Consider the following 60,948-nt stretch of genomic DNA (forward strand, 5'->3'; position numbering starts at 1 on the left):
AACTAATTGAAGGGGATTCGTTCCTCTATTCAGTTTACCTAACCAAACAAAGCATGATAATTACTATTAATTGAGAACGCTACGCAAATGTAAATAATGATGTCGTCTTGAATTTGAATGGTCAACCAAATGGTGCAACATTAGACCGGTTGCCAAAAGTTTACATCAGGCGGCTTTCAAAAATGCTCAGTAAATTAACAAAAGAAAATGTATTTTATTAAAGAATTATGATGGATATATATAATATACATAGTACATATACATCAATATAGTCCTCTGATTCAAATTACTGAGGCTGCGTACTTCTGGTAAAATGATATGTACAGGTGTGAGACAATCATATTATTGAGAGTTTAATATATATATATAATATATATTTGTTTTTTTGAAAACATATCATTACTTCATTTCTATAGATTGGGTTTAATGTAGCGATTAAAAAAAAACAGTATCTGTAATTTCGAACCAACTTATAAACTATAATAAAAAACCTTAATTTATTAAATTATTTTAAAAATATTCATCCTAAAAACATAATTTATACAATGAATGAAAATATAATTTTCCTATCTCCAGAACAAATTTGTTGTGAGTATGATATTAATTAATTAAAAATTTACGCAATGAAACAATTATATGACTAATGCCTAATAAAATAAATTACTAATGAAATTCTTAATTACTAATAATATAAAATAAAGTTTTTCTTATAAAGTAATTATAATGTCTTTAAGCCACAAAATAATCGAAACAGAAAATATTATTTTATTTATTTAACTTTAACCTTTTTCATTTTCATGAAGGCATAAGAAAATCCTTTGACCTTTGTTAATTTCATTTAATTAATTAATCAAAGTGTACCCAGTTAATGTCTACTAAACATATGTTAAGTATCTAAAACTGTAGAACACATATATAGAAATGGGTAGACATTAAGTAGACGTATTTTTATTACTACATACTTTATTTTTTTGGGGTAAGACGTGCATAGATATGTGGTTACATATTCGAAATATTCATTTTTTAGTATTTTTTCAAAAGCTTGAAGTACACATTTACTAAATAATATCTATTCAGTAATAAATTTTATTCCCCAAACAGCCATTTAAACTTAGCCTTGCATTATTTTGGATGTGTGCCAAAAGACTTCCCGCATTGTGTGGAACCTGCATGCCGACTAATTAAGCGCTACACACCCACTAGAGGAGTATTAAATTGCAAAACACTAGATGCCACATATGCTAATAATTAATCTACTTTAGAACACGCATACACTGTAAAAAACTTTAGATAATTTTAAAAAAACTTTACTCCTTCGTTTTATTATATTTTTGTAGTTTTAAAAAAAAATTAATTATTTAATATAAATTGAAACGAAATTTAGTTGTAACCGAGTTTAAGTTATTTTTATAAATACTTATATCATTTTTTTATATATTTTTTAACAAGCTAGTGTTGAATTGTTTAAATAATACACAACTTTTTAAGTTATTATTAAAACCTTGTAGATGACTATGGACTATAATAAAAATATGGGTGACAATAAAATTTATTTTTTAATAATAATTAGGAAAGTTGTACATTATTTAAACAGTTAAACCATTAGTCCGTTCAAAACTATAAAATAATATATGTTAATTAAAAGGACTCATTATAAAAACATTTTTTAATTTTATTTAATTTCGGTGTTATAATTTTCTTTTCTCAACATATTTAGTTGAGATAAGAAAATTTGGATTTAATCACATGTAAAAAATCTTAATAAGTTTTCTAAATATATATTCTATATTTCAAAGACTCAAAGACCAGAATTTATTTTTGATTAAAGTTTTAATTAATTTTGATGAAACATCAACATGTCAAGTGACTCACATAAGTTTATTTTTTATAAGCAATGCAAAGAATAACTTATTTTATATATAACTAACCATTAGATATTGGATATAAGATTCAGTAACAGATCGGCGTTTATATTGAAACGCATAGATAATAGTACATTGTATAACAGCAGCAAGGGTACAGTCATGAAAATTTGAAAGCGAATTTAGAAAAACAAGAAAGTCTACATAGATGAAAAAAAATTGGATGGCAATATGTGGCAACATCTTACAGAATAAATATCAACGACTTAAAAACAAAGGCAACAAAAAAAAAAAGAAGAATAGAATAATATTGTGAAACAAACTTAGGTTCTATGTGGGCTAAATAGCGATAATATTTTTAAGTAATAAATAAATGTTTATAATCATCGTTCTTTTTAATAGAATTAAATTTTTATTTTTATTAATTTCTAATTAAATTTCTATTTAATTAAATAACGAATTTGTAAACATCCTTCAGAATCACATGAATGTGGAAAAAGGAAGAAGATATTTTCGTTTTCTTTTTTTACAAAAAAAAAATAAGTAAAAAAATTTTTTTTTTCACAATAAAAAAAAAGTGGAAGTATCAGTTTTTGTGAAATTTAATACGAGAATTGTGAATTTTCTTTAAATTTCTTTATCAGCAGTTTTTTTTTTTAATTCAATTAATAAACTGTTTATTAAAATATTTAAATTAATTATATAGACAAAATATCAGCCCGATATTTAAGATATTAATTAATGTTTTATCATAAAATTAATTAATTATATAAAAATAAATTAAAAATAAATATCGGTGAAAAATAAGTTATTATTATTATTTTAATTTACTATATATCAATAAAAGTTTATATATTGCATATATGTATAAAAAATATGTAAGAATATATTTCATTAAAATAACATACCTTTTATACTTTAGTTGAGTTCAACATTTCACCACACCTACACACACAAAAAAAAATGCACTGTAAAATGACTTTACCTTTATAATTATATATATATATTAAAACTTTAATTTCTTTAATTATTTTTTTAAATAACACACTTCACATCTAATGCAATATTTCATAATAAAGATTATTTATTTACAGAAAAATTATTAATATTCACTTTAAAAATTATTGAATTTATTTAAAATTTGATATGAAAAATGAGAAATTTTAAACAGCCTCAGTTTATACACTTTTTTTCGTTTGGGATTAACAGTTTCTGACGTCGCGTATCAGTTTACATTGCAATCGTACTGGTGATGCCTCTACTTTCAGCATTGCGTAGAATATTGACGGATTTTATTTTGTTATAATTCGAATATATTAATTTTATTTATTTATTTTGCTTATGAAGCTTATGAAATCAATTTTCAATATCCTTAATTTATAAAGCATTACTTATGAAATTTTTAACACAAAAAGCATTAATTTTTAATCAAAATAATAGCAATCAAATATATAATTTTAATTTATTTTTTATGCTTATGAAAGTACATTCACTTTTAATGTCCTTAATTTATAAAGCATTATTTATAAATATTTAAACACAAAAAGCATTAATTTTTAATCATAATAATAATAATTAATTCAATGATTTAAAAGGTTGTAATGAACTTAATTAAAATACAATCGTAGGTGTTGTTATTGCTTTTACACAAAATAAATGTGCTGGAAATATTGTTGCTTTTGTGTCAAATTTTTTTTTATATTAATAATTTGCATTGATGTTTAAATAACACTAAGCATTGTTGTTATTATTGTAGCAATTGATTTGTATTAAAATGAATGCGTATATTTTGACGTTGTTGTTGTTGTTGTAACATTTACTCATTTAAATCATAACGTGTTTCATTGTAAGGAATACATAAGCCGGCATTATTATGTTTTACTTGTCCACTGTTCTTCGCTGCTAATTAAAGGAAAAGAGACGCCGCATCTCAGTTTATGTGAACTGCTCTGCTTGCAGCATAGCACATAACGTTTTTTTTGTTTTTTTAAGTCGTGGATTTTCGTTTTTTTAATGCGACGCATTTGAAACCACATTTAATTTTATTGAAAATAAGTTGATTTATTAAATTTAAATTAGGTAAAATCTACAAAGATATCGACGAACAATTATTTTAAAAGAACACCATCACTTCCCTTTTTTATTAATGATTTTCTTATTCATATAGACATTGCAATTGCAATTGTTTTTGCAATTAATTGATTTCTAGAAGTATGAGACATTTTTTTATGTCTTTTATACATTTCAACATAATATAGTATATGCTTTATCAATATATAAGTTCATGAGTTATTGTTCATTAGTTTTTTATATTGTTTATTACAACAACAACACAATTTATTAACAATTCACAAGCAAATTACGAGAATTTCACGAAAACACCGATCGATCACTCGCGAGCAAACAACGAACTAAACTCCAGATTTGCGTTTAATTGCACTTGGCTTCTCAGGAATGATTGGTAACGGTTTATTGTTTTGTTCTTTTTTGTGCAGATTAGAGCAAACAGGGTTGACAAGATTATTCAATTTAAACAATTAAACTATTAAATGACAATAGTTCACAAAAAAAATAATTTTTTTTTCCAAAGACGAAATATATATTTTTTAAAGTAAAGTTTTTCGTAGAATTCGAAAATCGTAATGATGTTTTATTCTAGTGTACCGCTTTTCTATTATTTGCGAAAATTTGTTATAAGTATTTTATATATTTAATTTTTTATTTGCATTTAACTTTTATTTTCCTCTCAAGCTTATATCTAAATAATAACATGAATATGCGGTTATTTTTGTTTTTTAAAATATACTAACTTTTATTTCGAAAGTTTTTTTGTGTATCTCTACACGTGTTTCGGCAAATTCGCTTTTGCCTTCATCAGGAGAATTCCTAATATTCGGAATTCTACACAAAAAAACTTTCGAAATAAAAGTTAGTATATTTTAAAAAACAAAAATAACCGCATTTAAACATTTTCGAAGTAACGACTCAAAAATTAAAACAAAAATAAACATGAATATATTTAACTGTTTTATATTATTGTAATCATGCTCTGTCCTCAATTTTTGTCTGGCTCTCTCAAAATTATTTGAAGAAAATTTTTTGGAGCTGTCAGTTTTGGGGGACTGAACTTCGTCCCTGATGTTAGAGTCAACTGCTAAATTTACAAGTTTGTTTTTTTTTATTGTTACTTAGAATTGTATTATTTTTACTAAAAATTATTTATTTGCATTTAATTCTTAAGATCATGAAATTTAAATTATTTTATAATAATTATATAATAACTATTATGAATGTTTGTAAATTTTAATGCGTAATAATATTAATAATAATAACAAATATTTCTTTTAATATTTTTATTTATTCAGAAACATTTTTTACAATAAGGAAACTTCTCGAGCTGAAAGCCCTGACAGAATGCGCTCGATTTGCTTAGTTATACGATTTTATATTTAGTAATTAATTAAAATATATAAATAAATAACGAAACTAATAACAATTCATATTAAATATAAATAAAAAAATATAAACATAAAATTTAATTAATATTTTAATAATAAAATATTATTTTATATTATAATTTTATGTTAATACGTATAATAATTTAGTAGTAAATTTTTGCTATTTTTAAATTATAATACGTAATAAATATCAAATGTGATACTATTTAATAATAAAATATTATTTTATAAATCATAGTAATACTTTTAAATTTTAATATACATATTTTTAAAATAATTGATTCGGAAACACATTTTTTAAAAACAAAAATACTGAGAATATATATTCATTATACAAAAATTAATTAAAAACAAAACTAATTACTTCACTAATATGAATTTAGGCCAAATAAGAAAATGCAAACAATACTTGGCAACGTTTAAAATTATTCAAAATTTATTTTTAGACTATTTTTGTCACAATATTTCTTAAAGTGTATTTACATTGTACACTAACAAAATCGAGGACAAACTTAAATTCGTAATAAATTTAAGTTATACATTGTAAAACTATAAAAATGAAAACTTCGCCACTACATTATAGTTTTTATTGCGTAGGCAAAAATGTCGAATAAACCATTTTTTAATTGTCATGATATCCTTTTCAGTTAAAACGCACATCCGAAACACTAAAACCACTTCAAGAAATTAAATAAAAACTCTTAAATAAGAGAAAAACTAACAATAAATTATACTCTTTACATCTCCTTTTATTTAATATTTTAAAGAGAAATTTTATTATTTACGATATAAGTACTCTTAAAAAATTGTAATTACACTCGGAAGAGAAAGTCATTGAATCTCCAAATTAATTGACTCATTCGTTAAAATTTTACTTCTTTAAATCCATTATTTTAGAATATCTAAACTCACTTCTAATTGTTTACTGGGACACACCAATCTAACTCAATTATCTTAATAAATAATGTTGGAGATGTTGGAGATATTTTCAAGAATTTTAAAGTTTAATTGATATAAACTCTTCTAAATTTAATTTTGGAATTTTATATAAACAACTCTTTGCCTATTTCTCCTATTAATAGTTGATATTTTAAAGACTTATACTATGTGTCCGCTTGTCTCATTTAGCCAATTTTTCTCACTAAAGCCGTTAATAAGTATAATTTACTATGCATATAAGTCACTGCTTCCCAACCGGTGATCCACAGGTGGTCCGCACGATGGTCCTTGAATCAAATTTAACAGGTATGCATATATAGCTTGTAGTTTGTCTACAGAGACCACACTTATTAAAAAATAAACACAAAAAATGTCCAAGTAATTATAGACCTTTATTATAGCCTCTTAAGCATATTAAAATAATGATACAGTCTATTATTCGTAAACATTGTGGTCCCTTTTTGAAACAAAAATATAATAGTAGTCTTTAGTCAAAAAAGGTTGGAAACCAATGATATAAATGAACTCATTAAAAATCAATTACCTGATTTGAGTTGATAAATGTCGAATGCAATTCTTGGAAATAAATTTCCCACAAGGGAAATTAGCTAAATTTGAAATATTTGCCAAATTTTTTATACCTAAAATGTAAACAAGCAAGCTATATCACATGTATAAGTTAACTTATACCAGTGGCGTAACTACAGGGAAGCGACTGGAAGCAACGCTTTCGGGCCCCTGAATTTAGGGGCCCCATTATGAATTTATGTATTCATTGTATTTATTTTTAATAAATTCTCAAAAGTAGGACGAAACGTTTTTTTGTTGGAATAACTCCATATTGCACCTGCTCCATATTGCATTTTATAAAAGATACTTAATTTTTAAATTTAATGTACATAATATGTATGTACTTCAAATAAAATGTTAAACTTATTTATAAAATAAAAAAGTTTTTCTAAGAAAAATATGTGTCTTAATCGAGAGTTTATGTGGAAGCTAACATATATCTAGATTTAAACCCATTTGAAACTAATTTTGTACGTTGTCTTATGCAAATATCAGTACAGTATATACCAAATTCCATTCAAATATCTTTATTAAAAACGGAGAAATCTCATATCTGATTGTTAAGTTTATATCGCAGCTATAAGAAATAGGCGTCAAATTTCAATCAAATGGTGAACAGCATCCGCTCCCGAAAAGTATGTGTGTAAAGTTTCATTCGGAGAGTTCAAAAGCTGAGAGAGTAGTTTTAACTGAGAAAGTATTAGGTGTATCGGTATGAAATAAGCGTTTTTTGGTGAAAATAAAACACTAATTATTAATAGGAAAGTAAAAAACATTTTATTCAAAGTATTGGCCATTGCTTTCTACACATTTTGACCACCTTTCTGGCAATTTGTGGATACCACACCAAAAAAATTGTTCGTCTTTTAAAGCAAACTAACCAGACACCCAATTTTCGACCTCCTCGTAGGAATCAAAGTGCTGCTCAGCCAATGCGTGTCCCATCGATGAAAACAAATGGTAGTCGGAAGGAGCCAAGTCTGGTGAATACGGGCGGGTGGGGTAGCAGCTCCCAGCCAAGTGTTTTGATTGCATCCTGAACCCGTTTTGCTTTGTGTGCAGGTGCATTGTCATGGAGCAGAATTACCTTGCCGTATCTTCTGGCCCATTCTCGATCAATGCATGGTTCAAATTTAAATTTATCATTTGTTGTTCATAGCGACCAACATTGACGGTTTAAATTTTTTCGTGTAAAGGGTATAAAAAGAATTTAGTAGGGGCCCCTTAGTTAGAATTTGCTTATAGGCCTAAAAAATGTAGTTACGCCACTGACTTATACCAATGGAAACGACAAAATCTTAATATCATTAATATAAGTACTTTCAGCTGCAGTGGAAACATGATATTATCTATCTAAGTTATACGTTGTTTAGTATTATAAGACTTGCTTGCATCATATTAATGTACCACAAATTGTTATTACTTAATTTCCTGTAAATAGTCCATAAAATAATGTTGATTACTGTAAGCACCCATCAAATTCATGTTAAAATACTCCCATCATTCCTAATATTTCTTTCCCCTTTTACCCCACAATGAACTTCCATTAAGAATTTCAAGTAGTAATAAAATTTTGCTAAAATTTTCAATATACTAAAGCGATGAGTGTAGGCAATAATCAACCAATTACCATCATTGCAAATTAATAATTATGGCATCAATTATTCTGAGCTACTGCAATTCTGTAATTCTAATTAAAATGCTTTGCAAGGATGAACGAACGATTTGCAACAAATGTTATCTGTCTGTCATTAGTGAGTGCATCAAAGGATATAGGATGCATTTACATATTTGAAATAGTATTTTATATCATTTATGTATTATTATTATTTTTTTTTTGAATATGAGTAATTTAATAAACTTTGTGTAGAGCTACCAGAGCGAGAATATTTTGTGTTATTTAATGCTTTAAAATCAAAAAATTTTCACGATGCAGATAGAACCTATAATTGCAATATTGATTGCAAAACGTAATTATCGCAGAGAATTGTGAAATTTTTCTGGGTTTGAAATCAACAAATTTTAGCGTATAATTAGAATTTAGAATTTAATGAGTCTGAATGGCAAAATATTTAAAAATTATAGTTTTATTATCATACATACATATAGTACACTAATAGCCATTATTGCACTAAATAATTTATTTAATATCATAATATTTACTTATATTTAATATCAATTTTCGCTTTTGTGACTAGTGATAATATTGTATTGGTATTGTTTTAATTTATCAATTTATTGGAGCAATTTTATAAAATATTTTAAGAGACGTTAAATATTATTAAAAATATCATTATTAGTGTTAAGAGTTCAGGTTAATTTTTAAAAACACACACGACCTTGTATCTATAAGGCATACTTGAGCTCAAATGATGACCCATTGTGGTACCACAAGAATAGCATTAATACGCACATAGACCGATAGGTCGGTATACGACCAACGCCAAAAAAGGTAACTACTCCCGATTAGGTAAAGGAAAACCAACCAGACAGTTCTACGAATTTATTCATAACATATTACAGAATGATAGCTTGGTAAGGTCGGTCAATTGGCCCCGAAAACTTTTGATCTTCTCCCAGCTAAAAAAGGGCTCTGACACATGAGATGAAGCACGGTGTACTCTTCGTCCTCAGAGTTATTATAGGATAGACTCAGTCTCATATCATGCCCTCTTATTTTGTAGTGGTCCGTTAGCACATATACCGTAGTGCCGAAAAGGTTCCTTTTTAGTTAAAGTTAATAACTAGTGCATTTTTTGTAGAAATTATACCAAGTCAACCTAGATATCTGACAATAGTGTTTGTCAGCTCAATACTATGTTTAGGTATTTTTGTTTAATTGCCAGTTTAACTTTAGCAACTGGAACGCTTATATCTGAGATGAAGATATCAGGGAAAAGAGTGCCTGCCTTGGTAAACCTGTGTGCCCTGAAGTTGCCAGAGATTCCCCTATGTGCAGAACCCGTATGTGTTGAACCATAACACGCCTAGCTAAGACATTGAGGATAGCTCGGCAATTTTTAGTAATAATTGATGTGCCTAAAGTACCTATCAGTGATTTAATGGCAGCTTGGCTATGCAAGAAAATTGATAATTGCTTAATAGATTGCCACTACTTCTACCTGAAAAACACTGCAGAGGTTTGAAACTCGAAGCGAGACCTGATTTTTCAGAGAATATGCCACAGCCAACTCGTTCATTTATTTTAAAGAAGTCTATGTAAATGTCTACCGTGTTAAGAGAGACCAATTTGTCAAAGATCGAGTCTTCCCTGCTTGGTATTACAGAGTTTAACCCTCGGTTAAGGTTTGGGTTAAACAATATAACTCCATACTATTATTATTGACTACAACATTACAAATTTTATTACGTATTATCGTAGTGATTTTATTACAAAATATTAATTATATAAATCTGGTTAGCATAACTACTTATATTATTCTTACAGAATCTATATAAACCACTTAGAAGAGAATTGAGCATAATAAACCACATTATGCGTTCCTCATAATCTTCATCGGTTGAAAAATTTCGATGTTTGGATATAGATTCCACCCCTTTCGAAAACCACACTTATTTTTAAACAGCAAAAACCTTAAAAAATATTACTTCTTTAATCTTATAGATCTTATGAGATGTTCCGTAGAGATATCAATCTTTTGGTAGGTTTACCTACAGGTCACTGCAAACTAGGGAACCATGCTAAAGGATTAAATAAATCTCCCTTTCAATCAAACCTGTCGCAGCTATGGGGTAGACGATAAGAGTGCCTCTCATCTACTATATCTTTCCCCAGCTCATGCAATGTGGCGATTTAATATTTTAGGAGGCCCTTTTCTTGTGGTCTTAATCAATTTCAAGACTTGACACTAAACAGCATTTTGGTCTTCATCAAAGCTTCTATGTCATTTTAAATCCTGAGTTATTTCTATATATCCACTTATAACAGAATTATAAGTCTTCAAAGGACATAATGGCGTTCTTAACTGCTACTTAACTGTCTATGAAAATAAAGTGGGTGTGTCACAATAATCCTTAAAGGATGCAGTAACGTGGTGACAAGTTCCCAACCCTTTTATAATCTAATCTACACTATTTCTATATTTACGGTATATATCTGATTTGGGTACCCGGACATGAAGGACTCGAAGGCAACGAAAAGGCGGACCTTTATGCCAAACAAAGGGCAGAAGAAACATTCATTGGTCCAACTCCCTTCTTTGGCTTCAATAAAACGAACATAAAACAGGAGACAAAAAATGGATCCAAAAAAGTATCAATGAATACTGGAATGGAATAGACGGCCTATATCATTCCAAAAATTCTTAAATTTTGATGAAAAAAGTGCAAACACCGCTCTCAACCTAACCAAGAAGAGTTTAAAGTCACTCTCTGGTGCACTAACAGGCCACGCCGCATGTAACAAACACCTACATAAAATAGGTATATCAGGCACTAATATTTGCAGATTCTGCCGTGATGAGGAAGAGTCTATGGAACATCTGATCACCAACTGTGTTGCACTAGGCCACAGCAGAAATAAAATTTTAGGTACATACCAACTAGAGGATGAAGACATACTAAATATCGAGATACTAAATATCTAAATACAAAGGGGTGCACAATAGATCAAACTGGTCGCAGTGCATAGGGGCCTTAGCCTAACACGAAAACCGCCAAATCAAAAAAAAAAAATATTTACGGTAACACAATGAGCCAATAGGCCTAACTGTATCCGCTACGGATCGCGAGCATAACCTAACCTTAACTTATATACTCCTTAATATAGCAGAAGATTAATGCCATTAAATAAAATGCAAATATTTTGGAAGTGACTAATAATAGTTCTGAATATTTTATACAAAAATAAATATAAAACTACTGCTTATTGACCTCCAATATTTATTATATTTTAAATGAGATATAAAAATATTATCTAGTAATTTTTAATTATAAATACTAATTACTCTTCAGATAATATCAAATAGAGTATTCCTTGAATTTAAAAAGTGCCAAAATAAACACTCATACGTCATGTAGTGCAAGTGTAAACACTTCAGTGTTAAATACAAAACCAATTACAAAAATTCCATTCAACGATTTTTGTATTTACAGCTGCGTCAGCAAACATAAAGTCTCTAGCGATAAATAAAAGTTTAAGAAAATAAAATAAAAGAATAGAATAGAAAATTAAAGAAAAAATATTAAAGGAAATTGAAATCTTAAAATAGAAATTGTCCTTTTGGTATATTAATAAAATAAATTTCAGTAAATTGTCACAAGAGACTGTATCGGACTTCAGATTACAGACCAGACAACCACATATCTGTATGTGGAATGATTTATCTTATATGTTCGTGCCATTGGAGTTTATTCAAATTTTTATCTATTTGTATGCATAATAAATACTTTGTACTGAGTAACTACTCTATCTAAATATGTTTATGTGAATATGTTTATGTAAATATGTTTACATAAATATAGTTATGTAAATATTTCAAATTTTATAAGAGTTTTAAATTCCTAAGTCATATTTACTTTATGTACTTTATGACTTCGATAGATGGCAATAATTGTTTGGTTTTTATGAAGAATATATAGTTTTATGAGTGGCATTTAGAAAATCAGCCTTATATGTATAAATAAATCAATTTAAAATGTAAATAATAATGTTAAGTTTAGATTAAATAAAAGTCAATTCATTTGAAATTTTAAAGTTATAATTTACATAAGTTATTATAAAAAATATATTTAAATAAATTTTTACAAAGAGGATTTTTCGAACAGTAGTGAACTACAACAACAAAAATTTTATTTTTTTATATTAGTACAGTAGTGAACTACAACAACAAAAATTTTATTTTTTTATATTATCTTAATTAATTGAATTTTTGGCTGACCATACAGCTGTTTCGAGTATTGTCAAATACCTGGTCTTGGAAATAATTCTTGTATTTAATTATTCGTAAATAAATATTATTTGAGACTTCAAGTACCAGGAATCGAATTGGTATTTACTATGAGAGACAAATAGCACTCATTAATTTATTTTTTACAATTGGTCAATATTATTTTATATTTAAATAATAAATATGATTATTTTTAATTTATCATAGAATTAAATTTGATAAAATGGTAAAACACTTGAACTCTTACTCAATAAAACTATAAGCACAAATTTAAATTTCTCAGCATTCATTCATACTACAAAGTTTACCGAACTACCGAGCTGCCGAATTCAATCTGTACACCCCTAGTATTATTTAATTTTATTGGCTTCCCTTCTATTTGTTTTGATATATATATTTTTTGTAAGATCCTGATACATATCACTTTATTTAATATAATGCCAATTCCAAAATGTAATTATGCTAAAGTCTCGTTACGATGCTATTCGGAAATAGTTTTTAAGTAGCTTTCTCATCCACTCCAACTACCCCTTTTAGTTTCAAAAATAAAACCTTTTTAAATGATTATACTTACTTCAACCAAATTTTTAATGCAGAATACCCAAAAGAATTAACTTTTTAAGGCTAATTTTTTTTTTGTTGAATGTGAAGCGTCTTATGACGCAAAGAAACTAGAAGATAGAAGATAGAAGATGGAACATAGGATAGCTTAGGTAAATTGATACTACTACATGTATCTTCCAAGTGTTCTTCGTTTTAATTTTTTTTTATAATTTATCTATATTATGTTTTTTGTGGTGACGAAGTGAAATGTTTTATGCGCTTTCAAACCGACCATCGTCGGAATAGTGTGCCCGATTCCCTAACATATTAATATGTAGTATACTCATTAAAAAACCTCATTTCAGGGAGACTTATTCTCCCCCAGAACTGCATTCGCATTACTTCAGAGAGAATTTCTTTTGTATTGGTGTTTGTTAATTTGTGTTTTTACAATTTAACTTTATTCTTATCGGAAGTCAAAAGTTAATCTATTTCTATATTTTTACAAAATGTTAAATACAGTTAATCAAATAAGAATAGCCTACTATTCAATTATGATTATACATTTCCAACAGTGTTGTATGCCATGTTCTTTTGATTTTCAATCTACATCCAGATCTCCACTTTTTCACTGTATTCTTATGGTGTCTAATCTATTTATTACCCTAGTTTCTAGTTTTATATACCTTATTTTTTTTTGTTTTTTTTGTTGTAATTACACATATAGTATTGAAAAAGGCTACATGTATTTGTATGTTAGTGATTCAGTGGCGAAGGCGGAATAATGGTGAGGCATATTAAACTAGAAATATTTTTTGTTACTATTTTTGTGGTCTATATTATATCTATAAATTATCTATGAATTATATTATGTCTATTAATTATAGATGTAATTCATAAATTATATTGTAAGTCGTGAATTCATACCTTAATCCTTTCCCCTGAACAAGCCATTATTTTTATTATTGCATTTCGCAGAAAAGTAGTACCGTATCTGGCTAGTTTATTACAGTTTTTCACATTCTCAGTGAGATCCGAAGTAAATGAGTGTTGTTCGTATCTTTACGAGATGAGCAGTACTATTAATGACATCGATTCTATGCTTGCCCCATTGGGTATGCCCATGCTTACTATGTAATGAGAATAACGATCGCATGAACCAAAAAGTTTCATCTACGAAACTAGGAACAGATCATATTCTTCGTGTTCAAACATAAAAACAATTTAACGAGGGTCAGTATAGAATAAGTTATGGCTTTATCTTCAAATCTTGAAAAGGCTGAAACAATCTTTATTTTGTTAGATGTCATTATGACAACATTATGATATATTATGAATAGCTCTTCACTTATTGCCAAATTAAAAGTTTAACTATATTTCTATTAGTTAGCTAGTTCGATTAGTTAGTTAGTTAATGTTTTGAGGTCATATATCTGAGAAGTCATCTAAGTCAGCTCACTTTGTATAAGATATATTTAGGTCGTGTGCGAGTTAGGCTAAGTTGCGTTCTAAATGAGGGAAATTCTAAGTTGTGTCGATAGTGTATTGATGTGTCGATACGTGTTGATAAATGGCAAAATGTGTGCAGTGCAAAAAATCCCAAAAAATCTCCCATTTGGTTTAGCATCAACTTAGCCTAACTCGCACACGACCTTAGTAGGTTCAAAATACTAGGTATGATATTTAAATGTCAACACCCTAACTATACTATACTAGGTATAGTATAGTTTTTATTTTAATATTTTAATTTAATTCCAGTTGTGTGTTAACTTCTATAAGTCACCTGAGCCATCTTCACTACACTTGAAATTTTTAAATGAATAAGTTTCATGAGATAATATTTTTTTCCATTAATATTACTATTATTACTTTTATTTTCTCTCCCTATACTCACAACTTTAGAAATACTTCCATTTATTATAAACTTTCTTATACTCTAAATGGAATAGATTTAAGTCTTTTGGTAAAAAATAAATTGTGAAAAATCTGAACTTCTCGATTTCACCAACAACACAAAACATATGTTCACCGCTATTGCCGCACTTTTATGCATCGTTAAGCTAATGCAATCTAATAAATTTGTTGTTATTTTCACTGATTGATTGATTGATTTATTGTCGAAATGGCGCTGTAAAATTCCTACTCTCGCCACTTCAATTCGGGAAGAAAGCATATTCATTCATTCACCTACAATGTATCCGCATCTGTGAGATACTTTGCAAAATATTTAGGAATTTCATGTGTTCTGTGTTTTTTTTTTATTTTTTTTGTATTTTATTTATTTTTTGTATTTATTTTTATTGTATATTTAAAAGTGTGAATTCATTTCCTTCATCGAACTTTTTTATAGCCAGCAACAAAGTCACATGCTAAGTGTTTTCTGGGTTCAGAGTTTTAGTTTCGTTCTCGGCATTTTGCAACCTTTTACGACTTCGATCAAAATTTATGTTTGAGACTTTTATTTCTACTTTGCGGACGATTTATTTAACCAATTTTAAGTTTAGAAAATTTGTTGGAACTTTTTTGTTATAAAAGTTTTCATTAAATGAAGATTTAATAACATTGTTTCAAAATTAAAGAGAATATAAAATATGTACAATGAATATTTAAAGAAATGAAACAATATCTTTATTAAAGTTTAAATTATTTTATAGGAACATTTGAAGCAATGTATTATTAAAAGATTTTCAGTTACATTTAAATTAAATAAAATATACCGATTCTTAATAGATTTGATATTGAACTTGATTTGTGAGTTATTATCTACAAAAATTAGTTCCAATCACTTCACAGTTTACCTGATATATAGTCGCACTTCCCAAAGACTGGTCAACTTAGTAGAACCTGAACAGATGTCCATAAACATACGCCTAACTCCCTGAAGGCCAGACTTATCACGGACCGACTTATCAGGAAACGTAGCAAGTTACTTTGACTTGTGCGCCCCCACATCTTACCAGGAATCGTAGATACTCTACTTTGAGTATCTTGGGTATTTTTATCCTGCAACCACACGGTAATAGATGGCGCTATCAATAGCTGCATTTAAAATAAAAAATATTATAAAAGACAATAACATAGGAAATTTTTTTTTATAATGTTGAATTTCTCTAACTTCTTAAGGAACATGAGGGTCGACTAAACATTTTTATTTTATGCTTATGTTCGCTACTGGCAAGATTCCTATATCTGGGGCGCTCCAATTTGACAATAGACTCAAGCAAGTTGGCTCTTCTAAGGAACTTTCTCCACTACACTTTATATTATTGTATAGGGTTTTTTTTAGCTATATGAGAAATTAAAAATGATAATATGTTACAAGACAGAAATATTGTTGACATGATATAAAAGGCTTATTTTTTTTGAATATGATTACCGGTATATGTCCGCTTTGCTACGAGTTATATGGTCCATTTCATCAGTCCATTTTTTGACTATTTCTGCAATAAATGTGGCCGTATGGCATCAATAGTGGCATGAATATTGGTTTCCAATACTTTTAGAGGTGCTGGTTTGTCGGCATAAACCAATTGCTTAACATAGCCTCATAAAAAGTGATCAAGAGACGTTAAATCGCACGAACGACGGCGAACAGTTAACAGGATCACTTCTAGAAATAAAGTTTTTACCAAACTGAATTCGCAATAAATCGATTAGTTGCGGCGTACCATATCAAATTTTTTGACCTCATCGATAGTAAGACAAACTGTCAAGAGTACTTTCCTAAAACGTGTTTCTTCTGGAAGCCAAAGCTGGACAGTCATAAAGAAAATACTTAATTATTTCTTCTTCTTCTACGTTTCCACAACTTTAATATTAAATTTAAGAGAAATGAGCAATTTTTCTTTGTAGGGACGAGAGAGAACTGTAGAAAGAATTGCAACATTCACAAGGTCTCTTTGAATGAGTTCCCAGCATTTTTTCTAAATTTCAACACTATTTTTAGAAAATATTTCTGCTTATTCTGAATATATTCTATTTCTATTCGAAATAGATTTCTTGTTATATAAAAATAAGAAATTCTTACGTGCATATCTTCTCGGTTATCACTAAACTACCATAAAATTGTTGCGATGTTGAGTACAAAACTCAATAAAAATTTATTCGATTTCTATATGTTTGGTAATGTGATTTTGAAAAAAAAGTTCAATGCAAATATTTACGCGTATCTAAGCGATTTTGAGTATCCTGAACGTTGACAATAATCCGACAAGCATTTTGTTGTCAAGTAAGGAGCAGGAGCAGGAACTAACAGCCACGGAGCAATAAAGCAAACACTCCTCGATGTGGAATATGCAAAACATATTTTTGCAATTTTGTTGAACAAATATGACTTTTTTTATTCTAAAAAAAAACAAAACCCACAAAAGACATATAAAATTCTGACACAACAAAACAACACAAGTTCAGTACTGCAAGGCAAAATCGTGAATGATAAATTTTTATGCACTTTTTTGTGCAGAAAAAGATGTATCCCTGCTCAATCGCGTTCCTTCAGGATAAACAATTAAATTTTTTTCTTATGTTTTCGTTGAAAGTTTGAATTTCCATTGGATACATTCAACTTTATTGAGTATATTGAAAATATTTTATAAAAATAAATTCGTTTTGAGTGTAATCAAATATTTATCAGAAATGAAAGTAACCGAAAAACCAATATAACAATTTATGTATCTCTCGGGATTATTAACCGGTCACTGTAGATTGAATAATCACCTAATGAAATTAGGTATTCAATCCAATTCAGACTGTAGATACTGTAGAGAAGAGAGAGAAACTGTATACCATATGCTTGGAGAGTACCCGGCACTGATGGACGAGCGAAAGAAACATCTAGGATTGTATTTCATGGATCATAATTCAAGACTAGGAAAGATAGGTTTTATACTATCTTTCTACTACACTACCCCTTTTTAAATAATAATAATAATAATGTGTCTCAAAGAAACTCACAAATTAAATATAGTTCTCTCCATATTTTAATCAGACTTCATTGTTTCTTTTCCAAATGTATATTCCATGTTTTACTAGATCTCTTCTTAAACACATACGGCTATTGTTTTAATGATATTTTTGATCATCAATCATCGTTTGTTACTGTCATACTAAACTTATTTATTTAAATGAATAATTAGAGAGCAAAAAAATTATAAACAAAAGAGCAAAATTAATTATATACTATACAGACCAGAAACCCCATGATTGGTTGGTTCCAGTGACAAGCCAGCAGTTATCTTTCTGCTTCCCATAATTAGGGAATTTTCATCGCAAGAAAGCTTATGCCATTAAAAGTAAAAAACCCCATCCATTCCATAGAGTATAGATAATTTAACAGATCTTTCGTCCTTGAATTTGAATCACTTAATAGATCTTTCATCTTTACTAATGAACAGTCTGGCGAACTATCAAAAATGTACTCCCCTAAAAACGTGCAACTTCTGAAAGCCAAAACTGGACCATCAAAAAGGAAAATTCTTAATTAATCATTTTTTACTGTAGGAGTGTAGAATTTTTACAGTCAGCATTATAAGGAAGGCAAGTTTAAGAAGTACCAGTACCACTAGGGATACATCAAGCATACACCGGGGTGGACCAAATTCCCTTTAATGTTCCTATGTCAGCTGGCTACTTATTACCCAGATAAGAGTAATGTCAGCTATTTGATCTAGCTCACCAATTTCAAAACCCATACTGAACTAGAACTTTACAAAACCCTAACACATGAGAATAAAAACAATGACCACACACAATGAATGACATCATGACTGGAATGACATCAGCCGTGAAATACGCAATAGAGTTCAATATAAAAGGATGGTGGAAGTCCTATGCTTCACTGGGAAATTTTTTTTTTTGTTATACTCTTTACACCGATTATCTTAAAATACTTTCATACTTTCGATTGTTCATTAAATCTTGAAATTTTTAAATAAAGTTGGTTTGAATGTTTATCAATGTTTTATATTTCAGATAATAATTATAAGTCAATACTGTTAAGCGAATTTATCATTTCGGTTAATTATTCAGATAAGTACGGATGATTATTGTCTTTTAAATAGATAAACCCAGAAACAAGTCTCATAATAACATAATATTATAATATCGTAATTTTGAAAATGATACTGGCTAAATAATCATACTATAATATATTAGTCGTTTTGAAGGGAAAAATTTATGGCAATATTTTATAAACGAGTGTCCTCTACAGCCATATAAATTTGGTAAAGTTATCACCAATAATGTATTGTTGAATTTTTAATTATTTTTAAAGGTCAACAAAATATTTTAGACCAAATAAGATTATAACGGATAACAATAATTGTTACACAGTTTAAACACTACTATTTTCAATCGCAGTTTGAACAATACTAGAATCTCATGTAATATAATAGGGCGACACCAACCCTATAAATTGGTATTGCACATAAAGGTCGTATAAATTATTACTGCAAAGACCGTATAAATTATTATTGCAAAGACCGTATAAAATGTTATTGTGCACAAAGACCGTATACACGCTTCGGGTAAGGCCTTAAGAGAACGTTTCTAAATAAAACAATTAGAATCTTAAAATATAAAAATAATTACATAATATATGAACGTAAGGACAAGCTGTCATCAAATTAAAAAAAAAAGTCAATAAAATTAACATATATAAAAAATTGTATAGTTTCAAAATGTACACAAAAATATTTTAATATCACATATATGTCACTACATATAACTTAATTACTTAAAACTTAATAAATCATTATCAGAGACAAAAATATTTTAACGTAGAATATCCATCGCATAATCATCTGCTACAAAAACAACACATAGCAGATTATTAAAACTAATGTCATCGTTTCAACCGCCAGTTCCCATTAAATTGGTCCAACGAAAAAACTATGTCTCCACTGCATACTTAGTTAATTACTTAAGTAACTTTAAAATTTTGTCGTTTCCATTGGCATTACTTACTACGTTACTTACTTTTTCCATGTGAAAGGCCTTCTCTTTCTTCTGTTTGTTTAAAAAAATTTTACTCAATAATATATTACTGCGTTTACATTGTGAGATTAAAAGTAGATTAAAACATACATATAAAAACTAATCTCATTTTGGTCGAAATTCATTTTTAATCTCCATAGAAATGGTGAGATTTTTTTTTTTTGTGCAACTCTGCAAATGTCTTAATATCGTAGATTTTTTTACGATCTTAGAGGAATTGGAAAAGAAATGTCAAAATTTATTTAAAACATACATTGCAAATGCCTAAATAAGTGAAGTTTTTATTAAGGACGTGTGCGAGTTAGGCTAAGTTGATGCTAAACCAAATGGGAGATTTTTTGGGATTTTTTGCACTGCACATATTTAGCCATTTATCAACACGTATCGACACATCACTACATTATCGGCACAACTTAGAATTTCCCTCATTTAGAACGCAACTTAGCCTAACTCGCACACGACCTAAGGACGTGTGCGAGTTAGGCTAAGTTGATGCTAAACCAAAAGGGAGATTTTTTAGGATTTTTTGCACTGCACACATTTAGCCATTTATCAACATGTATCGACACATCACTACATTATTGGCACAACTTAGAATTTCCCTCATTTAGAACGCAACAGCCTAACTCGCACACGTCCTAAATATATTTAGAAATAGTTTTATATAATTATAACTAAAATTTGTTAATTATTATAAGAGAATTTATTAAGTTTATATTACAATTTTTTTGTACAAAGTTGTAATTAAATGTTTTATTTACAGAAATTTATCAAACGCACGAAACAAAACATAACAAGAGAAACATCAAAATTAATCTCCAACGTATAATGTAAACGGTGTAGATTAAAAATGTAGATTAACTTAATCTCGTTATCTTAATTACACAATGTAAACGTAAATTACACAATGTATAAATCTATTTCATATTTAATTTATAAAAACAAAAATTTTATTAATTTCTGATTCACACGTTTTATATAGTAGCACTAATCATTCTATCTGCAATAAATCTCCAAAAAATTTTCCCATCGAACTCTAAAAATTAAAATTTGAATAATATGAACTTGGCAACTCTAGCTAAAACTGTCAAAAATGAAATCAAATAAATAAAACTGTTTTAATTTTAGATTATTTAATTATATTTTACTATTTTTTGAGTGTTTGTCCTCATATATGTACATATATTTTGTGTTATTTTTGTTTATTTTTTTTCAAATAAATTATGAGTTGTGTAAGAATAATAGGTAAAGATAATAACATATACAGAAAAGTTGCTGATTATTGCGTCTTGGAGGAGACGAATCAATGTTGCATACTTTGCAGTTATTGTCAAAATAGCTATGAAACTGAGAATCTTTTCTGGATCCATATACGGGAAGAACATAATTTTGCACTACCTCCCATAGGTAACGCGGAAGTACAAGATACTAATTCAACATGTGGCGACTCTAAAGGTTTTTCACAACTTAGTTGTGTGCAAGAGCAAGTCGAATCATATGATTTAGCGGTAACAAAATTTATCCAAGAGTTGGTAGAAATGTTGGAACAACAAACACAAATATCAGATGCTTTGACTTTATTTGAATGTGAAAATAAACCAAGTCCCCGTAAAGACATGAAAGAAAACGAAGGCGGTCACTTGGCTGCCATATGTCAATCAGAAAACGATAACAAAGCATGCGAGCTTGAAACTTGTATTTCTAATTTAGAAACTGAGATATACAAAGACGATATCAATGGATCTGATTTAGTTCCTTTTATAAAAGAAATAGAGGATCAAATTGTGCGTACAACTTTTCGCTTCTCATTTGATACGATTGCACGTAATGATATCAGATGTAATTCTATTAATTTAAATCAGCAACCATCTACTTACACGTTTCAAAATAATAACAAAATAAACCAGATCGACCCTCGGATATATAATCGAAACTATAAGCCTTTAAATAACAATATGGAAGTTGAATCTTTGGCTTTTGCAACTCAAGCACTAAATTTCGAAACAACTAACGTGACTTCTCAGAACACAGTTGAAGAACCTAAAGCTTTGAATGAACAATTGGACTTTGACTTTATAAACTTTACAAACCAGTGTAATATATATGAAACAAATGATTTAGATCAAGAAATTGGTGTTAAGACCTTAGCGTCTACAAAACAAGCCGAAGCTTATGAAATACAAAACTCTAAATCTCAGTTAATAATTGAAGATATTACGTACTCTTCAAACCAAACTGAAGTGCAGAACGGAAAACAGACTGGCATAATAATTAAAGATGGTAAGGTCTTGTAGAATGAAACTTTTAAAGTAAAAGCATTTAATATATTCACTATATATCTTTTGCAGAAACAATTAAACCGAGTGATGTCTCAGTTCAACACAGTGAGGTTGCGAATTACTGTGGTGTTATTCAAGCACAGAATGAAGAAACTATTTGCAGTCTCGTAACAGCTACCAATCATAATAATTTGAAGGAAGAAAATATGTTTGAAGCTAACACAAACGTTCAAAGTAAATAAAATTCATTGAGATAAATGAAATATTATAAACATTTAAGTTATCTTATATAGGAGCCTCTAACGGAAAGAACATTGCTAACAACGCTGTTTCAAAGAACCTAAGCAAAGAAGAAACACTTAAAAATTTGTTCCAAGAAATTCAAGATTCAAATAATAGCATGAATCTAATTCATGCTTTTAAAAAAATACATCAAAAATATAACGAACTACAAGCAATTTTACATGCAAATCCTATTGAATCGATTAATCAAATTTTAAGTGCAATACCAACGGTTCCACTAGAAACCACTTATGAGGTGTTAGCTTTAGATCGCAATATTCGAACAATAAAATCTTTGCATGATATTTTTGTAAGTATACAAATGACTGCTTTAAAGTATTCGAGCATTACGATGTTTGCAGATTATATGTATATTCGAATTCGAACATTCACACACTCAAACATCGAAATTCTCGAAACTACTGAAAATGGAAATAATGAATATTATTATGATATTATTATTATATTATTAAAATATTATTTTAATATTTTTATTATTATATTATTATGATATTATATATAATAATATTATTATGATAGTATATATTATTATTATGTCATTTTCGAATATAATCAGAATGTTAATTGAAGCTCTAATTTATTCTTATAAGAATCATAGAAATGCATGAATATTAATTTATTTGCTCTACATTTCAGTATGATGAATCATTGCTTATCGTCGCAGCCGAGCCCGATTTATTTGTAATAATTATTTGGAAACTTATTATGACCGACGAAACCGCTAGTTCATTCTCTTGGTATGGCGAAAGTGATAAATATGTTAAAAAATATCCAATTAAAGACATGGCAATATTTGAAGCTCTCCAAGGTTAGCTATATTTAATATAATTATAAAATAAATACAAATATATATAAATTATTTAAAAATAACATCACAACAGTAAATTGTGATGCAACATATGCGCAAACAACACCCATTTGTTAATTTATAATTTATATGATCAACCTTTTTTCAAACCTAAATTTGTTTATATTCTCTTTTAATAATTAATTATATTAATATCAAACTTTTAATATTAAACTCTATACTCATAAATATACAATAATCATGAATAAGATTTTTAAAAAACAAGTCAATAAAAATAGAAATAGAAACAACACACTTTTAATTTAAAACTAATAATAATTAGTTATTAATAAACCATTTTAAAAAAAAATATTTTTTACTAACTTGTATTTTCATTTCAGCTGTATTCCGGCAAAAATTCCCCAAAGAATCAACTGACTACTTTAAGCAACATACGATTAGTTATTTTAAAGGAAAACATGAAAGCATTAAACGAAAACTTACAGAGACCTTTCTTATGAGGTATGCATTTATAATGTTTTAATAAAAACTTGTAGTAATTAATTTTAAAAAATTTTTTATTTATACATAGGGAAATAGAGTTAAACCGGTCAAAGCGACTTGCGATAAAAGCCGAAAGGAAGACTGGTTCATAACGAATTTACAACAATAACTGTAATAATATGAAATCCATAAGTTATAGCTATAAATTTAATCTGGATCTAGTTTTTAGCAAAACCAATCAAAATTTCTAAATTAATATGTACTATCAACATATGTGATGAAAATGACTTTTAATGTAATTTTAAAGTGATGGATTAATTTATACTTTTTAATACTACCAATAACTATATATAATGTATATTTAATAGCTTAATAGAAATATATATTTTTTATAAAACAAAAACTTTAATATAAACAAGTTTTATATAAAAATTTAAATAAACTATTTTGTGATGTAAAATTAAGACAAATATTCATTTAATTTAAAGTGATAAATTGCATTTATAATAATGATATATACTCAATAGCTTAATAAGCATATATATGTATTTATTTATTTGTAAGTTAACAGTAACATAGTAAATGCAACAAACAAAGATTTCATTATTTTTATATATATATATTCAAGTTAAACATTTTGCAAAATGTATTGAATTCTATCAATATTAAGTATTAAATTATAAGTTTAATACTTAATATGATGTAAACTGCTTAAAAAATTCTGGATAAACTCCAATTATATAAATTTCGTTTTTGTCAATTATATTTGTCTAACAAAAATTAAAATTTGTACTTTGTACAATAAGTTTTTGCTTATAACCGGGTTTATGTTATTTATTTAACACATAAAATTGTAAATCTTAAAAAAAATTTTTTTTAAATAAAAAATTACACATTAATTTGTGTTAAATAATAATAGAATGAAGATGGTCTATGAAGTAGATCAAAATATCTGTAATGTTAATAATTTTTTATAAAAATTAAAATATAGTTGCAGTATTCAACACAAAATAATAAGTATAATTTTTTATTTAAAAAAAATTTTATAATTTAATGTGTTAAATAAACGACCTAAGCCCGGTAATAATCAAAAACTAATTTGTACTATATCTATTAATCCTTAATATAACAAATTAAACATGTCAGGTACTTATAAATTTGAAAAATTTGTCCTTATATAATAATATATAAAAAGAATCTTATATAAAAAAATAATGTAATAGACATTTATGTTTTAATGTTTAATTAAGATTTAAATTAATCTACACATATTAACATTAAAATTAAAATTTGTACTATATCTATTAATCCTTAACATAACAAATTAAACATGTCATGTACTTATAAATTTTAAATATATAAAGTTTGTCCTTATATAATAATATATAAAAAGAATCTTATATAAAAAAATATTGTAATAGACATTTAAGTTATAATGTTTATTAAAGATTTAAATTAATCTACTCATATTAATTGTTAGAATGTAAATAATTATTTAAAACCTTAGCATATTAAAATCATATAAAGGTTTTAATACTTCTGTGTTTGTTAGATTAATAAATAAGCACATAACCATAACTCATTCATGTACTTAGAAATTTTAAATATATAAAGTTTGTGCTAATATATAATAAATCCTTATATAAAAAATGTAATAAACATTTAAATTATAATGTTTAATAAAGTTTTAAATTAATGTACTCATATTAATTGTTAGAATGTAAATAATTATTTAAAACCTTAGCATATTAAAATCATGTAAAGGTTTTAATACTTCTGTGTTTGTTAGATTAATAAATAAGCACATAACCAATAATACTGTGATTATATTGTGATAATAGCAAGTTTAGGAAGGTATTAATATTTAGCTACTAAAAAGGTACATTTCTTTGTTAATAAAAAAATATTGAATATATCGAACATTTATCTATTTTACACACAAACTAATTAATCAATTATTTCTATTATTAACTATATTTTTATTAAAATAAAAAAACAACTGCCAAAAAGAAGTTAAAAATTACACAAAATTTTATTTAATTTAAAAAAATCTGATCCAATATATCGCTTATGATCCATTGTGTAGTCACTTTTGTGTGTACTAAATGGCGCTTGGTTATCTTACTCAACGAGTGGTTTCGTGACGTAGACCAGACCGTCAATTCCTAATTGTACCCTAACTGCAGCTCTACCCCCCATGCTATGACCTATCTGTTTTCTTGCCCCAATGCACACACAAATTTCTGTTCAATTGCTCTATGGTCTATGCGAGCCGCCCTATAAAACTATTTAAATCCCACATATCCCACAATCAATTCTTACTATCAAATAATTCCCTCCCCTCTCACACTAACAATATTTAACTACATCCAAACCCATGTATTCGTGTTTCTAATTCTTTTCATTTTATTTACTTTATAGATCCTTGCGAACTACAACAACAGTATTAAATGCTGAATAATATTACTATAAACTACTCATAAAAAACCCGCCAAACTTGTTATTGTTTTATTAAAACCCTGCTTAACTTGTTAACAAAACATTTTTGCCATAATGTATATATTTACAAAATAAAAAAAAATATCTGGAAGTTTTATTATTTCTCTTTTATTCAACACAAATCAAAAGAACCTATTTTAATTACAGTTTTTATTACTTTATATACAATTATTTGATAAAATAAAGTTTAGTTTTCTTATGCCACGTATGTATTAATCTAAACAAAATCCAGATAAGGACCTACACATATCTTCACACATTTATTATACATGTGTATTTTAATAAAAATACAATAATTCTATTTCAAAATAAAATACTTAATAGACTAACAAATAAAACCTTAACTACAGGAAACTATTTTTAATTAATTTTTTTTATACTTGCTATAAACTATTTCATTAAAATTTGAACTTTAATACAAAGTTAAATTAAAAAATTCTTTAATTAAAATTACAGATAAAGTAAAATTAAAAATATTTGAAAGAGTGTTAAAATTGCTGTTAGCAAAAATTAAAATGATTGCGAGACTAAACTTTTCGAGCCCTTTAGAAAATGTTTCTTTTTGCGATGCGTTGACAGATTGCAAGATTGTTTAAACGAAGCGCCACACAATTCACATGCAAAGCGTCTTATTTTACTATGCACCGAACGATGTAGTTCTAATCTACTTTGATATTTGAATTTAAGGCCGCAGGTTTCATGATCACATATATACCATCGCTCTCCGTCCTCAGACGATATAGCACTACTAGCACTAGCAGTTGTGCTTGAATCTTTTGGCATTTCTGGTGGCATTAGAGTGGTTGCCACGGCTGTTTGTGGCGGTGCTGCTGTTAACGTTGGTAATAGCGGTGTGTGTACGATTGTTGCATAGGTTGTCGGTGCTTGTGGTAATTGATATATTGTTTGGGTTGTGCCTGTATTTGCATTGTGTGTTTGTGTCGCTGTTTGTAATTTAATTGTCTTATTCAAATTAGTTGGTTCCACTTTAATATCAACTTGCACTGCATTGGGTTCGATAGATCGCATTTCGGTATAATCTTTTGGCTCACTTTGATCCTGTGAATCGTCGGTTTGGTCACCATCTTGCTGTTCACCATCGTTCACTTTACGATAAAGTGGCAATGGCATTAATGTTTCTGGCTCAATGTAATTGGTAGTTTGGCATTCTTCCTACAAACGAGAAGAGAAAAAAATTTGTTTATATTACATATCTCAAATTGTTTGTTAAAAAATTATAAATACTTTAAGGCTTCCATGTAAAAAATTGTGTTCATCTTGTATATGTTTCCAAAAGTGATCCTGCAACTGAATTTCCATTTGGCATATATGGCAAACAATAAAAAAATTTGTACCATCACAAGATAAACAAAATTCTCCTAACTTCGTATAGATTTTATTATTTTTGCTTATGATTCTTGGAAAACCCATTTTATTTACATAAATGATTTATATTCGATTTAATACGAAAGATTTATCTTATTTAAAAATTTAATAACAGAATTTTTTACGACTCTACTCCACTTTTATTATTTTGTTTACGCCATTTGACATTGTTGTCATTTTGTCTCGGGGTGTGTTCAATGTATGCCAAGTTTTGACGGCGTTGAAGCGTCTTCACATTTAGAATATATAAAATGATGTACTAAAAATTGGAATTCTATCTACTCCATTTATTATATACGCGTTTAATTATATTTCAAAAATAATATAACTTACAGATAAATATGTAATAAAGGAGCAATCAAAGGAAGGAGTTAAGGTGCTATTTTATTTCATTTTTATTTTATTTTAAAATTGCATAAAAGGAAAAACCCTTTTGTTGCATCATCTTATAATTACCTTAAAAACTAACAACAAAAAAAAAGAGAATAATGTGTATACAATAATTAACAATTTACCAATTATTAAATAATGAAGCAAAAAAATTATAAAAAAAATGTAAAAAAATAAAAAAAATTAAATTCAATATCATAGTTTATATATATATACTATATTCTAGATAAATATTCATATATTATTAAGTCTGTTCCACGAGCTACTCATAGTAAAACTCAAGTAAAACACAAGATTTTCATGGAACAGCTTTGTATCAATTCTAGTAAGAACACCATTGCCGCGCAAATAAGCAATACGAAAATTTAAATTCAAACTAAAACAAGTAATTCAAACATTGAAATACATTTTTCTTGAAATAAAATGTAGGAGTAAAGTCTATATAGCATTTTCAATTTTCGACAGCGATGTTACGCTCTCTCAGATGCTCTCATTTACTCGAAAATTTGCTGGTGGAACGTATTTGTGTATACACAGTGTTACTTAAAGTTACTACGAGTAGCTCGTGGAACAGACCTATTATGATATCCAACTTATTACAGTTTCTAATCTTTATAACATAAAATAATAAATAATGCCTCTACAATAGTATTAAAACTTAACAATTAAAAATAAAAAATATAATTAATTAATTCAATTATTCTACAGCCGATTTTAAATTTCTTTCTAATATAACACAGCAAATAAATTTGTTAATGAACTTTCACAGCAAATTAACAAAACTCTAAAAAAATATAAGTCAAGCACGGCTTTGGGTCAGTTGGCTAATAAAAACTGACTCTGAGCTTCAAATGTGACAGTGCACGAGTTCAACCCTTGTTACTTACAGTCTCAAAAATTTTTTAGAAACAATTAAATATAAGATATTTAATATATCTTTAAAATATTACCATTTCTCTTCAGACATCTCTGCTGAGTGCGCTTCTTTTCCAGTCTCATACAGCAAGTCCGGTTAATACTCTCTTAACTTGATCACTCCAACGAAGATGTCACAGTCTATCTACCCCTCTTGAAAAAGAGGCTAGGTCTATTTGAGCTTGAGGTCTACATTACGGTACATTGTCCCAGCTGCATCTGACTATGTCTCTAGAACATTTTTAGCAACTCTTTGTTGACATATTTTGAATTATTACACCTGTTGGTTTAGTTTCTGTTACAATTATCGGAAATATATATTGTATCTACAAATTTATTTATAGATCACTTATCAACAGTACCTCCATCTGCGTTTCTCTCAACAAAATTTGTGATATACTTGGAAAAATAGGATTGACGACACACTTCGAAGACCTGCGAACCATATTGGAAGAACAGCACTCAGATGAAACCCCTAAAGCTCCAGAATGGCTGCCGCACCAGCACAAACATGTCTCAGAACTATAGACAGAGAATTCCATAATGCAAATTATAACTGAAATGATATATGCCGTGAAGCAGCCAATAGATTTAGGTGTAGATCTATGGCAGAGACTATATAGAGATTCCTTGGATTATATTTAGTAACTTTTCAGGTCACTGCAATCTGAAGTATCACTCTAGTAACATAAACCTTTTCAACACTGAGGTTTACCTAACCATATCCAGCACGAAAATGCGGGTTAAGATATAGTTAAGTATAGGTAGTGCGATAGAGGAATGTATTGGACTTTAAAAATGTCCAGGTCTATACCCCAAAAAGACTGGTCAATTTCGACGACGAAATGCCGTTTATCACTCTCACAATTGTGACTAGACCACAATTACCATTTTAAACATTTTACTTACACCTTTCAGCCGCGATATCTCTAAAGTTAAGTTATGTCAGTATATAATATACTGGATGTAGGTGCCAAAAATTTTTGACGCTGCTAGAATCTGTTGTCAATTGGGATGCTCATGAAATCTGAATCGTACTATTTTCTATAATATAAAATATAATATAATAATATAATATAAATAATTATAATATAATATAAATAATTATAATATAATATAAATAATTATAATATAATATAAATAGTTATAATATAATATAAATAATTATAATATAATATAATATAAAAATAAGTGAAAACATGTTAATTTTTTTTTTGTATTTTATTTTTATTTATACTATATATATAATATATGTATATACATATATATATATAGATTTGTAGATTTTACTTAAATTATTAAATGTTTTAGGTTTTGTTTTACTTAAAATGTAATTTCATACCGATTTACTTATTTCAGCTTTTCATCATCAACTTCTGTGTATTTTTTTTGTTTTTTTGTTAATTTGATCTTTTAAATTACACACAAAAATTATTTAAAGTACATTTATTTCTTATTTTTTGCACATAAAGAGCATATTTAGTTAAGTAAAATTTTTATATTTTATTTTTTTTTTTTGTTTTTTTTTTTATTTATATATATTTATATATAGTTTACGTTACTAGAAATCAATTATCAAATGTAAAAAAAAACTCAACATAGTAGGGGGGAACCACTAAAGTGAAAAATTATTCATCGATAGGCAGTAAACAATATAACTTACAAAATTACATAAATTTACTATATATATATATATATATATTAATTAAGAATGTTAAGAAAGACTTCGAAAATTATTTAAGTACACTCAACATATTTGTTGTTTTTATTGTTTTTGTTTTTATAAGGAATTAAACAATTGCTAAGCAATGTTAAATAAATTCTTATTAAGAATATTTGAAGGAAGTATTTGCAAACAATATTATACTCGTATATGGATAGCTTTATTTCTGGGAATTGTTTATAAAATAAATTAATTTAAGCAAATTGATTAAACAATTTATTTGAAATACTAGATTTTTTTATTTTGGAAATTGTTTATTAAATAAATTAATTTAAGCAAATTGATTAAAAAATTTATTTGAAATTCTAGATTTTTGTTAACTCGAAGAATTGTTTATTAAATAAATCAATTGAAACAAATTTGCTAAACAATTTATTTAAAAATTGGGACTTTTTATGAAGACTAATAAAAGTATAATTCAAAAATATATAAAAATTAATAATTATATTGTTTTAAAAAATTTATATTTATATAATTTAATTTTTATATAATTTTAAATTAGCCTAAATAAGTTTAAAAACATTTATATAGATTCGCTCGTATGTTTTTTATTTATCGAATGAATATCGTCGACCTTTCCAATTCGAACACTTCTTTCCGGAGAACTTCAAATCTTTCCCCAACAAAGCACTTAAGTATAAAAAATACTTCATTTAGTTATTATTAAATAATTTTCGAAATCTTTAAGTCAAATTCATATTATATGTATTAATTATTAATATTAGTTAATTATAAACATTTACACATTAATTGATTTTAGCATTTCAATTATTTGTAAAAAAAGGAATAATAATAATAATAGTACATGGAAAAAATTATATTTTTTGGTAGTACTTTTGGAAAGTTATAAAAGAATGAATATGCACTTTCTTTCTTTGAAGAAAGCTTAAAGAAGAAGAGAAATATTTAAAAAATTTAAGGATATCTGGTGCCTTGAGAGAAATTTAATAGTGGATTTTATAAATAACAATTTTGTTTTTTTTGTTAAAATACTTAAGAAAGCGATATAATTTACGAAAAATACATTTATTATTTTGTTTTTTTTTTCATATCAATTTCACGTATATTTAATTAAATTAGTTATTTATTTTCTATATCTTAATTTAATTAATTTTTAATCGTGTAAAAATCTAGCGTTTCTTGTATAGAAGCAGAAAATAAGTGGTGGTGAGTAAGAAAGAAGTTTCTAATTGAATGGTATAAAAAAAATAACTTTATTTTAAATTAAATATTTAAAATAATTATATTTATTTTTTAAGTAAAAAGAGAAAGTTGAAAATAGAAAAAAAAAAAAATTAAAGAAATTTAAGTAATTTTTGCATTGTCACAACAAGCATTTTGCTATTTAGTTTCCTTTGTTTTATATATAGTTTTTAACTATATATTTTTTATTATATTTTTATTTTTATTTTGTGGATGGAAATTCATTTGTTATATTGAAAAATTAGGTGCTTTTCCTTATTATATTTTACACATATTCAAAAAAATGTCCGATTTTGTTTTGTTAACAAATATACATCTATATAATTTGTTGTAGTTGTATGATATTTTACTAATATTAAATATGTATAAGAATTGTTTTTTTTCTTTTGTTTTTTATTTATATTTACTTTATTATTTAATTTTAATTGTTAAACTTCAATTTATTGTTGAAAATCAATGATCAAGTTACATCGAAAATAAAACAGGTTCTGGAATACACAGAAGATAAAATCAATGATCAAGTTACATCAAAAATTAAACAGGTTCTGGAATATACAGAAGATATAGGGACCCGACAGTTCTAATAATTTGCATGACAGACAGCCGTCTACGATTCCCACCGGTGTTTTTGGGGCTGGCGCACTGTTGTTTAACGTTGTTGCTGCTACTGTTTGGTCGTCACCTCCTGCTATTATCTTCTGCTGCCTTTCCATTCGGTTCTTGTTTTGAATTTTTTCAATAACTACAATAACTACTTTCCTTTGAGTATCCTTTTTTCTTGTAATAAAATAAAATTTTTGTTTTGAGGATTCTTGTTTTAAAACGGTTGAAAAATAAATAAACGGCATGGTCGTTTGTTTGTTTCTGAATGCTGCATTGTGTATTTGTGTATTGCGTATGTTTGTTTTATTGTGTAGTTTTGTTTGTTTTTTTTTGTAATAATTAAATAGCTTCATGTTGTTTGGAGATTTTTAACCGCTCTTGAAGAGCAAAATCGCCACTTGACCCAGGTAGAAATAAATGAAATGGCGAGTCTCGTGGGTGACATAGGAGCCAAAGTTTCGGCCAACAATGCAATGCCATGTAGGATTGTACTTCTTATCGAACTCCTTTTTAATGTAGGCTGCAATATCCTGTAAACAAAAAAAAATATTTTGTGGTTAGTAAATGATAATCAAATTATTCTTAATCATATTTCCTAACGAATATAGATAGATTCATCCAAACAATCTAGCTTTCTGCTTCATATCGCCCTCGAAAATTCTTATAAGACTAAATAATAAGTATATGAATAAACTATTTAACAAAATATTAATTACAAAAAGAAGAGTTTAAATTAAGAATAAAATTCTAAATTAAGAACGAATTTAAAGAATAAAACCTTAATTAAAAAAAAGCGTTTAAATTGAGAACAAAATCTTAATTTAAAAAAAAAAGAGTTTAAATTAAATATAAAATTCTAAATTAAAAAGAATTTAAAGAATAAAACCTTAATTTAAAAAAAAGCGTTTAAATTGAGAACAAAATCTTAATTTAAAAAAAAAGAGTTTAAATTGAGAACAAAATCTTAATTTAAAAAGGTTTTAAATTAAGAACAAAATCTTGATTTAAAAAAAAAGAGTTTAAATTAAGAATAAAATATTAATTTAAAAAGATTTTAAATTTTACGAAAAAAATTTTAATGTAAAAAAAAAAATACTCCACTGGAATAACTACTCCCTATATATATAAAAAAAAAAAAAAGAAAGGCCACATTATTTTGATAGAATACATATTAAAATTTAAATATAAAAAAATTTAAAATATTCCTAATACTATTTTTTTTTTTGTTTTCAATAAAAAAATCATCTGATGATGGAACTTGGCAATACTCGAAACAATTGTATTGTGAGCCAAAAATTCTATTAATTAAAAATTAAAACGTTTTTGGTGTTGTAATTTATCACCGTTAAAAAAGCTCTCTATTAAAAAAAAATAACTCTTTCGTCATACCGGACTTTTAAGATTAAACTTTAAATACTATTTGTTATAGATTATTTTCAAATGGCTGCTTATATAGTTATAGTTTCTTATAGTTTATTGTAGTCGATCATTTTGCTGATCGAAGCCCTGTCATCTTCATGATCCTATATCCACCTTAATGGGTGTAGGCCCATGCCTTCAGTACATCGTCAATTCTTTATGTGTGCCCCAACTGCAATTCTACCAATCGTCTGTCGTGAATGTCGCCCATCTGTTTTCATGCCCCAATGTACAAACAAATTTGAGTCCAATCAACTTTTAGAACTACAGAAGTGGCTAGATTTCTCTGTCTTGTTTTTGGTTGAGTTCAATTTCAATTCCACTCATCCCCCTACCCATTCTTACTCCTGAATAATCCCGACAGCCAATATCTGTTATTATATTTGTTATTAATATTAATATCTGTTATTAACATTAGCATGTTTATTTCAGTGAATTATAAGAAATTTATCTATTCATCAATACAGAAATCACCTTGAAATGAGTAAAAAAACTGATCTATGTCTATTTGCGAGAACAGATTACAGTCACTCAGTTCTCGTCTTTATTTACTCTCTTGACTGTGCGATAAAAAAAATAAGTTGTTTTTTCTCTTTTTTGAATGGTTTTATGTTAATTTACTTGATACTTTGAACTCAAATTTGTAACCCATTTTTTCCTAGACGTCCATATTCAGGGTCTTGCAATAACGGATGGAATTTAAACAAATTGATATTTTAAATGGTTAAAGGGAAGTAAGTGAATGTAAGATTGAGAATACATTTTAAGTGTAGTTTGATCGCTCAACTCGATAAATTACTTTTAAATAATTTAATAGGTAATGAGTCTCCATATTATATATCAAGCTTTATTTTTGTTTCAGTATGTAGTTTTTAAAATAAAATATATTTAATATCCGAGTGTAAAATATTTCTATTTTTTCTTTTTCTTTTTTTTCGAACTTAAATAAAAGATCTCAAACCAAAGAGTAACTATTTCGGAAAACATATATATATCTGTATTAATGAAAATGAAGTACTAAGACTGTTAATAATCAAACAAAATAATATTAATATAATGTTTGTAATTATAATTTAACTATATTTAGTTCATATATAATCAACATCTCGTAACTCGTAACACTTTAATATCCTTTCTCTATTCAATAGGTGTGTAGAAATTCATAAAAATGTAACTTGAATAACTTCAAGTAATAATAATGGAATGAATGCTTTAAGTTTTTCTGCGTTTGTAGTGCGTTGTCAAAAAATATAGGTTAACCCAAAAAATCTAAGCAGCAAACAAAAAAAAAAAACATCATGCGTGTCGAATTGCAGTTGCTGCTCTATGGGAAGGACGACAACATTTCCCATATTTTAACTTTTATTTATTTTGTATAAAGTTGCGAGACAACATTGTTATATATAGTAGAAGAGTAGACCGATAACAATATTTCTATACCACCAGTGTTGACAACAAAGCAAACATTATAAAATTATATGGGTCGCACAGCAAATAAATGGCTTTTAGTTACATATTCAAAATAAAAAAAATATATATGCCAAATTTTTTTATACTTATAGAAATATTGTACATATATATAATATATATATTTAAATGAAAGAAATGTTTATTCGCCTAAACCAAACAAATTACATTATTGATTAAACAATGCAATTTTTATTATGCCAGGACACCAGCGTTAGGCTTGCATGTCAGCGTTGTTTTCAAAGTAAAGTAAACCAATGCAATGGGAGAAGGAATTAGTTAGTTTAGCTAATTATTAGTTTTATTTTTTAAAATCATCATAAACTACTCATTTACATTGATATCATTTATGAAAGCTGGTGACAAAATTAATTAGTTACCCAGTCTAGTTTACTGCGCTGAAGATGATTACGAACCAACCAACGAGAAGAGGAGGAATTTGCTGAAAATTTTTGTTCAATTTTAGAGAAACTTTCGTTTATTTAATTTACATTTTAATGAAGTTTGTATTATCATTTAAGTAATGTAAACAGTAATTAACATGTGTTATTCTATCCTTGGTGGCGGCAGCAGTAGCAGCAACATGAGCTAATGGAAACAAATCACAATTTTTAATTAATAACTAAACGAGACTAAAACTTTGTTGCGAATTTAGTTTCCACGCAAAATTTGTGCACCGCCAGAAACTGAACTGTTCCAACTACAACCAACATCATCACCTCACGCCATGCACTCCAAAAGCTATTGTCGTAACGACAAATCACTGACGTGGAATGTCAGTCACTCTGTGATGAAATGGGAAATGGAAACGCTGCACACATAACAAGGAGAAAGGAGGTGGGGTGGTTTGTACAATTTTACATACACAGGATGTGCACAAATTTATTGGCTTTTCCTGTTTAATACATATAATTATTTAATTAGTGTTTAGGTTCCTTAGTTCTGCGAAACATACAACAACAATAACAACAACAACAAGGTTAACCAGTAGTACAAAGGACGAAAGTCACTAATTGGGTTGGTTCGATATAAAAGGAATATGTGCGCGGATGCATGTTTTTAACCAGAAATTATTTTTACAGGTATTCACATAAATTCTTTCACAAATAACAATAATTATACTGAAAATAAAATAAATAGAGAATACATGTACGAAGTTACCAGCATCAATGAAATGCAATTAATCTCATCTAATAAAGAAAATTTAATTACACTTTTCCTTATTAGTTACATTACTTTAAAAGTAATTAATTTTGTATTAATAATTATTAATTAAATTAGTTTTCATTTTATTCCTTTTTTTTATTTATTTAATTTATTTCTTTATTTAATTTATTTATTTAAATTAATATATTAAATTTATTTATTTATTTAATATATTTATTTAATTCATTTATTAATTTATTTATTTAATTCATTTATTAATTTATTTATTTAATTCATTTATTAATTTATTTATTTAATTCATTTATTAATTTATTTATCATTTATTTAATTCATTTATTAATTTATTTATTTAACCCATTTATTAAGTAATTTATTTTATTTATTTATTTATTTAATTTATTTATTAATTTATTTATTTAATTTATTTATTTAATTCATTTATTAATTTATTTATTTTACCCATTTATTAATTAATTAATTAATTAATTTATTTATTAATTCATTTAATTAATTATTTATTTAATTCATTTATTATTAATTTATTTAATTCATTATTATTTATTTATTTATTCATTTATTAATTTTATTTATTTAATTCATTAATTAATATTAATTTAATTCATTTATTAATTTATTTATTAATTCATTTATTAATTTATTTATTTAATTCATTAATATTTATTCAATTCATTTATTAATTTATTTATTTAATTCATTTATGATTAATTTATTTCATTTATTAGTTTCATTTATTTATTTAATTTATTTATTTCACTTATTTATTTAATTTTATTTATTATTATTTAATTTAATTTTTTAATAAATTGATTTTATTTATTTATTTAATAAATTGATTTTATTTATTTATTTAATATTATTATTATATTATTTAATATTTTTATTTAATAAATTGATGTTATTTATTATTTAATAATTGATTTTATTTATTTATTTAATAAATTGATTTTATTTATTTATTTAATAAATTCATATTTATTTATTTATTTAATAAATTGATATTTATTTATTTAATTTATTGATTTCTTTAATTTTATTTATTGATTTTATTTATTAATTTTACTTATTATTTCATTTATTTGTTTTATGTATTCATTTAATAATATAAAACAGATAACGTAAAATGAATTACAAAGGATGTGGATGTGTATTGATATAATGAGGTGGGAGGGAACTATTTAAGAATGAGAAAGGATTGGGAGAGAAGTGGTATTTAAACTGAAGTCTACTAGGATCAAGCAGAAAAAAACTAACCACTTCTTTAGGGTTCAAAAATCGATTGGACTAGTTAATTACGCATTGCGTCGTTCTTCTTGTGGGATTTTAGACGGGCCCTATTAAGTACTGACATTTGTGTGAAAGGCTATTTTATTCCACGTTTATATTTAACCTTATTGATGTAAGTTTCGGTCGAGATCCCGGAGCCACTCGTTGAGTTCGTCAACCAAGTGTCAGTCAGCACTCCGAAACAGTTCTATACAGGCAGGTACGTGTTTGACAATAGCAAATGTTGAGAAGTATCTCACGATAAAATTGAAGCACAAATGTCACGAAATATGTCATACTTTTTAAGGCTCTCTACATAAAACACTGCATGTAAAAATATTAGTTTTAAATATATACTAATCCCCTTAAAATTCTATACAATATCATATCATATTACTATATTTAAATATCAGGGAAATCTCCGCTCAAATTTTTTTTTATTATAATACCCTGCATGCAAAAATATTAGTTCAAAATATATACTAATCCCCTTAAAATTCTATACTATATCATATCATTTTACCATATTAAAATATCAGGGAAATCTCCGCTCAAATTTTTTTTATTATAATATCAAGAAATTCATGAAAACTGCGAAGCGTCAGAGGTATTAATAAAATAAAATCTTTTACACCTTATTTATAAGTAAACTGCATACAAAAAAAAAGTTATATTGTATATAATAATTTTTATTTGAAAGTAGAGATATATATAGTACATATAAGAATTTGAGATAAATTTTATGATTTTCTTCATAAAAAGAAAGAACGTTTAGACTTTCGTTATCAATATTAGACACAATTAAGCAACTGAAAATAAACTTATCGTCTCTTATACATAAAAGTTAAGAAAAGTAAAGGTACGTCAATCTTATACTAATTCTAAAAAAAAAACACTACTACACACCTAAAAAATAATCTAAATTAAGAAACGTTTAAACAGCTTTGTGAAAAATCCTTAATAACTTATTTAGACAACGCTACAACAGAAATAAATATTTTAGTGACTTTATCAAGCACATAAATTTTAATAGGAAATTCCTCTGCAATGCACAGCCACAGCATAACAAAAACAACAACAACTACGACAACGACCACAAAGGCACACTTTTGCCAAATAAATATAATTTTAACGAAAATAATTTTTTTTTCTTCTTTCAAGCAAAGGCAAATATTTGTGGTGAATTTGCAGTGGAAGGCAAAAAATAGTAGCAAAAAAAAAAAATACTTAACACAGTGCAAAAATCAATATTTGGATTGAAAGCGTTGACAATGAATGTGGTTAACACCACTCATCGATGAAGGCTGTAGGCATATTACGACCGACGACACAACAGCCGTCGCAGCAAAGCCACGACCACGACATTGTCATTGCATGCGATTACGAATATACGTCCGTAGTCGACTAAGCCTTATAAGCCTCGGTCTTGAATAAGGCCAAGTTTACATATCTTTATTATTATACAATACGATTCTGGGGTAAAAAAAATAATAAAAAAATAAAAAACGAAACGAAACAAAAGGAGGCTAAAATACTTAGTAACCCAACTAATTTTAAACGAAACAAAAGGCTACGGAAAAAATTTAAAAAAGAAAAGAAAATCAACCACCAGTGCTTCAATAGCAGCAGCAGCAGTAAGTCTCGAGACTTCCGAGGAAGCATGTGTGGGCTTAGATTAGCAGCTAATTGGCCATAACATTGTGTAATATGAGCACGTGTTTAAACGATGGCGCCAAAAATAAAGTTTATGAACCAGTGAAACAAATAAAAAATAATCGCAAATAAGCAATAGAAGTTTTTTTTTTTTCAATAATGAATTCAAGAACTAAAATAATAAAGATAACTGATAAAATTATTATTTCAATTTTTATAAAATAAAAATACTATACTATATAGAGATTGACTGAAATTTATTTGAAATTTGGTTTATTGTGTATGATCTAGTAATTTGTTATGCATATATTAGGTTGTCCTGAAAGTAATTTCCTTTCTAGGCCGTTATCTTTTGCCATACCATGGAATCATGATAGTAGTCTTATTCTACGCTCACACAATTTTTATTCCCTACTTCTTCCCATTGATTAAAAAGATTTTTACCGTCTAAAAAATTTTGTAAGACCAGAAAAAAATAATACTAATGTTTCCAGATCTAAACAACTCATCCAAAGCTATTAAAACTTTTGTCGAGTGACTAAAAGTTTATGGTGACGCACTACACACCTTTTCTATTGATCAATTGAGGCCTATTTATGTTAAATGAATAAATTGGATAAATAATAAATTGGATTATTAAGCTGAAATCCCACTAAACCTATAGCTGATCGTTTTTTTTATGAATATCGACCGTATCAATTTTTTTTATTTTATAATGACTAACACACATATTTTTTATAACTAATTAAAAACAATCAAATGATTTTTTTTTGAAGATCAAATAATAACAGGATCATTATCTTTCACTTATATGAAGATCGTATTTCGTTATATGAGATTTAATCCTGATGTTCAATTAATCAACTAGAAAAGCTCATTATCTTTCATTATAACTAATAGAAGATTAAATTTCATAATATGGGCATATTTTATTTAACTTACAAACTAAACAGATAATCATTTCGTCATGATCAAATAATAATCAGGAAATGATAATTATATTTCAGTTATAATACGATCGTACCTCCATATGTGAAAAAAATTCTACCCTTTAAAATTTAGCAATATATTTGATCTTTTGATTTATTTAATTATGACTTTTTGATCATCAGGAACAAGTATATAAAATATTCATATTTAAAAGTTGTCTACAAATAGTCTACTCGAAAGAATATATTTGACTTCAACCTCTCTATACTTTAAAAATGATTGCATCTGAAAGAGTGGTTTAGGGGTTGTAATAATCGATTTTTCTTTTTGAAAATTTTAAAGAATATATATGAATTATATTCCTTAATTTGATGCATAAAATATTCTTGCATCTAAAAAAGAACAAAAATTTCTATTCTAAATATATATCGTTTTTTCACTAACATGTTTTTTTTTCTTAAGTATGCAGTTCTAGTCTAGTCAGCCGCCCGTTGCTTCTGGAATCTGACAAGGCGACAGTTTAAGCCCTATTTTGTTCAATCTTATACGCGTTTGAAAACGTAGCAGACAAATGTAATATGAAAATATCCACATCGAAAACGAAGTCGCTAACAATCTCGAGACAGCCTCTTCGATGCAAACTTGCAGTGTACGATGCTCTTAAAAAGCAGGTCATGGAATTTAACTAACTTGGAGCTAAAATTTTTACGCAGACGATGCCGTATTACTTTCAGACAATAAAGACCTTCAAAGACTCTTATACGCGTTTGAAAACGTAGCAGACAAATATAATAAGTATCCACCTCGAAAACGAAGTCACTAACAATGTCGAGACAACTTCTTCAATGCAAACTTGCAATATACGATACTCCTATAAATCAGGTCATAGGAGGAACTTCAATACCTTGGACCTAAAATAACATCATCAAAGGTCCTAAGTGCTGAAACTACCGCCTAAACAAATAAAGCGGCTCCCGTAGCATTGATTATTGATTATTAACCAATAAATGTGTGCATTTTTGTAGAAAGTAGCAGTGTGTAGCGTGCTTCAAAGGACGATTGCAAGAAAACGACAAGTGATATCGTAGATTTAAGTAGAGAAGAACAGTGACTTCGGAACAAAATACATTATAAAACCGATTTAAACTATTTTTTAGTACTTAATTTTTTGTTGTTCAGTAGATTTTTCATAAGAAAGGACAAAAACTTCACAACAAAAGATAGTGAAAAATCAATTTTAACTATTTTCTAATACTTTTGAAAATACCCTGTTAATTCGTAAAAGCAAATACAGTATATTTGCTTACTATATGTAAAATCTATTACCACAAAAAATAAGTTTCTAATTATAGTCAGTTGATCGATATTATTAGTATTAGTATTGTGTGCAGTATAAATAAAACTAATATTAAATAATTACATATCAAAAAAAGATCTAAAGTCCGCAATGAAACGCAACAAAAGATACAAATTATAAACGTTTTAACTAAATAAAGTATTTATTTTTCTATGATGATTATGACGTTAGTGTTGGTGTACTTGGATTATAAATTGTGTTATAAATTGTTAAGAACTGTGACACTGCAAACATCAAGTGCAATAAATTACGTCAAAAGTATAACTATACCAACAACACTTGCTACTCTTGTTAGCCATATTTGTAGGGCTCTTAATCAAAGTAAACATTTGCCATCTAACATTTATCTTAAGCGTAAGAGAGCTAGCTTTATCTTAAAAAGGATAAAGACGATGCCAATCCCATAAAAAACTCAACTAATTCAAGATAAAAGTTGGTTGGTTGGTGTATTTATACTTTAAAATTTAAATTATTTTATTTACATTTTATAAAATATAGTAGTTTGAGTTTAATGTTTACCTGAATTATCAGAATTAACAGAATTGCTGTATCTAGATACGTTCACGAATTCGTGTGAATATGTGAATTATTGTGGCGGTGAAGTATTCGACGGTTAGGTTACCCCGCACGCACTTTTCGCACAATGTCGTTGAAGTGGCACGGTGGCATGCAGCTCAAGTGGAAAAGTTCAAAGTACATACACTCAACTTTAACCTACATTTTATGTGCAACAACAGCAACAACAAAAACAACAACAATAACAACAATAAGAGAGCGCGCAACATATGTTTGTTTATTATGTATCTGAACAGCACTGTGAAGATAGGTAGGTTGTATGCACATTCAGTAGCAGAGCAGGATTATTTACCCATATTTGCAAAGTATATGCAAATGTACTTTTGACATTTTCAACTACCGCACAGTAGAACAAAAAAGCAAAAACAAGTAAAAAAAAAACAAATACAGAAAATATGCTCAACTCAGCTCGGCAACCAAACATTTCTCTTCCAATCCTTCAACGCTAACAAACTACAAAACAGGACTCTTATCCTTTTTTCATATATTGTCCGCAAAATGCAATCAGTGGAAAACATTAAACTATGAGACTTGAGCGGGTGGTTTGTTGGTCGATTGGTTGGATGAGTTGGTTGGTTGGTTGGGTTGGTTGGCTGGGTTGGTTGCCTGGGTTAGTTGGTTAGTGTGTTTGCTGCGTATCTGCTACTGGCTGCTGGTTAAAAGTTGAAATAATTTAAGCGTGAAGGTTATTTAATATTCAAATAGATTGAAATACTTTTCTATGAAAACCACTTTTATGGCGGTTGATGAATATGTGTAATGAGCTTTACGTATGGTATATTATAAACACAACACCGCTACGTTTCAGACTGCCAACATTAATTATGCAAAAATGTTGGTTTTATGCAAAATACAATATCATTTTGATGTAATATGGAACTGACATTTCCTATTAATGCAATAATTCGAATAATTTTCGGTAGGAGTAATTATAATATAAGTGTATGGAGATGTTTCACTTTTCACATTCTATCAATTGTTAGACTAAAAGTAACTGGAGGCACATTTACTTCAAGGTAGTAAATTTACAATTATTTTACTATTGATTAATCGCAAAAAATATCAAAAGTTAATTTGGTTATTTTGTGAATATCATCATTATTATTAGTACTACGACCGGTGTCTGTTTTTGAGCTATTTTTTACGAAATCTCTTCACTGAACGCGACAGCGAGCCAAGATTTAAGATATACTCTAAATAATTATTTACCATAGTGAACTTTTAGTAGATGAAAACGTCTGACTGTTCCTAAAGATTCAACTAAAATCTTCACTAATCCCGACTACATGCCAAAGCTTCAGGAATCTAATTCATATTTGTTGTCTTCAAAAATTTTACAAAAATAATCCTTTAAAAAAAAAACCGTGCTTAATTAGTCAGATCAAAGTAGCTGAAAACAGCTGCTTGTTCTAAAAGATTAAGAGTTTTATAATGTAAACAGTATCATCATCTAACCGGTATCTGGATTTAGTCTTTTGCAACAAATCTCTCTCTACTAATTCGGACTGCGAGCCAAAACTTTGTTAATCAACTTGTTTTTGTTGCTAATGCGTTATTTTTTTATTAATTTTAATTCTAACTTAAGCTATTTTGGTCTTATATATGGGATGCAAATATAAATTCAATATTTATTCCATTTTTTTAACCCGATGTTTCGTGAGTTTTATTCCAACATCTTCAGGAGTATCATACTGTCAAGTTTTTATATAAATGATCACAATTCATTTAATTTAAATAACTATTATGTAGATTGAATTATTATTATAAATAATATAACTTATCCATTTGCCAGCCACCACTTTCAATTTCTTTATTTTAGAGCGGCAATTTTTTATTAAACTAATTAAATAATTATTAAACTAATTAAATTATCAGTACATTTGTTCAATCTTAAGCTCCAGTCACTAATTGACCTTAGCAGATTGGAACTCCGTCACCACCATAGGCCCATAACCGTAGTTAGAAGCCCATACCTTAAGTGTATCACCGACATACAACCCAGTGTGCTGAGATTTGAACTACTAAATCAAGCACAGAGAACTGGCATATCCACCCAAAATCATCACGTGTCAACTTCATCACCATAGGTGTTTTGAAAATAGTAAGAAACACTGCCTGCCCTAAAGGATTTATTATTTGATGATATATCTAATGATGTCTGGGTGTCCGGTGTCAGTATTCTCCAACAAATCTTTGCATTGCGCTCGACTATGAACTAAAACTATCTTGAGGGATTTTAAAGTAAGTGAAATTGACTGCGAGTTCTAAACGTTTAATAAAGTCTTAACATTTATATCAACACTCGCAATCCCGGATATGTTTTTCATTTTTCAAATTGATATATCTTAAGTTTTATCTGCTATATTCAGGTGAGATTTTCAGAAACTCACTTAAATATTATTTTCTATCATAATTCTTAATGAAAATTTTTTGTTAAAGCATATCGCTTTGATCCACACTAAAGACACCTGGGTGTGTACATCTAAAATATGTACATGTAATTTTTATACGATCAATTCTCACAAACCAATAAAAGATTTAGCTTTCGAAAATAGACAAATTAAAACATTAAAGCGCTACGAGCGCGGTTTATATAGAATATGGTCAAATGACGAAATAGAGGGGCTAATGATTGAACTTCAAGGTATGAAAACCATTTTGAACAGTATTTTGTACAGTATATGATACTTTTAACATCTCTTGATTGGGATCCTTAGAACCGTATTTCCTAATATTTTTCTTAGTTTACTTTTTATAATTTTAAGTTCACATAATCTGCATCCGTCTTTTAAAAAGCATATATCTAATGGCTTTTTATAAAAATAGGTTAGGTTAGTCGGTCTAATTGGCGAATTTTGAAACTATGAGCCCATTGCGTTGCCACTATAGCCGAAACTAATATGAATACATTTTCATTATGAATTGACAGAGACTTCGCTACATCTTCCCTAAACAGTCAAATGGCCCCAATGTGAGTCATATATGCTACTTTGAGAAACATAGCTTCAGGCAGTAAGTTTTTAGTATGTTAGTACTAACTTTATTGAAGCAGAAATAAATTGATGGATTGGTAGGTAAGGGACTAGAATTCTGATCACATTTTTAAATTTTTTGAAAAACAAAATAAAACTTGGCACTTACCTTTTCGATATTGTATTTTTCCAAAGCCTGTGTCGCACAATCAACTGCATCCTGTTGCATTTCCTCGCTCATATCAGCATTCTTAATAACAGCTTTGCGGTCAGACATATTTGCTTTTTGTTTTTAGTTACAGAATACAAGAGAAAACTTTATTATTGTAAATCTGTAAATAAACTGAAAATAATATAAAAATGAATTAATTTATACCACAATATAAACTTTATCTCTGATTAAAACAAATTACAAATTTAATACAAATTAACAAAATTTGTAATTCACTGTTGAGATATAAAACTATATTTGAAAAATTCAAAATAAAATATCTAAATAATTTCGATAGATAATATTAACAGGTAACTTGATTAATTTTACTTTCATTTGAAATTTTAATTAAAAATTAATTTATTTCATCATTATAACATTTTATTTATTTCCAATTTATGAATAATATTTATTGTAACACAATTAAGGACTCAAATCATGTTATTAACTTGGTCCTTTTATTCTATAGAGGGAAAGCATATTTTCCCTGTGGGGTTGCGCTGTTCTACTCTATTTGCAGTTAAATTCCTATTACATTGAATTTTAACAATTTTTTGGAAAAGAAAACCCTGCTGTAGAGAAAATCAATGGTAAAAATGTTTTCCACCAAATTTCTTATTTATTACGAAAAAAAAAAAAAGAAAAAAATATTCTGTAGCTAAAATTGGCATTTGTGGGGTAATAGCACGCGATTCTGTTGACTTGAGTAAGGAAGAGGTTAGCCCCATTTTATCATTTAATTTATTTTAAATTAAGAAAGTGAAAAACAACATTTTGGGTAAGAAGAAATTATTTAAATAATCCATAATGTGTTTTTCAACAATCCTGTGTAATAAAATAGGAACATAATATTTTGAGCATGTTTATGGAGTGAGACAGACATCTAGGTATATTATAAAGAATTAAAATTTAATGTAAAATTAAATCAAAAAATAATAATATAACAAATCCGTGCATTAACTGATGAATCTAACTTAAATTGATTTAGTACAATTTAAAAATTCTATATAATTTATGAGTTATATATAGATTTTATCATTATCAACTAATATGGTAGTAAAATCTTTTTGAGGATTAAGGACACTTGATATCGTAATTTTAAGTGTTTATAATTATTGAGCAGACGAACTTAAACTATACTATAACTAAGATAATAATCTTTACTAATTCTATTATTGTATATTTGTTTATAAATTAACAAGACACTAATAATAATAACATTCTTGCATCTTCTGCTGCTGTACGTATCCAACGATTCTATAATTTTCTTATTGCTCTCAGGTTTTTTTTTTTAGTAATCAGCTTTAGTTTGCTGTTATCTGATTTTTAAATAATGTCTACGAATTTCTACAATAAAACTTAAAACCTTAATTCATTAAGAACTAATTACTTAATTAATTAATTAATTACTAATTGTGCTAATTGCTAGGTGAATTTGGTGAATTTTTATAAAACCATTAATATTTAATTTTAACTAATTTAATTTTATAAATTTAAAAATCAATAATATGTATATTTTTAGACATTAAATAGAATTGAATAGAATTAAGTAGAATATAAAAGTTAAATAGGAAATTTTGGTTACTGTTGTGTAAGTTACTCCTTTCAGAAAATCACAAAAAAGCTTTTAACCCTTAAACGAATTTAAAGTACCACGGGGATTAGAGGTATTGCATTTAAATTAACATAAAATGTTTGAAAATGTCAAGAGTTTAAATTTAAATTGCAAACGAAAGACGGATTAATTATGTAAATGGAGAAGATACACCGTTTAATGAATGACATTTTCTGTGTTTGTCGTCAAATTTTAAACTTAAAAACGAAACATTTTGCAAAATTAAAACTCTTGACTGATTTCCAAATTACAGGTAATAAGACAAAAAAGATATAAGTAGAATTACATTAGCTTTAATGAAATAGTAAAATTAATGAGGGGAGATTACTATTAAAAGCTACAAACATATCACTTAGAATATCAAAGACCAAACAGTAGTGAAAACCTACTAATAGATACTATTAAAAGCAAGTAAAATAAGAAACAATAAAGAACTATTGATTCAGTGACTATTCCAAGATATATCTATTTTATAGCACTTGAAAGTATAACAGTTGGTAGATGTCTTTTAGAATACTTAAATTCATACTAATATGAACTGCACAATTTAAAAATTGAATAAAATCATACAAATTAAACAAATCATATACAGGAATCTAGTACACACAATCCAGTTTCCAAAATATTTTAAAAAGTTAGTTAGCAACCCGATTAGAATTCAGTATATACCTAGAAAGCAAACAAAATATGAATAGTTTGAAGTTAGTTACCAAACTGAAATAATTTAATAACTTTTTAAACTAGAAGATTCGATATATCTAGAAATTAAGACAATTATCTAAGATTATATGCATTAACATTAATTAAGTAAGCAATAATCCACCACTTAAAAAAATGTTAAAAAAATATTACTAAATATAATTAGACACTTGGCACGCACACAAATAACAACAAAGTATTTAAGCATTTAAGCACTTTAGTTCAATTAGCTGACTGATAAGTTTATTGTCCAATTTGGACCAGAAGTTTAGTTATTTAACGTGATTACCTGCCTTGAAGGCTTAACACCACGACGTTCTTAACACTCGTCTCAAGATAATACACCGAAAAATGCCACATTGCAAGTCTAAGGAGTTTTGTCGGTACCAATTTATCCTATACATTTGGATTTAGTTTCCCTTCATGGTGGGAAGCAAAGCCTATCTATCTAACATTTCTGTTTACAGAAATCGATCGTAGCACATAGTGGAAGAATGCAATCTATATTCAACTAAACTGAATGAATACAATCATTCCACCCGTATATATTTAAATTTTAACCAATACCCTTCAAGTAGCCAACCTGTATTGGTAAGGGCAGTAGAGTCTGTGATAAATAGTCACTACCAGTGATACATTAACACTATCAGGATAGTAATGTACATCGAAGATCTTGAGATCTGACAATAATTTTTCAACTACTTAGATTTTTTTAAACTATATTTTCAATAAGATGTCCAATAAGATTACGATATTTAGATCAAGAGTTAACCTATTTTGCTGCTTAGATAATCAACATTGTTTCTACCCGTAAGACACTGCAATGGTTTAGTAGTCGGAGTAAATTGCTAAAACTAAATTTATAAGAAAACATGACACTGCCACTCCTTCATTTATTTTTTAACCGTCAATGTTAATATTTACAATGTTAACAAAAATTATTTTACTCATAGTCTAATCTTCTCTACTATGCTTACCATTACTACTGATTTCCTGAACTCCTTCTGGAGTATAGAGCCTGACCTCCAATAGGAAAACCGTAACTCAAATCGAGGTCTGAGCCAAAACTAATGTAGTCAATTGAGATGAAACTACAAAGCTATTAATATAAATATTAATATAAGTTTTAATAATATTATTAAATTATACAAATATAATAATATATATATTAATATTAACCGTGTTAACAGAAACTACTCTATCTAGAGCCCAGTCTTTCCTATTAGAAAATAAGAAAACCTAGGCTTACATCGAAGTCTAAGTTGGAGCAAATCTAGTAAACTGATACGAGACAACAATGCTGCAACAATAATATAGATTGAATTAGAGGTGAAGAACTATTGATAGTCGGCACCATCGATAGTGAGTGATGGTTTTTTTCCAAACCATCGATTACTATCGATAGTATGTTAATTTCAATAGAAATGTCTATTCATTCAAAAAACCATGTTTTTATTTAAAATTTCAACTAAAATTTAATTAATATGACGAATTTCATTAAATTTTTTGGAGATAATATTTTACATAAATAAAATAAAATAAAAATCATAAATTTCATTTCCTTTTTTCGGTATTGTTGCTATTGTAGTAACCAAAAATTTTTGTTTAAAAATAACATCATATTAACGTTTTTTTCTTTCAGTCGAGTCCGTCGTTCTGAAACTACTTGTCCAGCTTTACTAAATACGCGCTCGGACTTGACTGAAGTAGCGGGTACATATTACTATTTAATAGTAATTTAATCTGGAAATGTTTATCTCCGTGATGTTTTTAGAATTAGAATATAAAATTCGCTTTACGCTGTGACAAACCACAGATGCCAAAAGTGAGCTTTTTTGTGAAGCGTTGATATGACTAACTATCGTAGACTATCGATAGTCTAGCACTGCCATCGATGGTGTCATCGATAGTTCTCCACCTCTAGATTGAATAGTAGATTTCATATTATTAAACACAGACCAAATGCAACGAAATAAGGATAAAGACGAGAAAATTATACGTTCCCCAAATATTTTAAAATTACAAAGCTATAAAGTCAATAGCATTATTTATGAAAAGATTGATTTTGCAGATAAATTTCAATGAAATACAATTTAAAGAAATATACAAGAGATTCAACAAAAATAGTGCCGGATAACTGCATTAAAAAATATAACAATAAAACCTGTGTAAGAATTTGAATTTAATTTTATTTGATTTTATTGGTGCTAATTAAAAATTGAATAGGTCTTTTTTTATTTACTAATTGAATTCATGTTTTATGACTTTTTAAAACCTACCCCTTTTATAACATGACTTTCTATTAGAGATAACATTTTCATTGACAATAGTAAGAACAGAAAAAAACCAAAACAAAACAATGGAACGTGCCAATAAGTCTTTCTAAATTGCGTGTTAAACATTTTCCCGCATTTTTATTAAAAAATACTTTTACTCACCCTACTTTAGGGTAAACAGGTTCGATATGAAATATCTACACTTAACGATATTTATATAATTTTATTACTTTATTATGTATGAAAAAGAAAGAAAATTAAAGCAAATCTATTAGCAATTATTTATATCGTAGTATTGTTGTTAAGGTAATTGAAATATCTTTCAAATAATTTAATTCGTTCGTTATAGTTCAGTTGAGCAAACAGAACAGACTTGACCGACCGATAATCAACATCTGTGACTGGGTTAACGACTTATACGTAAACAATTCAATTTTTATCAACCAAACTATTATTAAGCAGTTCTCGGCGTTATCAATAATTTAAAATGCGGTCTACCCACACAAATTAATAAAAAACGACACTAGTTCGCTTGTGTTGTAATACGCAGAGTGTTTCCATTAATACTGGAGACATTAGGCACTCGACGCTTCAAGTAGAGTAGAAGCGGTCGTTTGAAGAGGTTCAAATATTTCAAAAGATTTTATAATAAATTTGCCGGTGTTATTATGCAATTTTTTTTTATTTTTATTTTTATTTTTGCTACTGTTGTTTAATAAACAAAACAACAAATACCCATCAAAGTGCAATTTGACAAACTCAATTGTGTTATTTAATTTTTTATTTATTTATGTTTTTTTTTTAAAGATGAATGAACGAACTATAGTATTTTTAAAATGACTCACGGTGAATGAAATATTCAATGAAAGTGAAAGCCAGCGGGTCAAAATAATAAGAGAAGAATGGGGAGATTTTTATTTTAGTGTTGCGTTGAATGTAGTAGGCAGATATAGGTAGGCGTTAGGTGTTTGTTGTAGGCGTCCGTAGGTTTATATGAGTAGCACTCAAGTTAATATAATTTTGATTTGTTTATAAAATATTAGTTTATTAATTTATTATATTACATATTTAATTGAAACCTTTTAGAGATGTGAATTAATATATTGAAATCAAGATTACACCTGATCAGATTTTTTAATAAACATAGTATATAGCAATTAATTATTATTATAAATATTTGAATATAGATCATTTTATAAATATGAGGCTTTAAAACGTGTGTACTCTTTTTTACTTGTCGTTTGTATAATTAATGTAAAAGTTACATATGTTATACATACTAAATAGCAGTAAGCAATATCAGCATTTAGAATATAGAAAAAAGTTGATTTATTTTACCATCGTCTTACTTTAATAAAATTCGAAATATCTTTTATAATGTCTACACTCGAGAGATAATTGAGGAAGAGGAACTCTGATGAATATTACAGCGCATAATTGGTTCAAAATATAAAAATTAGTCCCTGAGATTTTTGTGTTCGTAATTCAAGATTGACAAAGTAAAAAAAAAGTCTACGAAGAATTACCTAACTATAGCTATGCTTATATAGAATATAGAATCATATTGTTTCACTTTCTTCATGACATATCATATAAGTACTTATACCAACTGTTAATTTACCCAACTTATTAATTGTTTGTTAATAAAATTATTTTTCTAATTTCGCAAGCAACTTGCATAATTAGCTCAAATTTAATCAAATTTATGCAACTTGCATAAATTTGATCCGATAAAATATTATAAACCTTGGTACTTGGAGTCTCAAAAAATGATTTACGAAGAATTGAATATAATTAATAATTTCAAAAAGATCACTGATGATGAGTGGTTAACAATATTCAAAACAACTTTATGGTCAGCTAAAAATCCAATTAATTAAAAATAATAAAATTTTGGTGAAGTGGATGAGTTGAGAGTGGGGGAAGAGGAATTAGAATAAGGGGTGAATTGGATGGGTGAGATTTAAATTGAATTTTAACTCCGTTCCAGACGGAGAAACCTGACCACTTCAAGAGAGTGGGTACAAAGGTCGATTGGACGGGGACAGGAGAATAGATAGGCAAATTCATGGGGCGGTAGAGCTGTAGACCATTAGGAATAGACGTGTTTATGCATGACAAGTAACTGTTTAACACTCGGCTATATTCTGATTTCAATTGATCTAAGATAGTTTTTGCTGCACGGAGGAGAAGTCGTTTTTTCTGGGAGATGTTAGACGGAGGTCTATTTTTGTTGTATTATATTATTATGATGGGTATTTGGCAATACTCGAAACAGCTGTATGGTCAGCCAAAAATTCAATTAATTAAAATATAAAAAAATAAATTTTTGTTGTTGTAGTTCACTTCTGTTCGAAAAAAAACTCTTTATTATACTATTATTATATTATATTATTGTTATATTACACTATTATATTATATTAATAATTTATTATATTAGTATGATATTAAATTATACAATTGTTATGTTATATTATTATTTTAATTAATCAATTGTTATTTCGAACTGTTTACAAGTTTTTTGATTTTCATAAGGCTCAGGTCGTTTATTTAACACATAAATTTATAAAAAAAATATCACTTATTAATTTATTTTAAATATTTTAAGTATGTTTTAGTTATTATAAAATAAAGTACTTTTTATAAAATAGTGTTTTTGTAGGCTAAATGTTTAAATTTTTTTTAATTGATCACAAAATAATTAATATTTTAATTTTTATCAAAATATTTATATTACACATATTTCGGTCTATTTTGAGATCATCTTTAGTGTACAATAAGCAAAAAAATAATCTATTTATATATTATTATTATGGACGTGTGCGAGTTAGGCTAAGTTGATGCTAAACCAAATGGGAGATTTTTTAGGATTTTTTGCACTGCACGCATTTTGCCATTTATCAACACGTATCGACACATCAATACATTATCGACACAACTTAGAATTTCCCTCATTTAGAACGCAACTTAGGACGTGTGCGAGTTAGGCTAAGTTGATGCTAAACCAAATGGGAGATTTTTTAGGATTTTTTGCACTGCACGCATTTAGCCATTATCACACGATCGACAATCATACATTATCGACAAACTTAGAATCCCCATTGAACCGCACTTAGCCTAACTACAACGAACTAGCACTCGCACAGACCTATTAATTTTTAGTTATTAAAATTATTATTAATTATATTATTTTAATTATTTTTTGATATTTATATAAATATTTATATAAATTGCCTGAAATGCTAAATATGTGAATGACAGTTTATATATATATAATAATAATAATATATATATATACATTAGTTATAATTTTATTATATTATATATTTGTTATAGCATGTCATCTATATTAAAACATAACATGAATGTTGTGAAATATGTATTAACATATATATTTTTAATTATTTTAATTTTTAACAACAATGAAAAAGGCCAAAAAAAAAATTATAAAAATATGCCCGTGTGAAAGTGGCAAGCTACACAGACAAGGTCGCATGCTGCAGAAGCAGTCAACAGTTTGCAATCTGCAGGCAATTTGCCACTGAATTCACTGATGAAGGGAAGTCAACTGTGAAATGCACATTAATTTATGTGTGACTTCCAACCAAATTACAGGAATTTTCCCACGTAATATTGAAAAATAAAAAGCTAACTAAAATTGAAGGAATTTTTTTTCTTTAAAAATACTTCTAAAATGTCCATTGATTGATCTGAGAAGAGATCAAAAATTACGTCAGTCAAAAAATTTTTAAATGCCAACAAAAAAAAAAAAACAAAATTTGCATGCCTAAATAAGTGGAATGTGAAATGACAGGTTTTTTTTTTGACCGAAACAAGATTTAAGATTACTATTAGTTATTAATAAATATTATTAACTATTTTTGTATGTATTTTTGTAGGCGTTCTTACTCCATAGAAACTCTTCAGAAATACCCGCAAGAACTCATTTCGCAAATAACTTAAGCGCGGCCATGTATGTCGCTTTGTTGCTGTTGGATGCAATTTTCCAAGAAAGAAGAAGAGAAAAAAAATGTGGCAACAAATATGACAAATTACTATGCCATTTAGGCAAAAATTAATTTTTTGCACTTTTTTGTGAAATTAACAAATTAAGTAGCAAATTAATTATTTATCCTAGAGAATACAATAAAAACGTCTTCCGGGTGCTATCTCTGCTTGCCGCCCTAAATTTGCACACCTCCATATACACACATGTAATTTTTTCACATAAAAAAAAACTCACCGATGTTTTTTCCTATGCGTTAATCCTTTCACAAATTCTTGAAAAGATATCTTATCTACAACAAAAATACTTTTTCGTTAACGTTCAAATTTTCAATACAATTCAATCTTAAATTTTACACAACATTTAATACACAAATAACTTGAAATTTATTTTCCAATGCTTACTTTTCTTTTTAATAAATTTTTAAATATTTTCACTCACTGCAGCTCCTCACTATTCAAACTACACAATTTAAATGAATTTTTTAGCCGATGAAATGAACGAAAATAAAGTAAAACAAAAATTCTGTGATAGAAGCCGCCTGCCTGATAGAAGCCGCCTAAAAATGAATTAAATGTTCATTTCACATAGAATATTTAACAGCAATATGTGCAAGTTACACGTGGATGTAAAATGTGTTAAAAAAATATTTGGATTTTAGTTAAGTGGTACATAAATATTTATAAGTAAGAAATATTATTATAAATATTTTAAATAATATTTTATATCAAAATAATTTATATGAAAATAATTTATATGAAAATAATTTATTTAAAAATATTTAAAAAAATATGTTATATGAAAATATATAGAAAGCAAAATAAATTGAATTCGTAGAAGAATAAATTATATAAAAATATCTTATATATTTATATATATTACATATTTTATATAATATTATATTCGCATATATAATATTATATAATATAATATATAATATATTTATATAATATTATATATTTTCTATATAATTATATATTTTATATAATATATAATAATATATATTATATATAAAATTACACTTATAAATTTGTGTTAAATATTTAATAAATTAATTATAATTTTTATAAAAATTAAAATAAAAATAACAATTAAATATTTAACATAAATTTAAAAGACAATTTTAATATTTTATTTAAAAAAATATTTTTAATTTTTATATGTTAAATTAACGACCTAAGCCCACTAGTAATAAAACATGTATATTTTATATATACATAAAAAACAGTATAAAACGCATGACGTAATAGAAATAAAATATATATAGAACACTACTTAAGTGTTCGAATTCCTTTTCTGTTAATAAAGTATTCATTGTTGTAAGGCTTATGTGAACTTTTTTAATAAAAAACAATTTTTATATCTTATATGGCGTTTTCGATTGTTAAATCTGGAAGAATTTTTTCATCAAGATTCACTTTAGTACAAATTTCATTTTTGATTGCTAAATCTGAGACAAAATGTATAACACTAGAAATTAGTTTATAATATTCTTGATATTTTGCCACCATAACTAAATTACCTTGAAATTAACAGCTATTTTATATGATTTCACAGATATAATGTGTGATTTGCCTCCGCATGTGCTTAAATTGTTTAATTAATTTAATTATTGAAAAAAGGAATAAAATCAAAATAATAGCACATTTGGCTGTAAATGTATTCATCTGACAACAAACCTTTAGAAAAATATCAATTTTTCAACTTAAAACCATTTGGAAAAAAGAAACAAATTTACCAATTCAAAACACCAATAGTATGTATATTTACTTCTTATATTTTTTAGCCCATGTCACACTTGAGTAAAATTAGGATTGAAATTAGTTTTTATAACAGTTTTCGCATTGTTTTCTACATTTAGTAGATTTAAATCTTACTTTAATGATTTAATGCTGCTGAAAAGGTGATAAAACCAATAAAAACACAATATTTTTCTTATAATTATTTAATACTTAATATTTTACATTCACACGGGTATTTTAATTTTAATTTCACAACAAAACAATAAATACTACAAGTAAGAAATCTATATGTATTTAGCGATTTCTTGTAATTACCGATATAAATGTTAAATAAGTTATCAACATCTTTTTTTGCTTTTCTACACACATACACACAACCAAACAGAGTTTATATATAAGAATAAACTCTATTTGCAGAATTTATCAAAGACAGCAGGCATCAAAAATTAATGCACTAAAATTAATCGTTAAATGTGGAATGGGTATTTCCATATAAAAACTGGAAACGTTTCAAAGCTTTTATTTAGTAAAAAAAAAACTATAATTTACTCCCCTTAAAATTATTTCAATATAGTAAAGTACTATATAAATAAATAGACACATGGAAACTAAAAGCTTTTTTAAATAAAATCTTAATAAAAGCCTTTAAATAATAAACTCCAATTATATAACTAAAAAAGTACATTAATATATATTTAAAAATAATCTTTAATACATAGGTATGATAATTACATTGTTATATATTAGTATATTACATTAATTAATATTCATACCATACATAAAGTTACTGTATGTAAAAATATAATAAATATAATAAATATACACACAGTAATAAATATATATAAATAAAACATAAACATAAACAATATTTACATATAATATATAAAACATATAAAAAAAATATATTTATATGAAATTTTTATATATTTTATAAGAGCACCAAAAAAAGGTTTTACAATTATATAGCCACAGACTGGTTGTTCATCCATTATAAACCATACAATTTGATCAAACTTTTTATTGCAATCAAATATAACAATAATGCTTAGGTTCAAAATACAACTCTGTGCCAAAAAAAAATTCCAACAAATGCCATCAAACCACCGTTAGAATGAACACATATTCAGGAAATTCCCATGAGGTAAACGCAAAGATAAATTCATTTAACAAAATATAAATATTAACAATGTATTTAGTTATTATTAAAATTGTTAAAATAGCAGCATTTCATTGAAATCAATAAACTTATTAATTTTTTTTAATATCGTTTTTTATTTATATAAAGCAGCAATTTTGTTGAATCATATGTATGTGTTGGAATTTAAGCTTGGCGCAATTTTCTATATTTTATAAGAAACATATATAATTGAAAATACTTTACTTACAAATGCGGAATAATTAAATTTTATTGTATTTATAAATATTTAGCACTGCTAACAATTGTTTACACTAATTTTTCACGAACAGCAAACAGCACTTCAAAATTAAACCTCCGAACTGTTCAACAATTTACAAATCGATAAAATATTATTCGGCTGTCAAAACAAAAAGAATTGCTTGATGTGAAGTTAGCTGCGAATACAATATGATTACCAACGTCATGTTTGTTGTGAAATATTAATAAATCCATTAGGTGGAAATAAAGTGGTCTTTTTAAAAATAATTAAATGATGGAAGTGATCATAAGCATATTCTTCAGCCAAAGTGCATTTTGGAACTCTCATAGCGTGAATTTTGTTAAATTATAGATATAACATAAAAAAAAGAAATGGTTAAGATTAATTCAAAGGCTGCCTTTTTCAAAGGCTGACTATATTTTATGTGGAACCTGAAAAGTATACATTAATATACTGTACTTAAAACATCCAAATGGTTTGTATGCACAATAAATGGGTTTGTGTACAGAATAAAATGGTTTATATGTAGTATGGTTTTTGTATAAAAATGCATGTTTTAAGCAAATTCCGATAATGTTTTTGTTATAATGTTATGAAATACTTTTTTATATAGTGTACCGTGTGTGGATGAAAGATATAGATATATTTAATGTAATTCTCTTAATCAAATAGGTATAAATCAGTATTATAATCGCTTTGAATCACTTTGAAATAAAGCTATACAAACCAATTTTTTTTCTAGTTTTAATTTGCCATAAAGTTTATAACGGAGATATTAGAAACTATAAAGTATATATATTCTCCAACACTTTGACGAGAACAAACTCATCTAGCAATATTTGTTTCCCAATTTAAGCATAGATTTGTCTTCTAGTTTTAAATAAAAGAATAAAATTTCACTGATAAACTTCTTAATAACGCATCTACATCTTATAAATGCTCTATAAAGTAAACGAACAGGATTGATCTTATTCGTTATTTATAGAAGTACAGTCAAACTGCTATAACTCGAAGTCCAATTTTGTAAAGAAAAGGTTCGACTTATGAAGACTTCAAGTTAGAGAATTTTTTATTTCTGTTTTATTTTTGAAAGAAACTAGAATTATATTGTAAGATATTTATTTATTTATTTAAAATCAAATACAGCATATAATGATCATCATTCGTTTATAAATCAAAATTAATTCTGAATTTCTGAATGACTTCATTCTTAGAAGAATAATAAACAGTTTCATCCACCGAACCCTGATCATTACTTTCTGTTCCGCTTAGAATCGAATCCACTAATTCGGAGCTATAATGCTCAATAATGTCGTCATCTGCAGGAAAGCTTGATGTACAAATTTCATTGCCAAGCTCAATATAATCGTTTAGAGAAACATTGGAAGTTATTTTATTTACTTTAAACCACTCTGCCAGCGACTGGCATTTGCACAAAGAAGCAACTTAAGAAAGAAAAAATCAAACATTTGGTTTGGAAAAAGGGATTTCCCATAACAGCAAAGTGCATTTATACTCAAAACAAAAATCCGACTTATAGAATGCACTTTCCCATATTTCTATCGGTTATAGAAGTTCGAGTTATGGAAGCAGATTTGTATGTAATTTGCTCTCTAAAACCTTGATGCATTGTTTTTTGTTCGAGTTATAGATGTTCGAGTTATGGAAGTTTGACAGTATTTATAAATACGAGTTCTTGATGTGTCTGAAAAATGTACCATATATATTATCCCACATTTTTAAAAAAACATGAAGTTGCAAAATGCCATATATATGAAAAATAACTTTTGTAGTTTATCGACGAAATACTCGATCAAGTGATTTTCAGCAACTCTTCATTTTGTCAATTTTTTACTATTAAGAGAGTTTTGCAGAGACTAACAGAAATGGTAGTTAAACAATGCAAAATCTGGCCAATGTATGCCTGTACCAACCTACATATATTGGCTGTGGTTAAAATCCAATTTACGTGGGTAAAATGACTGTATTCATTTACCTTCAATCAATGTGTTGTTGCATTTTCCAACCGTGTGCTGTGCCCCAAAGAACACCAAAGAACACCAGAGATCATAGATAGTCCTTTCTCCTAAAGAGAGAACTATATCCAAAAATATAGCTGCAATTGGTACTAGGGAAATTACTTGAAATTTTAACGGAATTTCCAATAGGGAAATTTGGCGTATTATACTAATATGTGTGTTAATGCACCGTGGCGTTGAGCCTTAATAGCCAGCAATCATGTTAAAAAACTCTGGACTCTGTCCGGACCTTGCATACATACGGTGGACGCATGAAAACTTCCCAACCAATATTTGGGGATGCCATGTCGCTTTTAAATCTGACTACTTATAAAATACGAAATTGATTCCTTTCAGTTTGCCACAGAATGTGATCAAGGTATTTCCAATGACACCATTAATTGTCGCCAAGCACTAATAGTATTTGTAAAATTTATATTTATTATTTTTTAATTGAAAAAATGTATAAACAAAAGTTTTTGATTAGAAAAACTGTGCTTAGTTGGTAGTCAACTTGGGAATTTAAACTTCGCCAAAGCCTAAACTTACGTTTATAATTATTTCTTTTAGATTTAATTTTTTGTCGTTTTTATTATTAAATATAATTTTTTTAAATAAATAATATAAAAAACTAAAATTTTTTAAGTTAATAATAAAAGATTGAATAATTTTTTAACAATGTAAGCATCAATCTTTGTAGGAGAAAGTTTATTACGACGCCACCTACATAAATTTATCGCATGCTATTCATATTAGCTTTTGCAATTCAATCGAGCTAAATACATACAATAAAATTTATAAAAACTATAATGAAATCGCATGCTATAAATAATTTGTTTGGTTTGATTAAATGCAATTGGCACTTGTGGGATTGCTTCTTTAGCATATAAAACAATTTATCAGCTTCAAAAACATAGTACAGTACATTTTTATTTAAGTTCTATGTTTCTTAAGTGTGGTAAGTTCAATAATTATCGCATGCTAAGCAAATTGTGTTCGCCTCTGCTGAGTTTAAAATTTGGAACTAAATTCATTGGATTTTTATATCAGTTTTGGTTTTCAGATATTTCCTTGACTGCTAATTATATTTCTGTTATAATTTACAAAAATTATTATACTAAAATAGTATTTTCTATATGAGTTCCTAAAAATTTATATATATAGTAAATTTAATAATAAAAAATATCTAAATAAATTTCATATCATATTTAAAAATCTTTAAAAGTAAGGTTTTTCGATGTCTGAATTTTAGCATTTAATTTTGTGCTCTGCTTGAAATATATTTGTAAGCGC

General features: G+C 27.0%; 3 protein-coding genes across 4 annotated transcripts; 1 reads left to right on the forward strand and 2 right to left on the reverse strand.

Annotated features, from left to right (window-relative positions):
• The first annotated feature begins 21,440 nt into the window (after positions 1–21,440).
• On the forward strand, positions 21,441–24,474 carry LOC119670103. Its single transcript, XM_038080220.1, has 6 exons — positions 21,441–22,554; positions 22,623–22,787; positions 22,847–23,145; positions 23,493–23,664; positions 24,045–24,165; positions 24,236–24,474. The coding sequence occupies exons 1-6, from the start codon at positions 21,498–21,500 to the stop codon at positions 24,297–24,299; spliced, it is 1,878 nt and encodes a 625-aa protein (XP_037936148.1). The 5' UTR covers positions 21,441–21,497; the 3' UTR covers positions 24,300–24,474.
• Positions 24,475–27,119: 2,645 nt separating this feature from the next.
• LOC119670293 (AT-rich binding protein) lies at positions 27,120–28,178 on the reverse strand. Its single transcript, XM_038080500.1, has 2 exons — positions 27,892–28,178; positions 27,120–27,819 (listed from the first exon to the last, which is right to left on the reverse strand). The coding sequence occupies exons 1-2, from the start codon at positions 28,075–28,077 to the stop codon at positions 27,157–27,159; spliced, it is 849 nt and encodes a 282-aa protein (XP_037936428.1). The 5' UTR covers positions 28,078–28,178; the 3' UTR covers positions 27,120–27,156.
• Positions 28,179–32,918: 4,740 nt separating this feature from the next.
• Positions 32,919–54,969, reverse strand: LOC119670105 (dynein light chain 1, cytoplasmic). 2 transcript variants are annotated; one of them, XM_038080222.1, is made up of 4 exons: positions 54,903–54,969; positions 54,736–54,790; positions 45,861–46,034; positions 32,919–33,396 (listed from the first exon to the last, which is right to left on the reverse strand). In XM_038080222.1, the coding sequence occupies exons 3-4, from the start codon at positions 45,966–45,968 to the stop codon at positions 33,235–33,237; spliced, it is 270 nt and encodes an 89-aa protein (XP_037936150.1). In that variant the 5' UTR covers positions 45,969–46,034; positions 54,736–54,790; positions 54,903–54,969; the 3' UTR covers positions 32,919–33,234. The 2 variants fall into 2 exon arrangements, with proteins under 2 accessions (XP_037936150.1, XP_037936151.1); XM_038080223.1 differs by lacking the exon at positions 54,736–54,790.
• Positions 54,970–60,948: the final 5,979 nt, after the last annotated feature.

Source organism: Teleopsis dalmanni, chromosome 1 (genome assembly GCF_002237135.1).
Source record: "Teleopsis dalmanni isolate 2A chromosome 1, ASM223713v2, whole genome shotgun sequence".
Taxonomy (NCBI): domain Eukaryota; kingdom Metazoa; phylum Arthropoda; class Insecta; order Diptera; family Diopsidae; genus Teleopsis; species Teleopsis dalmanni.

Excerpts from the sequence above, each read along its gene's own strand:
- LOC119670293 (XM_038080500.1), bottom strand. The coding sequence starts at position 28,077 with ATGGGTTTTCCAAGAATCATAAGCAAAAATAATAAAATCTATACGAAG. Across the intron at positions 27,820-27,891 it reads TTTTACATGGAAGCCTTAAA|GAAGAATGCCAAACTACCAA; the intron begins GTATTTATAATT and ends TCTCGTTTGTAG.
- LOC119670105 (XM_038080223.1), bottom strand. The coding sequence starts at position 45,968 with ATGTCTGACCGCAAAGCTGTTATTAAGAATGCTGATATGAGCGAGGAA. Across the intron at positions 33,397-45,860 it reads AAAAATACAATATCGAAAAG|GATATTGCAGCCTACATTAA; the intron begins GTAAGTGCCAAG and ends TTTTGTTTACAG.
- LOC119670103 (XM_038080220.1), top strand. The coding sequence starts at position 21,498 with ATGAGTTGTGTAAGAATAATAGGTAAAGATAATAACATATACAGAAAA. Across the intron at positions 22,555-22,622 it reads TGGCATAATAATTAAAGATG|AAACAATTAAACCGAGTGAT; the intron begins GTAAGGTCTTGT and ends TATCTTTTGCAG. Across the intron at positions 22,788-22,846 it reads AGCTAACACAAACGTTCAAA|GAGCCTCTAACGGAAAGAAC; the intron begins GTAAATAAAATT and ends TATCTTATATAG.